At 34.0% G+C, this 72,089-nt stretch overlaps 1 pseudogene; it reads right to left on the bottom strand.

Moving 5' to 3' along the window:
- Positions 1–13,528: 13,528 nt before the first annotated feature.
- LOC100718954 (N-acetyltransferase ESCO2-like) lies at positions 13,529–69,817 on the bottom strand (annotated as a pseudogene).
- Positions 69,818–72,089: the final 2,272 nt, after the last annotated feature.

Below are 72,089 nucleotides of genomic sequence, written 5' to 3'. Positions count from 1 at the left end.
ATCAGGTGACTGTCTTTGTAGTTGTACTTGAATCTTCTGATTTGTTCCATTTGTTCCCTCAGTTCTACTTCTTTGCTAGTACCATGCTGATTTTATCACTGTGGCTTTGTAGTATAGTTTCAAGTCAGGAATTGAGATGCTTTTTGCCTTGCCTTTGTTGCCCAGAATTGCCTTTGCTATTCTAGGTTTCTTCTGTTTCCAAATGAATTTTAGGAGTGTTTTCTCTACATCTGTGAGGTATGTTACTGATATTTTGATTGGGATTGCATTAAATCTCTATAACAGTTTTGGGAGTATGGATTTTCACAGTGTTGGTTCTTCCTAGCCAAGAGCAAGGAATTTGCTTCCCTTTGCTAATATTCTCTTCAACCTCCTTTTTTAGCATAGCTTAATCTTCGCCACAGAGTTCTTTCACATTCTAAGTTAGATTGATTCCTAAGTGTTTCATTTTTTTTTTTTTTTTTACTTTTGTTTTTCTTTTTTATCGGTACCGGGGATCGAACTCATGACCACCTGCTTGCAAGGCAGGTGCTTATGCCGCTGAGCTAAATCCCCAGCCCCAAGTGTTTCATTTTTTAAGATGATACTGTGAAGGGCGATATTTCGATGATTTCTCTCTTGGGGAGGTGTTTTTTTTTTTTTTTTTTTTTTTGTGTGTGTGTGTGTGTGTGTACAGGAATGCTATTGATTTTTGAGCATTGACTGTTTATCCAGATATGCTGCTGAATTTGTTTATTACCCCTGGTAATCTTTTAGTGGATTTTTACATCTTCTTTATAGAGTACCATGTCATCTGCAAATAGTGTTAATTGAACTTCTTCCTTTCCTATATTTATTATTTTATTTCGCACTTGTCTGATTGCCCTGGCTAGTGCTTCCAGAACTATACTGAATAGGAGTGGTGATAATTGACATTCTTGTTTATTCCTGAATTTAAAGTGAAAGATTTCAGTTTTTGTCCATTTAGTATAATGTTGGCTGTCGGTTTTTCATAGATGGCCTTCATGAGATTGAGGTAGACACTGTATATTCTGAGTTTCTGAAGGGTTTTGATCATGAACATGTTGGACTTTATCAAAAGCTTTTTCTGCACCTATTGAGATGACCATGTATTTTTCTTTTTTTTTTTTTTTTTTTTTTTCCGCTCTGTTGATGTGGTGTATTATCTATTGATTTGCATATGTTAAACCATCCCTTCATTCCTGGAATGAATCCCACTTGATCATGATGTACAATCTTCTTGATGATTTGTTGCATTCTATTTGACATCATTTTATTGAAAATCTTTGCATCAATGTTCATCAGTAAGATTGGTCTATGGTTCTTCTTTTTGGTTAGATTTTTCTCTGGTTTTGGTATGAGAGTAATATTTGGTTCCATGTATGATTTAGCATGGATTCCTTCCTTTTCAATTTCAAAGAACTTAAGGAGTATTGGCATCATATCTTCTCTAATTTACTTTTAGAATTCAGCCATGAATCCATCAGGATCTGGGCTTTTTATTGTTAGTAAGTTTTTGTGTTTTCAATTTCAATAGCTGATATTGTGTTATTCAAAATTGCTATATCTTCTTGATTGAGCTTTGGTAGTTCATACAAACATCTAAATATTAAAACATAAAATCTAAGTCTCTTAGAAGAGCTAATCGATAGAACATTGAAGACAACAGTGTAGCCAAAGGCTTCATTTAAAAACATGAATCACAAAGGAACTATAACAAAGAATCAACATCTGGATTCTAATCTTATTAAAAAGCTTTTGAATAGCAAGAGAAACTACCTACAAAATCAAGAGATAATCCACAGTTTGTGGAAAAATTTACCAGCTGTACTTTAGCAAAAGGAGTATTCTCTAGAACATACAAAGAACTCAAAAAAAAAAAAAAATCTAACTCCCCAAATTTAAAGACCCAATCCAAAAATGGACTTCACTTCTCAGATGAAGAAATAAAAATGGCAAACACATACATGAAAAAAAGTTCAATATTATAAGACATTTGGGAAATGTGAATTAAAAAATTCTGAGCTTCCATTTCACCCCAGAAAAAAATGGCTTTTGTCAACAAATAAACCAACAACTAATGCTAGTGGGACTGTGGGGAAAAATAAACCTTTCTGCACTGTTGGGGGAATGTAGACTGGTGTAACTGTGAAAATCAGTTTGTAGCTTTCCCCAAAAAAACTAGGACTAGAGGTTCCATTAGACCCAATTATTCCCCTTCTTTTTATCTTCTCGAAAGAATTACAGGTATCATACCACAGTGACATACGCATACTCATGTTTATAGCAGCCAGATTGTGATAGCCAAATCTTGGAAATAGCCAAAATGTTCATCAATTGGTTCATAGATATAGAAGATGTGGGAGTATTTTGTTTTTTGTTTTTTGGTTTTTTTTTTTTTGTATAATGTTGTATTACTCTGCTATAAGGAAGGATAAACTTAGTACATTTCTATGTAGATGATTGCTCCTTGAAACTATACTCTTAAGTAAAATAAATTGAATATTCATGTGTAAATACTGCAGTGTTTCTTTGCTGTGAGAAACCAAAAGTGTAAATAAGGACCAAAATTTATAATAGGTATGGTGAAATAGGAAGAAATTGTTCAAAATTTGAAGGGAATGAGGGAGGGGGAAGCAGAAAGGAAAGAAAGAAAAGGTAAAAAAATGAGGAAAAAATGGAAACCAAGGCTTTGTAAATAGAAAGAGGAGAAGGTACTGAAGAGATGCAGGGAATGGAAAAAATGAATCAAGTTATATCATATACAAGAACAAATTCTCTATGATGAATGTGAGTAATAATGAGTACTAATGAATTCTCTGGAACAAAGAAATTATGACTCTTAATTGTGAAATGTAACTTCTTTTAAACTTAGTGGGTAAATAATTTAAGATGATTGAAATAGTTTCTTGAATTTGATGTAGTCAGTTAGCTGTTTATGTTGTATGACTGCAAATAGCAGAAATCAGAGAAGAGAGGATTGACAGAATTAACCAAGCCCACAACTTATGAACTGAACTTTCATTTACATAATCATTAACCTTTCAGTTAAAGGTAATTTAGTAGTCACCTACATTGGTGGTTCTCATTCCAGATCTATTGAATTATACTTCATAGCAAAGGTGCAGCTGGCCCATGAATAAAGTGAGAAATTCTGACACATCCATTTACTGCTCCATCGCAGGAATCCCCTCTGCAACATCTTCAATATTCCATCATATATTATGAAAACATTTAGCAACAAAAATTCCATGCCTTCAAAAGACAACAAATTTCACTACTCTTAAGTGAAATAAATTTCTTAAGAGAAATTAAATACTCTTAAGTGAAAAAAAATTTCCAAAGACTCTGATTGCTAATCAAATTTAATTTAACAAACACACATTGACATTGTAACAGGTTCCAGGAACATTATATACATTGTGTGTACTTCTAAAAAGCTACATTTAAAAGGTTGCTAATCTCACCATTTACAGATTAGATAAATGAAGCTCTGAGAGACTAAATAACTTACCTAAATTCATGTAACTAAATGACAGAGCTGAGATTAAAATCTTGTGTTTGCTCTCGCGTGCAATTTCTCATTTAATTCTTTAAAAATCCCTTTAGCTCAGTGGCATAAGCACCTGCCTTGCAAGCAGACGGTCGTGAGTTCGATCCCTGGTACTGATAAAAATGAAAAAGACAAAAAATATCCCTTTTATACTATCTATTATTATCCCCAGTTTAGCAAAGAGGAAACCAAAGATTTGAGAACTTTCATTATTCATAGGCAAATAATCAGGAAGTGATGTATTGATAACTCAAACTCATAACTGATAATTAAATTGAATTGATTCAATTGAATTGATAATTCAAAACCTAAGAAACTGACCATCATGCCTTAGAATTTTTCATGCATTTTAATATAACACACTGAGATAAATTTAAAATCAGAACTATTATAGAGAAGGCAGTAGCTAGCTTTAATAGCTGTACCAGTGTAACATTCTAGATGAGATGCTGTTTAAGTTTTGTTTCAAAATATAAAAAAGAGATATTCAAAGAAAATAAAAGACAGAAGTATAATCTGGGCATATGAACACATGGAGATATGTAGAGCTACAACACACATTGATTAACCTGCCTGTATGTGTGTTACACAAAGGACTTTCTAAAACTGATGTTCATTTTTCAATATTTTTCATGTCACCTTACCATGCCTTGTGTCCTTTAGAGTGCTCAGTAGCATATAAATAATGGCTAAATCTTATTGAATACCTTACTAGACTCCAGGCATCATCCACAAAACTTTACACAGCATGATTCATTTAACCTTCACAAAACCCTTGTAATAGAGACTATTAATATTACATTTAATATGTGAGAAAGCTTGGACATAGAAAGAGTACATAACTTAGAAATGTAAATAACTCAACATAGAGCTGGAGAGTTGTAAGGATTTGAATACAAGAAACATAGTCCCAGAGCCTGTTCTTTACTCCTTTAGTTGGCATAACTAGCTGCTCCATTTGGTGTCTCTCGCCTTCCATTAAAAAGTGAATTCCACAAGGGCAGGAATTAAGTCTACAAGATGTATTTTCAGAAATTAAAACAATACCTGGAATATAGGTAGACAACTGTTTGATAAATTAATTAATTTGAAAACATTTTTAAATGTTGTACTTAATACCAAGGTATGCTATCTATGACATTTGCAAGAGAAAATCTAATCCTTTTTCAATAAGGTGGTTCTTAAAATAAACAGAAAAAGTTTTGTGACCATTTTGCTTCTTCTCTTCAAGAATAAATAGTTCTACTTTATTCCATCATTTTGCATGTGACATAATATCATCTAATTATTCTTCTCTGGTTATTATCAGTTCATCCTTAAAAACAAGACACAAACATATCTGCACAGTCTTTCTGCAATGGTCTGCTACTTTTCCTGCACTGTGTGATTTTTTTAATGCAACTCAAAATTTTCATTTGCTTTTTTAGTAGCTGTATCATATTCTTATCCTTTGTTTAGTTGGCTAAAGAATAAAAGACCTATTGTCTTTTTAATAAATGCCATTATATAGTCATTTCTTATTATGAATTTTGTACTGTATATTATATGAATATTTCTTATTTTAAATCAGTATGTAGGATTTCATAACTACCCCTTTCTTAGTTAGTTTTATCACTGCAAAGTAAAAATATCTAACACCCAAGGTTAAAGGAGAAAAGGTTTATTTAGCTTACAGTTTTCAGGTTTTACAGTTCATAATCAACTGGCTCCAAGTCATAGGGCACATGGCAGAGGGTAACAGTTCATAGTAGTAGAAGACAGCAAAAGCAACAAAGGATCAAACAGAATATTTCTCCTTTTACCCTCTGTCTAGGCCACTGGAATTAGGGCAGTACCAAATCAATCAGTGGACTGATTTAGTAATCACATCCCTTAAATGAAGCTTTTCCCTCGAGACTCAGCCACTTATTAAAAAGCCTCTTTAAAGACCTTTAGGGGAACCTCTAGACACAGTCAATAAGACTACCATTAAATTTATCTTATTATTCCAAATTATAAATAAAATTGATACTTGATTCTTTAACTCATCTCACCTGTTCTTCATCTTAGAATTGAATCATAAAAATATTTTTCAGTCACGACTGTTATGTTTTTATCCACATAGTTGCTCAATACGGAGAAAGGAACAAAAACAAACACAGAGTTCTGTTACAAGGCACACAATGTCTCTAGGTGAGCAATTATCTACAATCAAGTTTTTCTTACTTTAGTTACACACTCACGAATATGAAGCCACTGTTACATGTAAATTCTATATTTTAGTATTTAATCCACAAAATAACCACAGATTATATTTGCACATTTTGCTTAAATAAAAATATTTTATGAACAATGTACACTATTGGCAATCTGAATTTCAAAGAAACTGCTTCTTTCATTGCTCCTTCAAGTACACATAAGGTAAAATATCTAGGCAAGTAGAGAATTCATCATTGTCACTGCTTTCACAACACAAAGACTTTTGGTTTGTTACTTGAAAGGATAATGTACATTAAGGATTGATTTTTTGCCAATGTGCCACTGCTGTGATAAATTTTGAAAGTATCATCAGATCCTCCATCTGGCCAAATCTGTCATATGGAATACTCACAATTACATTACTTTAATACTACTCATCATCATACTTCTGTCTCTGTATTCATGAATTTTTTCCACTTTGTTTTTTAGCAACATCTCATGTTTTTTCTCTTGTTAAATCTATGCTTAGCCAGGTTATTATCACTAATTTCAATTTTTTCAACAAGTATCATCCAATCAAGTCTCAATGACAGCTATTCAAATCTGTTTATTTTTTTTTCTTTTTGTCTTTTTGAGACAAGTCCTTCCTATGTGGTTCAGGCTGGCCTTGGGCTCACTTTGTAGCCCAGGCTGGTCTCGAACTTGCAATGATCTGCCTGCCTCAGCCTCCCAAATGCTGGGATTATAGGAGTGTGCCACCATGCCCAGCCTGTTTAACTTATTTGTGCTAAAATTTTGAGCTTATTTCTAAAAGGATTTGCTAACATAAATTAAAAGGGAGAAATTTTAAAATCAGTCAAATATTACCAATTTTCAATCAGGAAAAGTAATTTTTTAACTATATTACAAATGATGTTAATAATATAATGCATATTTGGGGAAAGTCAAGACAGTAAATTTCAAATATTTCACAACATAAAGTAAGGAAGTACTTGAAATAATGGATATGTCTATTAATTTATTTAATCATGTAACATTGCATACTGTGTCAAAAATCACATCCTACTTGAAGGTTATACAACAGTTTCTATTTATCAACTAAGAAGGGAGATTTTTCTATTTTTACTATAAGGACAGGTACAGGGAATCCTTATAATCATTATATGTCACTCCTGGTATAAAGACACTTTAACTTTGGGGGAATATTTTCCTGGTTTTCTCCACCTTCACGCCTTTCTGTAGCTTACTTAAACTCCAAAAATCTATGCTCTTCAAAAAAATCATAGAGTGCATTTTAGTATATATTCTAAGTATCCACTAAGAAGCAGAAGGGAGATGATTGATCTTCCTTAAAAATTATTGTTTTGATCTAGTTTTGCTATGGCGTTCATGACATAAACAAGGATTCAATGAAGGAAATTTGAAAACTTAATTTTGAAGATTCTCATATATTATTTAATATAGATAGTAAACAAAGTAAGTAAATATAAAAAATTTAAATTAAAGGATAAATGCCAAAAAAAATTGTGCTTTTACCTGGAAAATTGATGTTTGAGGATAAAATTAGTATAAACTCCATTAATGTGCATAGCTATTGTTCAAACCAGCAGCTGTTACACTGTAGTAGTGTAGCTAGTTAACTGTATTAACCATTAAGCAAAAAAAAAGCCTTTTGTTTGAATGGCAACTTTGAAATAATCATTTCAAGAGAAGAGAAAAAAAAATGTCAAAGCAGTGAGTGCTAGCAACTCAGCTGTTCCAGGACAAAGTATCTAGAATCAGGGAAAACAGTAGCTTAGAGAGAAACCAAAGTGAATGCAGAGTACCCAGGAACCATGAGGAAACTGACAGAGGAGAAGAAACTAGAATTAAGTAATACAGGACATAGATCATCACTACAGTTCTGACACCACACAGTGCTGCAGAGAGTGGCTATGTATTGCTTCACAGAATGCAGTGAAAACAACTTTTCTGCTCACAGAGAAATGGAGATCTGCATCTGGACAAGGTGAATCATAAGCATTTTGAGACAGTAATGGAAAAATGAGCCACTGTTTCCTGAATGATTCCTCCAGAGTCAACAGTTGGCAAGTGAATGTGGAGCATCACCCCAGATCATAATCAGACAAAGCAGAAGCTGGTAGGGTTATTATTTTAAGAAGGGTCTGGAAGTTCTAAATTTGATCACGGAATAGTCTCATTATCATTTCACTGTCAAGTTCCCAGAGGAGAATGGTGGAAGGGCAGTACAGTCAAGGTAGACTTCTGGCAGTTGAACAGCTGAATGAGGGAATACCACTTTGAGGTGGGGCTTGGAACTGCCAGACTAAATTCAAGCTGCCAAAGGGCAGTATTAACCTGAGCTACAGAGAACTGGAAGCTCACTGTTCTCACTATCAAAAGACCTCTGCACCCAGCACTGTTCTAGGCAGAGACTGTCACCTTAGTCTTCCAGCTAAACAAAGCCATGCCCTGCCTGGAGCTCTGCTCCTTAACATAAGCCTGAGGGAAGAAGCCACATGCCCAAAACAATTTAAATTTTTCATTTGTTCTTCTACGACTCTATTATTTTGTCATTTTTTTATTCCAAATGTACTTTTAAAATTTTATTTACACTTTCTTTGTTTTTACTCTTTACTATTTTTCTCCTTCTACAGATTTTCTCCACACATCAATCTCATTTAAGAGTGCGTATGTATCTATGCACTGTGTACACTTGCTTATCTTTTCTTTTTTCCTCTCCCAATATAGGTTTTAGAGGATATCCCCTTCTACTTTTACCTATTTCTCTTTGTCTGATCTCTGTGTCCTGTTTATTTCATTGTCAATTTTTGTTTGCCCTTGTCAATACCTTTTCAATTGATTCTCTTAAATTTTTTCTCTAATATTTACAACAATCACAAAATCTTTCCCTATTCTCATTTCTTACTGCCAATTTTTTACATAGTTTTCTCTGTTATCCGTCTCTAAATATATAGCAATATACCCTTAAACATAAATAGGACTTTTTGCCCTTTTCCTATTCCTCCTTCCCATACTACAAAGAAAAAGACTTAGAAAAAAATTTCCCTTGTTTTCTACTTCTCTTACTCTCTCTGGGGATTGTCAAGTCCACCAAACCCCTCAACTTTAACAACTGAGTCCATAAAATTATAGTTGAAAGTGTTTTTTGCCAGTAAGAGAAAGACATTTAAGGCATTCATTGCACATCAGTGCTAAATCATAGAAGTAGATTTCTTCACTAGACTAAAAGTAGACCAAATACAGTGTCATATAGTATGTTATTTCCCAACTAGTCCTGATGGATGCTACTGCAATGGATTGGCCTCTTATTGCTGTAGTTGAATTGATTCTATGGGAATAATCTTGACTCTGTGGACAGTTGAGTGAAAGTGAGCTTTTCTGCCAAACCCACTATCACAATCAGGGAGAGGAACAACAAGAGTTCTAGACCGAGAACACTTCCTGTATTCCCCCAGGGAAGACCAAGGGATCACAAAGAGAGGACACAAATATCAGGTATCAGATATCTATGAAGTATTCTTAGAAAAATGAAGAAAATAGGTGAGTTCAATGAGGAAATGAACAATTTTTGGATATAACACTCAACATTTCCATGGTGAATTTCAGAGAAATAGGACAAAATTTAAAATTTGAACAACAGTTTTTAACAAATGTTGTATTTTTTGAATAATAACAAATTTTAAACAAAATTTTTAAATTAAAAAAAACAATTTCAGCAAGGATATGGAACCCTCAAAAATATCAGACACAAATACCTGAAATAAAAAAGTATAAAATTCATACATAGAAGAAATGACCAATGTGAAGACACAGTGTCTAATATTGAAGGCAAAACTGAATTACTATAAAAAGTTCAAAGAAGCCAAAAAGAAAATAAGAGAACAAGATAAGAAAATCAAGTAGCTTCTAGATGACCCCCCAAAAAAAGAAAGAAAGAAAAAGAAAAAAAATATTAGACCAATCAGAGTTAGAAAAAAACTAGTTTTGACAGATAGGTTCACCAATGTGCTTAGAGAAATTAAGGACCAAAATTTTCCAAATATGAGAAAGTATTTTAATGTACAAGTAACTGACACTTGCAGAACTCCAATTACAGTGAAAGGAGAAGTTCACCGAGGCATATCATCATTAAATTGCAAATTATACAGTAAAAACTGCAAAATTTCAAAGGTAGTTAGAGAAAAATAAAAGGTATACAAAGTTAAACCAATTAGAATTGCAACAGACCTCTCAGCACAAACCTGAAGGCCAGAAGAGCTTGGAGACATGTATTTCAAGCTTAAGAGGAAATAACTTCTTCTTAGATTAACGTCCTCCTGATTAGCTTACCTAGCATAGCTATCCTTTAAAACAGATGGATAAATAAGTATTTTCTATAAAAAAGACCAGCTCAGAAGATGTATATCACTACACCAACGTTAGAGAAAATACTCAAGAATATTCTCAACAGAAACAGGATTGGACCCTAAAAACAGAGAGTAAATTAATGAGATAAGTTGATAAACAACAAAAAATTGGGATAAGTAAAACAAACAGTACACCAAAAAATAACAAGGCAGAGACTTATCAAATCCAAAAACATATCCATAGACTAAAAATTAAAGAATGGAAAACAACATTTCATGCAGCAGGATGCCTAAAACAATCAGAGAGAACACTTATTATAGCAGACATGGTAAATGTCAAGGTAAAATGGATTAAAAGAGACAAAAAGGAAAGCAGAAGGCAACTCTGTCCCCACGTGCACACCAGCCACCAGTGGGGATGCTTTCAGTAAGCAGTGTGTGTTGAGAGAGGCAGGAGCTAGTCCCTGGAGAAACAGAAGCCAGCCCTGCCCCCACATATACACCAACTGCCTTTAGGGACACATCTTGCCAGTAACCAGCTCTGAACTGGGGAAGCAGCAGCAAGTACCATGAGAATAAGAAGACAATCCTACTCTTTTATGCACACCAGCCACGGTTGGACTTGTTTCCTGCCAGGAAGCAGTGTGCACCAGGAGAAACTGCAACCAGCATGCACCTCATGCACATACAGGCTGGCCATCAGGGAACTTCCTGCAGGTTAGCCCCTTTGGGCTGTGAAAAGCAGCAGCGAGCCCCACACTAGCACACTTGCTGGTGACAATTGGATATCCAAAGCTAACACTGGCCAGAACCAGCCAGTCATAACTTGGAGAAATAGCCAGTGAGGAAAGTACCTGGGATGCCACAACCCACTTGTCCAGGACAACCCAAGAAAATTTCAAGACAAAGAAGCGAAAGGCAGCCTCTGGCTCCCAACGCATGCAGATCAAGTCCAGGAAATGTAAATATTAAGAGATTGGAAGTTCTACACCTGAAGGTTCTAAAGTGATAGCAACTGAGGTAAAGAAACACTTCATGAGGCTAAAAAAGAAATTAGATCAGAAACAGGATCTCAGGCATGAGAAGAAATGGAAAGCATAATAAAAGAATTGTTGAATGTATCTAAAGGAGATGTAGATAAAAATAGAGGAGGATAGGATAATGAGGGAAACCTTGAATGAACAATATGAGATACAGAATGCATCAAACAAAATATCCAGGAAATTAAAACCCCATTGAAAGTTGGCAAAACTGCTTGAAAGGAACTGAAGTAAACTTTCAGAACTTGAAGACAGGCTTGCAGCTAACAATCACAAAAGGAAAGATCTCTTAAAAATAACAAGTAATCGGGAAATAGTTCAATGGCTGTGAGTTGATGCAAAGAAAGATAATTTAATAGTTATTGGCATCAGCAAAAAAACTGGGGTCAACACAAATGAGACAAAAAGACTATTACAGAAGTAATAGCAGAACACTTCCCAAGCATGGGAAAAGGACTTGACAAACAGATGAGGCACACAGAACTAGAGCTACCAAAATAAATCTATACCCAGACTTAATAATCAAGATCTCAGAAATTTAGCCCAAGAACAGAATCTTAAAAGCTGTTAGAGAAAAGAAACAGATCACCCATAAGGGAAAAACCCATCAGAATCATGAAAGACTTCTCAACATAAACCGTCAATTCAAGTAGAGGTTGGAGTGAAGTATCTCTAGTCCTAAAAAGAAACAACTGCCAGCCCAGATTAATGTATCCTGCAAAGCTATCCTTCAAAATTAATGGAGCAACAAGATACTTTCATGATGAAGAACAACTGAAGGAATTCATGATGACCAAACCGACCCTACAAAGAATACTGAAGGACATGCTAGAGAGAGAAAAAAATGACTACAGTTTTAGGAACAGTGGCAGAGGGAAATCATCAAGTGGGACAAACAATTGAGTGGAGGGGGAAAGTAGGGGCCAACAGCAGGAAAATGTTAAGATAGAGATAAGCGAGTGCCGGCTGCCCATAACCATTAATGTAGATGGCCTCAATTCACCAATAAAAAGAAATACAGGCAGAATGGATCTGGAGACAGGATCTGCCAATATGCTTTATATTAGAAACACATTTAACATGAAAGGAAATTCATATACTCAAAGTCAAAGGAGAGAAAACAATGCTCCAAGTGAAAAGGGAAAGAAAAAAGCAAGGGTAGCTTGTCCATCAACCACAGAATGGATAAGAAAGCGATTGCATTTTTTTTTTTTGCAGTAGAGAACAAATTTTAATGATTCATCATAAAAGCATTAATTAAAATATTGTTCATAAAATTTTTAAATAAATTTAAAAACAGCAGTGCAGAAAACAGCATTAAAATGTTCGCATAACTGCAGTCATTTTAACATTCCCACATTCCTTTAGAACACCAGCTTTTAAGTTTTAGAACTACATCAAGTTATAGGTAAAAAAGACTACATCTGAACAAAGCAGACATAGAGCAAGACAACTTAGAAAACTACTTCCTTGCAGTTTTACTGGCAGAGAATAGTTTTAAATGACTTTTAAAAAAAAAACCCTCAAAACATACTGAATTACCTTTTGCTTTTCAAAGTATCCAAACATTATCCACAACAGTATGTGTACACTTAGATGTACAATGTTTACAGGCTGTCACAGTCTTCTCTGGTCCATTCAGCTCGGGTACACTTACTAACCTTGGTCGGTCATCACAGATTTTGCAAAGACTTGCCAGACAGTTCAACGCAAGTAAGGTGCATTTTAAACAAGCAAAAAATAAAAATAAAAATAAAAAAGAACCATGCAAACATGAAAACAAATGAATCATTAAGTCCAAGAGGCATTCATTTTGTTAATTACCACAACTACCAGTAACAAGTTACCTAAATTTAAGCAACAATACCCATATTTCCATGGAGTACAAATTAGTGATGCGACAATTAGCGCACTAAGTATAATTTCAATTAAATCTGATAGTTGATATATATTTGACTGGCTTTTCAAAATGATTAAAACAGTAAACTACACATTTGTTTTGCATAAATGGATATGGCATGTTACTCCTTCTTTACCATCTTTTTTTAGTACTAATTAGAAATTCAAGTCTAAAGACACTGAACTGAGAACTACTATGGATATCTCATGTAAAGTGAGAACCCTGTATAGAGAATTCAGAAATTATCTTTTAAAACTGGGCATAGACATTATTTGCCTGGGTTTAGGTTTGTTTCTCTGCTTCTCATGACACAAGAGAATCCTGGTCTATGCTGCTTTATAAAAGGTAAGTGGTAACATTTCTGTAGAAACCAGGTTGACTTGTCCTTGGAAATTTTCCAGCAACAGGTATCATGTTCCATAATTACAGACTCAAAGAGTGCTGGTCAGTGTACTGTCAGAAGGTGTTTTCCTTTCAATCTTTCCTTGACTTTACAAATCATAAAGAACATAACTATGGGGAGGGGTGTGTCTCAGTATTTATCTTTGATATTAATTTGTTTATTCTGCATAAGGAATTATCTGAACTTATCCACAGGGTAACTGTTTCAGACTTGAAACTGGTTTTAACTATTAAAATTATATACAAGGAAATTAGGGGTGTTGCAGTACTTGGTTGCAAATAACTTGCCATCTGGTGTCAGGTCAGAAAATGCTATTTCATTTGTGCTGAGGAAACAGCCAAACATGAAACAATTCCTGAGAGTATCCACAAGTCGTCTTGCAATTCACTTTCTTCTCTTGAGTTTGAAAACCCAGATTCTACTTATCCCACAGACTGCAGGTTCTGGTACATTTGAACATTGCCAGGCTCTAGAACATTCCTTAGAGCCTGAGGATTCTGGGCCAGTAGGCTCAGACAGGACACGGAAGGCCTTTTTGATAGGGTCTGCAGTTAAACACCCAACCACTCTCTTCTCATCAGAAACAAAGAGCAAAGTTTTGGCTTTTTCTGGACATCTGGGAACAACTTGCTGGAAGCCCAATTCATAATCAACAAGTTCTTGGACATCTGTTACCTTTCTGGTAGCCTAACTGGGATCACATGGCAGGACTAACAGAATCTTTCCATCGCAAAACTCTGCCACTACTCGTTCTCTTTTCAAACTTGTATATTTGATTCCCTCCAGAAATCGGTGATGATACTGGATATGTTGTATTTCATCTTCCGGATTAGAAGCACTGTAGATCATGCCACAAGACTTACACATAGTAACCCCAAAATATTTCTGACCTGCATCAATGATGAGCTGGTCTTTCGTTTCTTTGTTTGCATCTCTGGCATTCGGTTTTCTGTGTATTGGTCTGTTTCAAGAAGTTCATACATGTGGTAGGTCCCACAGAAGACTCTTCTTCAGCTGGAAATCTTTTTGTATTACCTGAAGATGCACTGAAAATAGGATAGACAAGGGGCTCAGGAGAAATTTTGTTCTCACCAACAGAATCATCTGAAGGTAAATCCTTAGTTTTATTAAGTGAACATTCCTTTGAAGAAACTACTGCAACTGATGAGTCCTTTATAAATTCCTCTTCATTTTTACTTTTTGCACTCAGCTCAATATTCAATTTCTTTTCTAGTAACAAGCACTTGGGCGCTTGTTCTTTCACCAAAGTTCTTCTTTCACCTACAGCCTCTGTGTCACAATCTTCAATCACTTTTGATTTATCCTTTTGGTTGAGACCCACTGATGGCTTATTTTCCAGAGACAATCTTCTGAGATTTTTTCAACTAATAAAAAATGCTGCTCCACTTTGGAGTGTAGTTTTTGGTTTTATTTTTTGACTTAAAACTCAAGGAGTATTCAGATTACTTTCAGTTGAGTAACAAGCCTTCTCTTTTTCCATAGCTGGCTTGTAGGCCATTTCTTTTTTTTTTTTTTTTTTTTTTTTTTTTTGGAATTTTTAGTTTTTCAGTACAGACTTGATGCGTTTATGACTTGGTTGATACTTAGTAGTTAAACTTTTCTGTGGCTTTTTGTTCCTTTTCTTAGTGCAGACTGGTTTTCCTTGCATTTTTGCTGCGATGATGGGAACAGATTTACCTTCATTATTAGTTTGTAGAGAAATGAGTCTACTCTGTCTTACCAACTTTCTCTCCAGCGGATTGAGGTACCACTTAGGCTTATTGTAAAAAGACACAGTGGACACAGCAGATTTAAATGGTGAGTTGTGATCTGCAAGTGGCAATCTATTTTTGTTAGCTGTTCTGAGTGGACTTGAAGTGAAATGGTTTTGCTGAGTGCAAGACACATTTTCTTCATTTATCTCACTGCTTTTACAAATATGTATTTTATTAGATGATGACAACAAATCTTCAGCAATGTCCAAAATTAATTTCTTTGATTGAATGTCTAATGGGCTGTCATGTCAGGAGATTCCTGCTTCCTCTCCTTAGGAGTAAAAGATGCCATCTTCTTAACTGAATTCCTCGGAGTGTCCTCGGCCTTGTACTCCCAGGTGGTTGCTCACAGCAGAAAGCAATTGCATTTTTATACAGTGGAAATCTACTCAGCTATAAAGATAATCTTTAGGCTCTTATAGGTAAATGTAGATCATGCTTATTGTGAAAAAGTTCCGAATCACACCAGTGAAGATTGTGTTGTCTCCTTATTATAAAAAAACTGAAGGAGTTAGTATTTAAAAAATGAACAGTAGATATTGTGACAGAAAAATGAGAGGAAACATCTAAAAAGGAAAGGCAGTAGCCATTGTTAACTTCCTATTATCTTGTTTTGAAGCCTCCCATTGTTTTCATTTTTATGTTTTGTTTGGTTTTAATCTGTTTTATTTCATTTGATATTATTATATCTGTTGGTATGAGCAGCTATTTCAAAGATAGCAAAAATGTTATGGTAGTCATTGTTTATTTCCTATTATCTTGTTTTGAAGTCCTATAGTGTTTTATGTTGATTTTATACTATTCTGTTTTGTTCAGTTTTATTATGCCTGATAGTATAGGCATCTACTTTAAAGACAACAAGAAGCATTATAGCAGCTATTGTTGATTTCCCATTATCTTGTTTTGAAGTCCTGTATCAAATTCACTGGTTTGTTTTGATTGATTCTTCTATTTTATTTTGTTTGGTTTTATTCTCTTCAAAAAAATTGAAAGAGATAAAAAGGTCACTATATACTAGTTAAAGTAACAATTTAGCAAGAAGAGATAAACATGTGCAACAAATACTGGAGTACCTATTTTCATAAAACAAATGTACCTGAAACTAAAATATCATATATGCATTAATACAGTCATAATAAAAGATTTTTACATCCCATTTTCTCAAAATGGCACATTTAAGTTAAAGAAAAATGAAGATGTTTCTGAGCTAAACCATATCCTTGAATTTAATATCTATATCTATATTTAATAAATTTATATATATATATTTAATAGCTATATGCAGAGTATTCTGCCTCTCTGCACCAGACTACACAATTTTTCAATCAACACATACTTTCTTCAGAATAAATCATGTACTAGTCCACAAATTTTGATTAAGTTAATATAAAAAAAATTGAAATCATCCCATGCATACACTCAAACCTCTGTGCAAAGAAAATACAAATCAGTGACAGAAGGAATTTGGCAAAAGGCAATGTCTCCTGGAAAAATAACATACTCCTAAACATCCAATGGGTCACAGAAAAATTTTAATATTTCTGAAAGTTAATGACAATGAGTATACAACTCAGTAAAAGCTCTGAGAGTTTGAAAGCAATTCTAAGAGGAAAATTCATTGCATTCAGTGCTCACATTAGGAAAACTGAGCAAACTCAAGTAAGTAATCTTATAAAAAATGTAAAACTATTTAATAAACAACAAATCAGCCCCAAACCAAAACTAAGGAGGAAACTTATAAAGATGAGAGCAGAAATCAATGACATTGAGACTTTAAAAACTGTGAATTTAAAAAAAAATAAAAACAAGCTGTAACATGTACGTGTAATCAATTCCCAAGATGATTGTTAACTGCACGAATTTTTTGTCTTATATTTTTTTTAATTTTTATTTTTTTAAAAGTCAAAACAAAAAAAACAGGATAGAAATAATACAGAATTTCAACAAAGGAAAAAAGTAGGGAATTAATGCTAGTTAATTTATTGCACATTGTTATCTAAGAGCTAGTTGTTCAGGTTACAAATCTGGATACAAAAGTGATCAATCAAGCAACCAAAATGCCCATCAAACACAGAATGGATGAAAAAGATGTGGTATTTTTATACAATACAGTATTACTCAGCTATAAAAAGTATGATCTTGAGGCCTTCATAGGCAAATGGAGGCAACTTGAGACTATCCTCATAAGTGAAATAAACCAGACTCACATTTATAAATATCATATTGTCTCTCTAGTATAAAAAATAAGTAATAATAATAATAATGAACTGAAAGTAATAAGATCCAAAATGTACAACAGATATTGTAATGATGAAAATACTCAAAAGGACAAAACTACTGGGATAAGGAAAAGGAAAAAAGAAAAAGAAAGGAAACTATTATATGTATGTTGGTAAACATATATAAATTTATATATGTATATGTGTGCTAGATAGATAACCATACTGCTAATCTCTCTCAAAAAAAAAAACAGCTTGTGGTGTCATTGTTTAACTGCATGACTTTTAAACATGCTAATAAAAAAGAAGAAATGATGAAATGAAATAATTTCAAATATGGGAAGTAAAATGAATGAATACTTTTGTTTAAAAAACATTTATGTTTTTATTTTCAGCTTATTCAAGTTCTGGAAAGCTTACTAAAATGTAGTATTGTTTAGCACCTTATAAACTTTAAATAATTGTACTACTCAGTGGACATGTCTATAAAACATCAGTAGTCATAATATTATTTCATAAAACATGTATGTTAGATTATACAATTACTCTTATAATTACAAAATACAGAAGTAACAACTTTGTGAATAAGGTGAAGGAAGTTACAGAGAGCATGTTTAATGAAGCCAAATGTAAAACTATCTGAAGCTCTAAAACTAATGAATGCAATACCTTCAATATGATAAAGGAAATCTATGCATTCTCCAATAACTATTCTACTTGTTTGTTTTTTGTCCAGACTCATATCTATAATAACAAAATGTGATCTTTCTTTGAGGAGTGCCAGTGTGAAACTGTATCTGAATAACTATTAGTGAATTAATCACTGATGGGGCTATACTAACATTCCTGTCATGAGATATACATTCTATGTCAGATCTTATCATTAGAAATATCTAAAAAAAATTATTTCTACTGATAAACTGCTCATTAATATGTCCCAATTCTCATTTAACATTGGAAAATAAATGGTCTTATACAAATGTGTATGCACACACAGGTGTGCATGCATACACACACTGTGCTAGTCAGCATTCTTTTACTGTGCATATGCTTGGGATAATCACATTATAAAAATAAGTTTTATTTTGTCTGAAAGTTTTAGAGATTTCAGTCCATGATCTATTGACCTAGTGCTTTGAATCTATTGGGCCACATCATGGCAAGAAAACATGGATCAGCAAAATCATTCCATAGAGGGACAGACAAGAGAGGAAGAAGAAAGTGAGGGAGAGAAAGGAGTGAGTGAGGGACATAAGAGAGAGAGAAAAAAGAGAATAAAACCGAGATGCTATGCTTCGCTTCAAGGGCATACCTCCAGTGAGCTGAAGACATCTTACTAGTTTCCACCAATTCCCAATAGTGCTGACCTGGATACATTTGTTCAAACTACAAATCACACACACACATTTCCACTTGGCAAACCAGATTAAAGGAAGCATGGTAAATGAAATGAGTCAATAAGTCAAAGAGGCATCATTTGGGACATTCAGATCTTAGCTAGTTTTATAGTTTATGCAAAGTTTAGAAGTGTTCCAGTCATGAAGTTAAAGATAGCCCACTGTTGTATATTAGGAAGAGCATATTTTCTACCTCAATTCACACCTTAACTGTACATAAAAAACTCTTTAAGTTAGAAATGAAGTTAAGTAACAACTTTCAACCAATTCAATACGTATTATTTAGTGTCTGTTATATAGAAATCAATAGGTCCGAAAAATTACCTCCTTTTACAAACCTGAAACAGAAGTTAGGAATATAAAAAAATGAGCTCAGCAAGGAAGAAAGACAAGTAATTACCATGAAGTGTTTACACTTAAGGGTGTTCTTATAAGAAATGAAAAAGCTAAGCTTAATTTTTAAATTGATGGGTTTGGAAGCCACCAAGAGATTAATGAAGCACATGACTGGATAGGTCATGGAGCTCTGACATTAGAGACTTTAACTGGTCCCTTCACCTTCCTCTCTGAGCAGTATCCTTCCTTGCCTTCCAAGATCTAACTAGCTCTGGTCCACATGCCCTTCCACCATTAGATTTTTGCTTTAAAACCAGTCAAACATGGACTGAATTTTATGAAACTGAGCTACATTAAAATACTCTTTCTTTAAATTATGGGTATCATATTATTATGGCTTCTATTTTGATGTCCTTGCAAGGCCTTGTGGAGTCATACATGGAGCTTTTTCAGCAGTGCCAGGATCTAGAATGTGTGACACTGGAATTGATTCATGGTGCAATGAGCACTTCAAAGAGCACTAGGATTAAGTGTGTGAGTGGCACGTGCCCTACATATCTTTTGTAACATATAAGAGATAAAAAGATCTGTCACCATCCCTTGCTTATTTTGCTACCTTCTGCCCACATGCACTGTTTCTTCTCATCAGTGTCTATCTGCCTCACCACCCTGTCTGGGAGCCAGTCAACTATGGACTGAAACTTCTACAAACTGTGAGGTAAATAAAATTTTCCTCTCTGAAATAGTGAGTGTCAGGTATTTTGTCTCAACAATGAGAAAAGCAACAAGACATATATTCTGGAGCAGCAGTGAAAAAGCTAACTCAGAAAACTGATACTGGACAAGAGAATTCGGTGCTATGACTGAAACTGATCATGTGGTTTAGATGCCTTTGAAACTGGGTTTTGGGAACAATTTGGAAAGGTTTGGAGATATAGGTTACAAAATCCCTACAATCGTGTAATAAGCAGTCTGATGTGTGCTTTGGGTCATGCTCAGCAGATGAAAATACTGGTGAAATTCAAATAGTAAAGTCCAGGGTCTTAAACTTTCAGATGAAGAGTGTTTCTTAAATTGGACTAAAAGCCATCCATATTACATTGTTGCAAAGAACTTGTCCACGCTTGGCCCATGTCCTGAGATTTTGAAGAAGACTGAATTTAAGGGTTATAAATTAATTGATGTGGTAGAGGAATTTTCAAGATAGCCAATGTTTAAGTTGCTGTATGAGTACTTACTTGATTTTAGCTAGATTTATATAGAGAATTCAGAACAAAAGCAGACTTAAAATATTTGAAAAAACTTGTGTCAAAAAGAATTTATATGCAAAATTCAGTCCAATGAAGATGTGGTTGTTGAAGAATTGGTGCCATTAAAAAAGAAATCAACTACTTTCTTCAGGGACAAGAAGAAATACAACTTGAGGGCATCTTATGAATAATCATGATCTAATTCACCCCAGGTTCAAGGGTACAAAAGTGTAAATTTGTCATTTGCAGAGATTCCCCTCTGCTGTACCTTGTTGAGAAAAGTCATCTAAAGAATTAACTCCCTAGGATTCATTTCACCATGCTCATCTATTCTGACACACAGAGGCCATTTAGACTATGGCTCAAGAGGGCTGGACCACTGCTTGAGCTAGCAACAGACTTTTGCATCATACATGTGATGTTGTTTTTACTGGTATTCAGACATTAAGAGCTGTTCAGTCAAAAGAGGCTTCCACTCACATTTCAAATGAGCACGTGAAAGGTCAAGCAATGTGCTCCTGTGAGGAAGATGCATGTAGTGTCAGTGAAACAAAAGGTACAATGAAGTCCCCAAGAAGTCAGAGATGCTAGGGATGTAGAACATCTGCTAAGGAAAGATAAATAAAAATCATAGTTAATTTAAGAGAGAAGTTATGTGGACTGGGACTAGAAATGTCATAGAGGTGGGGCTGCCTAACACTTTGGATCTTCCCTCTTACCTCCTGTGTTCTGGATGGTGGACATAGAGCTCCAGGACATAATGTTTGTGCTCCTGCATCTCAGTCTTGCTTTTGTTCTATTCTTTTTCTATTCTCTTGGTTCTTTTTTCCTTTGGGAAGGAAATATTTACTCTTTATCATCATATATTAGGATTATGCAACTTGAATTTTCTGTGATTTACAGTTAAGGGTTTGTCTTGTGTCTCAGTGGAGATTTCGACTTGGAATTTTGATAAATGCTGGAACTATTAAGACATTGTAGAAGGCATTAATGTGTTTTCACTGTATACCACTTATCTATATCACATTAGGCAGAATTATGACTTTTCATTCATTTGGATATTACGTGTGATTAAGGAGATGTGTTTGGGTAGTAAGTTTACAAGGGAAGAATGTGACAGTTATACTTAATTCTGGTTAATTGGTTAAGTTCATTAACCAACGGATTGGTGAAGCACACTTCTTTGTGTGGCTGAGTGGATCACGGAGGTATGATCTTGACCTTGCTTCAGAAAGTGGCAAGAATGATGAAATTGGTATATTCAGGATGAGAGGACCACTTTGAAGAGGATTGGAAGGTAGTATTTCTTTTAGTGTAATATATACTTCGACATTCATATTTTTGATCATCCTTTGTATTTTGTGGTCTAGGATGACACCAATTTCAAATATTTTTCTGCCTTACTCAAAGAACAGAATATCTTGAACATTGAATACTTATTTATTGAAAGGCTATTTTTCAAGTACCAGTAACTTACTACGTACTGTGGGCCAAACACTCCAGAAATATCTTTGAGTAGGATGCACAAGTGCTCTACCTGCATATTACGCCACATTAGAAATATAGACCCTGAGAAAACAAAAGAGTGACCTGTCGAACATTTAGTGTCACAATCAAGAAAAGGATCCAGTAATTGTATTTTTCTTTGTTACTTATCCTAGACAACCATCTCCAAGATGTCAGTTTCCCTTAGGACCTTTGTGAAGACTGAGTGCATTAACCCCTGTAAAGGACTTAGAACAACACCCAGGTAGGATTAATGTGCAGTGGCCATTAGCCATTCTTTACATGACACCATCTTTTTCAGCTTCCAGGTTTTTATACGATATATTGCTCTTGCCAAGTTGACCCTTTCCAACCCCAAGTTTCCAAATGACATTTTTTCAACTTCATATAAAAGTCTATCCAAGACAACTGTAGTCCAAGACCTACACCTCATGAGTATATTGGCTCCAGGAACTCAGAAAAGTTTATGCCAGTTTTTATTTTTTGATGTAAGAATTAGGATGTAGGTCTAAGCCCTCATAGATGAGAAAGAGGAACTTCCAAAAGAAGACCAGATCTGCCCTCATATTAGTAGACTCTGCATGCTCACCCACTTCCCATCATTCATCTCTGGCATTTATTGGTATATTTTCTCCCAGGTTAGGATATACTGATCACTTATCATGGAATAGTAAACCCCTTCCTACATTATTTCTTTCCCTTCCCTGCAGTCACATACTCCAGTCTTCTCCTTGGAGTTGGTTTACTGAAAATCATTGAAAGGCAATGGCCTCTCTCTCTCTGTGTCTCTCTCTGTCTCTGTCTTTCTCTCTCTCTGTGTGTGGACACACACACACACACACACACACACACACACACACACACACACATACCTCTTCCCTCTCTTCTCCCTCTGCACTCCTTCCTTCATACTCCCACTGCCCACCGAAGCTGGGTTACATTCATGGTTCTCTATACATCAGAGATGTCCCTGTTTCAACAGAATTCCTGCCTCTACTGAAAACAGTCACCTCTAGAACAATATTTTCTTTCCTTTTGGCAACTTTTCTTTCAGATGAGGCTTTTAAGACCTGGTCCATGACACTTACCTCCTTGTAGGTGTAATCTACCTCATTTCCTCCATTGCACCCCTTGGCTTTTCTCCCTGGAGTTTGTCTGATGTTGCTGTGTGTAACACTTGCAAGCTAATGACATCTTACTTTAACAGCTTCCAGCTCAAATGATATAATGCTTTTGCCCCTCATATAGGAAGGCCCTGATCCCTTTTCTCTGTTATCATTCATCATGCGTCCAAGGTGCAAGGCTAAGACCCGAGGAACAAGAACAGTTTTAATAAGCCAGGTGAGCAGCAACAAATTTTAACCATATTCTCATTTTTCCTGATCCTTTTTTCTGCAGTCTGAGATCATGTCCAATGTAAGCTACCTGCACACAGTCTTTTCTCAGGCTCCACATTGAGAAATCTGAAGACACTGTGGCTACAGCTGCAACATTTTTTCTGTAGATTAGTCTTTTCTAGGCTTCTTCAGGGGCTCTTTGTACATTTCAAAATCTTACTCATCATCTGTGATTTGAATATGACTTTGCCTTTCTGAAAATCATATGAAAACCTAATCTCTACTGTTAAATATTAAGAAACAGGAATGTTAATAAGTAATTAAGGCTCTGACCATGTGAATTGGTTTATGTGTTTTCTCAATAGTTGTTCTGCTATCAAAGCCAGGTACGTTATATAGCTCCTGCATTCCCATCTATCATAAGGTAAAGCCTTAAACTGCCTTGCAATTTTGCCAGCAGGAAGGCTATCACCAGGTTCAGCTTCTCAAATTTGGACCACTGAAAATCAAAATAAACCTGTTACTTTTCTTAGTTAAATAAGTACCACCTCCTCTGGTACACCTCTACTCTTCTTTCCAGTTACCATTAAGTGAGTAGCTTTTCTTCTCCATCCCCTTGATGACATCCCTGCATTGCAACCAAAAGACTATTGATTAAATCCTTTGACACTGTGAGACAAATTAAACTTCTCCTCCTTTAAATTGTAGCTGTCGGGTATTTTGTCCCAGAAATGGGAGACCTGTTCCATAAAAGGTATTAGAGAAAAATGTGTTTGAGAGGACTCTTTGAAGAATTTACATGGACTGAAAAAGGTGAGTCTTAGGTAATAGCTCCAGAATAGAAACAAACCAGGTAGAAAGAAAACAAGGCCCTTCCATTGCCCCAAAAATCATACATTTCATTAGCATTTCTAACCTGAATTATACAATAATTTTCTATGCTCTGCCTCCATTCTCTCCCTACCTCTCCATAGTGCCCTAAGAAACATTTCTTAGAGATCAAAATCTTTCAGTTATCGGATGCTGCTGAGTGTACAGAATGAGTTACAAATGTAGCAAGACAACTGAGCTTCACGATTTTAACCAAACTTTTCTTAGATTTATTTTCAATCACTTCTGAAACATAGATCTTCAAAGACATCAATGTCCTGAAGTGTGGATTCTATGGTCACATAATATTATATAACAAATACTGCATAGACACAAATTTAGAGTTTAATACAGAAAATGTTTTGCATTATTAAGGCAAAATTAATTTTTGTCATATTGATATAGGAGAAACAAATTCCAAGTCTACTGGACGTCTGTTATGAATTCATGTACTCTAAAATGAAAGAAAGAATTTTAGGAACAACAGAGATTAAGAACAGACTATATATAGAGAAAGAAAGTTCCTGTCTGAGAAAAAGACAGAAGGGATCCCAAATGGGTTGTCAAGGACCCCACCTTTTCTAGGGAATTTATAGAGCAAAATCACAAGGTGAGGTGAGTCCCAGCTGGGTAAAAATGGGAACGCACAAGGTGGACATAAGGTGGGAGAGAACTATGGCCAACCAGTAAGATTGTGAGTATAATTGTTCAGGTAAAATTGATGAAATCATGGACAAATAGGGAAGCAAGTCACACAGCAAGCAGGCATGAATATAGAACAGGGGCTTTTTACCTGAAAGGGGTTTGTTAATGGCTCCTTTTGGTTTCTTCAGAGTGGCAGAGACCAATTTAGAGTATCAGTCCCTGAAGTTTTATCCTTAGCTTGTGGGTGCATTTGTTTGAGCGTTTGTCTTGAGTTCTGGCCGACAGCAGAATATGTCTGTCTCCCCGACAGTTGATCTTCTGTTCTGGTTTCTTTGAGGGCCCAGCCCTAACTAACTGCCTGCAATATTTCTATCTAGCTCAGTTGCCTATAACCATATGAACTCTTATTAGCAGAACACTTTTCCCAACTGGATTCAAAGAGACCCAGTAAAAGGAAAAGTCAGAATAATATGAAGTATGAAAAATACTTGATGCAGCTTCATTGATTTGAATATGGAGGAAATAATGTGATAAGGAATGGTGATAGACTTAAGGAAAGGAGAAGGCTCCCAGATGACATTCAGAAAGGAAAGAGAAACTTTAGCCTTTTAGCCATAAGGCAATGAGTTTAACAAATCCTATGAATGAGGTTGGAAACAGTTATTTCATTGGAGTCTTAAAATAAAAGCTCGGATCAAACAATGTTTTGAATTTGGCCTTGGAAGATGAGACTGAGCAGAGAGCACTGAGGCAATTGTCACAGCTTTGTAGTCCCTTAAATCACAGCTACCATAGTGTACATGCACAGTGTTAAAATTTGCGCTAAAAAATGATAATTGGTTAAATTTGTAATTACTATTGACTCATTGAGTACTTGCACAATTAATATTAAAAAAACAAGTAAAAGGTGGAAAAAGTTCATCTGTAGAGGTATTTAATTAGAATATTACTTTTTTGTAATCACCTTCAATTTTGCATAAGATTATATTTTATAAAATGAAAACCAAAAGTGAATATTAAATGTGGTTAATATTCCACTTATTTTTATATCTAATACCATCACCTCACTAACATTTAAAGGCAGAATTTCAAAGACATTTTCTAAGCTGCTTGCCCTCTAACAATCAAGTACTAACCTAGACACTTCTATGAAGAGATTTTGTTGATGCCATTAAATTTCTGAACCATTTGATCTTAACATTTAGAGATTATCTCTGTGACACTGACTCATTCTGATAAAAGCTCTTAAAAAGGAAATCTTTCTCTGATTGGTGGCAGAAGAGGAAAGAGGGTGAAATCAGAAATTCAAAAACCAAGATGTAATCAAAACACTATTATTGGCTTTGAAGGTGGAAGAAGTCATATCAGCCAAAGAATATATGCTCACTTCTCAGAGCTGTGAATAATTCCAACCAACAGCAAACTAGGAAACAAGTACTTTAGTTCAACAACTTTATGAAACTGAATTATATCAATAACCAGTTAGTGTGGAGGCAAATTCTCCCCAAGAGCCTCCAGGTAAGACTTTAATCTTTTTTACACTTAAATATAGCCCTTTTGATAACCTAAGCACCAAATCTAGTTGAGCCCACCTGGACTGTTGACCAGGAGAAAACATGAGATAATAAATAGTTGCTATGGCAATTTGCTACACCAGCAACTGGTAGCTAGTATACAAAGTATGTACATGACTATAAATGTAGCATAGTTCCTCTAATATCCATCTCCAGTGACTTCAGCCTAGAGAAACTGTAAAATTATTGGTGTGGTTTCTGAATATTCTTGTCCATTTTTGCCTGTTTATTATGTCACATAAGCTAAATGACATGTCTCAGTTGCTTACCCTCTCAAAATCTGAAATGCCTAATCTGAAAAGTACAGATATTAAAACAGAAGTATTACTTCTGTTTTAGAAAAAGTAATACCTCACTAGAGGTATTAAATTATTAGTGCCAAACACTTGGATTAGAACCTGGCTTATAGTAAAGTTTGAAAAAATAGATTTCTTCATCATTTCATCTGCTCTCAAATGACTCTTGCTGAATAATGCAATAACCAGTTCTTAATATATGCAAACCATTTTCTCAAAATGCAGTCTTTGTCCAGTGATACCAGAGAAATAAATTCTCTCTCAAATCCAATAATTCTGATTTCTCTTGCTAGGAAAATTAAATTATTTTTGTGATATTCATATATTTTTATTATACTAGTCTAGAGAGAGTCAGAACTCACTGTGACTTGAAAAATCTTTTCTTTCTTGGAGACATCTCTATTTGTATGACATCAGATCACTATCATTGTAGTAATGCTGACATCTCCAAGCAACAATAGCAAAAGACATTAGAGAATAATCATTCTGGCCCCACACTGTGCAAGATTTATAAACTTTTCATCTGTCTCACATTAGTTGCAACTTGATCACTAAGAATAATTTGCCTGGAAAACTAGTGGTATTAAACTAACATATTCATTTCCTGATTTTTTAGTTTAGAGCTTGGCTTGGCATATGTAACTAACAATTTAAGTCTATACCACTGGATTTCATTCTAATTTATGTGGATGTACCATGAATATTCCTCCAAACACATATTAAGTATAATCCAAGTTATGTATTCCACAATATAGTTTATAAGTAAATCAACTAAATTCTCCCCAAAATCATCTTTTGTTAAAATCATTAGGCTTACCTTATAAACTATTATTCAGTAATTATGAGGAATATAAAATATAATTTTAATACCGTATTTTATTGAGATAAAATTTTTACATAGTAAAACACTCAGTCTTTAAGCGTAAAATGTTATGAATTTAACAAATTTATGTATCCTTGATATCACCACCACAATAAAAATATAGACTATATTTATCACACTATAAAATTCCCTTGTATCCCTTTACAGTCAATACTCATCTTATGAAGATATTCTTCTCCTCTGTTTGTCTCAGACAGTTAGTTTAATTTCTTTAGTCAACTGTTAATATCACCAAAATTTCATATAAATTTTAATGTAAGTATGTAATCGTTATCTTTTGTGTCTGGTTGATTTCTACCATATAATGTTTTTGAGATTCATCCATGTATTTTGTTTCCATAGCTTGATTCTACTTATTGCTGAATACTATTCCATTGTTTTATTTTGAATATGTCTCTTGAAGTCTCACTGTATTGGAAATTTGTTTTCTAAGCAGAACAGGCAGAAGGGTGCCAGTGGTAAAGTACCAAGCAGCAAGCAGCAGTAACTGCATACATTTCTGTCCCTTATATTCTATCTAGACTACCCACTCTTAAGATAGGAAACATTCACATTCCAGGTGACCCTTCCCATTACGCCTACCCAGAATTGTATAAAAAGAATTAGTTGACTAATTTAATAATCACACACCTTTTATTTCAGCTTCACACTATCTAGATCCAGAAACCTCTGCAAAGCCCACGTATGACCACATAAGACTTTGGGTACATCTTCGCATAAACCATATTTGCTTTGGATTCTGTCTTAAAGTTTCTATCTCGGTGCTCACATTAAAATTCCTTTTTCCATGTTGTTCAGTTTTATATTAAAGATCAGCATAAGCTAGGTATGGTGGTGCACACCTGTAATCCCAGCACTCGGAAGGCTGAGGCAGAGGGATCAGTGAGAGTTCAACACCAGCCTGGGCTACGAAGTGAGCTCAAGGCCAGCCCTGAACTGCATAATGAGACCCATCTCAAAAAGACAAAATAAGCTCAGCATATTAGTCATATTACTTTAAACTATTTGATAATTTCAAAATATCTCTTTTGAGAAATACTTTTATTACACATTCATTTTACAATTGAAGCATTCAGATATATATATATTTTGAGACAGGAGTCTCACTATGTAGCCCTGACTGCCCTCAAACTCATGATGATCCTCCTGCCTCAACCACTTGCATGCTGGAATTTATAGGAATACATTAAAATACCATGCTGTTTATTTTCATTTTTTTATTAAAGTTCGAAAAATGTTAAATAGTATCTTACAATTTTGTGCCCAATTCTCTCCGTTTTTACTTATGGAATTCTAACTTTATATATTTCTGATATTTCCTAATGTCTAAAAAGTTACTGATTTAATATTAAAGGAGTAGCCTTATGAAAAAGAAAAAAATTTGTTATTTTCAAATGAAAAGAAATTTGAAGGAGATCTATATTTCTGACACTAATTTTCTCCTAAAATACAATATATAGGCATTTTACACAACATCATGACTTTCTCCAAGTTTAGTGACACACCGACAGTGGACTTGATTGTCACAGAATCAAGAAAATGTAGGTTTCAGGAGAAATCAGATAAGAATGTTGTGACAGATTTCCAAGAAGTAAATCCTATGAACTTTAAATCAAAGAATTTTTTGCAATGATACTCTTACATTAGTAGTATGTGATGATTTTTTTGAGAAAATATTTAATAAAAATGAATATATTACTTTAAAATACTGATTAGGTAAAAATATCATGGAATATTGGTTGTTTCACATATTCATTTATGTATCTTTCTTCCCACATGATTGCAATTTACCATGAAGTTCAGCTCTTTCATCTTTACAATCGTGTATTCTCTCAGTATAGAGCCTTGCATTTAATCAGTTCTTAATAAGTGTGTGATAAATTAGAATTTAGAACATTTAATTTCACCAAGTTATGGGCCAAATTTCCATATTTTTTATTCATAAAGAGAATTGCCTATTCTGCTGAAGAAAAGATATCTCTTACCTAGTATTCCAATTACTTAATCTTAACAGTTGAAAAAATTCTGTATAGTATGTGATTTAAAGTAACCAGTAAAATTCACTAAAGAGTATTGGATTTTTCCATGTACTTATGAATCTTCTACTCTGTTCTCTATTTTAAGACACACACAAATAAAATAAGTCCACTGTGCTGAAATTTTGTGTAAAATAAATGCTTTTATCTAAATTATGTCATGTCACCTCAGGACTCAAGGAAAAACTAGAAAAATGATTAGCATAATTTAATCATTCCGCACCATAAACATATGTCAAAACTCTAATTATATGTATTATATGCATTTATATAGTTAATTTTTAAAATTTATATAAATAAAATGTCAAGTTAAAAAGAAAAATTTCCAAATGGTATGGAAAATAGTGTCTAAATAAGGTCCAAATGACTAAAGTATTGGTTAAGTAATTAGAAATTATACTAGTCTATTGAATAGTAAAAAGATACTCCAAATTCTACCAAAAATATTATGGTATGTTTTTCTGAAGGGTGTGTAAGTAAAGTTGTTTTAAAGGAAATTAATAAGTAGCATTAATTATTTCATTATTTATTATGGACATTTTATGACATCAGCATCTATTTATATTTTGCATTGATTTTTATAGAAATGAGTAACATTTTAGATTCAATAAAATCTTGTCTCAGTCCCCTTGATTGATCTAAGAAAAAAATCCTCTTTCAACATAAATAGCTTACAGTTGTAAAATGGCAAGAAGAAAACTTGTTTAAAGCCCCAATTAATATATAATTTATATATGTTAAGATTTGTAGTAGAGATGTGTCTTCTTATACATTTCCTTGTGTACTTGTGATTGTTGCTTCTACTCAAAGAGTCTGTGACTTACAAGTCCAGTGATTTCAAATTCCTTTAACAACATCTAGAGCAACAGTTATTGGTTTGTGTTTATAATTGATATGCAATGGCGCCTACTTAATTGTACACGTTTCATTTTTTTTTTCCTAGAATACACAAAATTATATCATGTCTTTGTTTTTTCCACTGTCAGTTGATCTTTCTCTTTCCAGTTTCTACCTGTTATCCACAGGAAAGCTTTATTTTTTAAAATTTATTTTTTCTAGGTCTTTGTAGCATACCTTATATGTTTGTTGATTTCAGTCCCTCTTCATGAGAAATATGCTTCATTATGTTTATACATAGATACAAATATAATCTTGTTCTTATATTCAAACCAAGACTATAATCAATGTATTAGTTACTTTTTCTTTGCTGGGACAAAGCACCAAATACCCACAAGATAAAAGAGCAAAGTTTATTTCAGCTCCCAGTTTGTAGAAGTTTCAGTCCTTGGTCAGCTGGATGTAAGGCAAGGAGGCATTGCAGAGGGGAATGGCAGAGAAGAAACAATCCATGGTGGCTCAGGCAGATAGCTGCAGCAGCAGCAAGCTTGTCTCTCTTCTATCCCTTTGTCAGTGTGTACAGGCTATAAACCTATCAGTTGGTGCGACCCTCACACAGGTTAGGGATTCCATTACCCACACCCAGAACTGTGTTAAAATAATTTAGTTTTCACACACAGTTACTCCTTGTATCACATAACTTAATCCAGCATCACACACTCATGATCAAGCTATCTCCCCAAATCCTGATCTAAGAGTTCATAAGGCTTTGGCGGAACACCTAGATACAAGCCATAGAACCCAGAATTCTATTTTTATCATAATCATTGTCGTTATCATCATCATCATCTAAAGAATGTGAAAGGCCTTCTGTACTAAAATCTCTACCTGACTGAATTAACTGTAATTCAAGACATTGAAGGTCCCTATAATAATGCAAATGCTTGCACAAAGAGAGAAACCAGAATGCTTTCAAAGCCCAAATTTCTTAATTCAGTATAGCCATAAAATAAATAAAATAAAATAAAATAAAATAACTAGAGTGGAATATAAGGGTAGATAAGTATGGATGGAAGTAATGAATTAAGAAAACAACCCACAACCTTGGAATATCTATCCGAATTGGTTTCTGTAGTATTTAACAATGCTAGGATTTGAATATTCAGAAGACAAGAGTAGGGCCCTGAATGCCTTGGCAACTAATCCGCTGAAAAGTGTGACAGAAAGTTATCAGCTTTTTTACAATGTTCCAAGAAGTGATCTTTTGTTGTAACCTATCACAAATGCCTTGATGTTGTTGGGATAAAAACAGATTATAAGCTAGGAGCTTGAAGGCATTCTAGTAATTTATACATGATATTTAATTGTGGTTGTGACTCATAGGTGCTGTTGATTAAACAAATGCAAATTTAAACAGCAAGCTACTCTGTCTTCTTTGAAGAATGATGTGTAAATGAAGATCAAACCCAAGATCCATAATCCTTTATAAATGTCTTTATTTTATGCATAAATTCCACAGGCAGTAGAGAAAAGGCCTAATTCACTGAATAACACTCTCAGATAAAAAAAGAAATCATCCATAACAGAGGATGGACCATTTGCAAACACATCATAGTGAAATATCTAAAACTGGAATTCTTTTCTGTCCAGATTTGCATCCAATAAAATTCTGTGAATGACATTCCCTGCTTAAGAATCTAGCCTTCTATTAGTAAATGCATAGTTTCTACAAAGGGATTAAATAGGACCCAAAGGCAGCTCCAAATTGTGTCCCCGTAAATGTCTAACAGTTAGAAGAGGAAAATGTAATTTGATCATCTGTGCAAGTTACTATTATGTCCTCTTTTTAGGCCCCCCTGGTCTACTTTTTACATTGCCCAGACTATGTTTGGTGATTGAACATTGGCCAAGCTGTGCTGCTGCTCAAAACAAAACTCACATTGAGCTTGTGCAATTGGAATGAGAAAATGTAGAAAACCACAGCTTTCTTATTCTTATGACTATTCACAAAACACTGGGAGGCCTGAGCTATGAGGCAGCCAAACACTCTGTCAATTGTAGCTTTTTTCTTCAACATTAAAGTAAATTGTGAAATAAATCTTTACTTCATGACATTTGTTATATTAAAACTAGATGTTTGCCAGATGCAGAATAGAGAGAAACAATCTTTTCCCCTGTGGCTAGTGACAGAAATAGCCAATTAGAAATAATGTTTTGTGATGACTGTATCATGCAAAACTGGATTAATTCAAGAAGTCCTCCAAGGTTTGTTGATTTGTCTTTTCAAGCTTGTAAATGAGTTTTATAAAAAGTCAAGCTTAAGAATTTTTCCTAAGTAGCTCTGAGCTCTGTTCTTTCCCTATGTGTGTCCCTGTTTGTAATGTTAAAAAAAGCTTTATTGACATATAACTCCAAAAACATACATACAAATCATTCATTTAAAGTATATTGCTCAGTGATTTTTAGTATATTTATGGACATGGACAACTATCAACACTGTATAATTTAAGAAAAAGTATTTTTTTTTTTTTTGGTACCAGGGATCAAACTCATGACCTTGCACTTGTCAGGCAGGCGCTTTTGCTACTAGGCTATATATCCCATCCCTTTTAGAACATTTTTATCCCCCTAAAAAGAATCAATTAACAATCACTCTACATTTCTCCCTAAACTTCAAGCACCAAATAGCCACTAGTTCATTTTCTATCTCTATAGTTTCCTAGTGATTCTCATAATGCTACCTTTAATAATGACCTCTCCAGGATACTAGAACTACTATTTACTTAAAGCAATGTTGCTTTTTGTGTTATTTTAATTCACACAAATGTCTTATAAATTAGGTTTAATCTCTTCAATTTCATATAAAGAAATTAAGACTAACACAGCCTATGATACTTTACCAAGGTCACATAGTTGAGAGACCTGGGACTATAATCCAAATATGTCTGCTCAAAACTTCCACTTTTTTCCAGTATATTAATATGAGGTATAGCATTAGAGCTTAACTTTTAGGTTGAACGATATAAAATTGAAAACATTAAGACATTTTCCACCTAAAATAATGGCAATTCCATTATACTTAACCCAAACAATACTGAACACACTCTGTAAGAATGGACCCTAAAGGTAAGATGAATGCCCTGTTCCTTAAAATGCTCTCAGTAAAAGTTGAGTACTCTATATGATCATATACTTTCAATGTACTGCGACTCTTTTTTGTTTCTCCTTATGCATGAGATTATCCATCTAATTTCAAGTTAATCTCCTGAAAGAAATGTTTTATTTTTAAAAAGTGTTTTTCCATTGCTTACAAAATAATTTTTAAATGTTTGATCTTTTATAAACACAAAAAAATAGCACTGGTCCAACTAGAGCATGAACCTAGAGTTCATTTCAAAACTTCATCATGTTCCTTACCAACACCTCTAACAATGAGGACTCAGTCAGGTATAAAGCAAAATTCAGAATGATAAGTTGTGTTTTTTATATTATTTTGTAATAGCTACATCAAAGCAACTCTATCAAAATATCATGTAGACTTCAAGATTTGAACTCTTCTATAGACATAGGATAGAACCTAGTACCCTCATCCTATCAACATAGAGCTCTAAGCATCTGTTTCAGTTTAGCAAAGGAACCTCAGATTACTATGAATGATACATGGGAGAGGGTACTGCCGAAAGGAAGAGATACTTTACTGGCAAGGGTAGGTATCTGGAAAAGCTGTTGAGCTTTTTCTCCCTGACTTTTATCACTCACACACACACACACACACACACACACACACACAACACAGAGAGAGAGAGAGAGAGAGAGAGAGAGAGAGAGAGCAGGATTTTGGTGGTCGTGGTAGTAGTTTTTTGGTATTTCATTTTTTGAGAAATTTTTATTCTCTCCTTTTTCTTCTTTTTGTTTTCTCCATCCTCCCTTTCTCTGTCTCTGTCTGTCTCTATGTCTCTCTGTCTCTCTATCTCTGTCTCTCCCTCTCTCTTTCTCTCTCTCTCCCTTTCTCTCTCTCTTTCTTTCTCTCTCTTTTTCTCCTCTCTTTTTACCTTCTCTTTCTTTTACTATACAGTTGAGCAGGATAAATCTTACTTCCTTTGGTCAGATGTGATACTGTATAAGTGTAATGTCAACACACAGGAGGCTGAGGCAGGAGGATGGCCCTACATTAGAGGTCAGCCTGGCTACATAATAAGTTCAGAACAAGCTTAACTACATAGCAAGCCTCTGTCTATAAATCAATCAATCAATTTTACTTCCTTTAGAGACTACTTATGGTACTCTATTTATATTTATCTTTTATCCTTTTTATGAATATCTGATAGATCAACTTTATGTGAAAGAGACAAAATGTTAAAAAGGATAACTGCCTAATGAATTGTATTCTTGTCTGGTTTCAGTAAAATGATTCTATATACAATAAGAAAATGTTATAAACAAGAAACCTTGTAAGTTGTTTTACTTCTCTATACTAATTTTGGCAGCAAATGCTTACTCTAGTTCCAACTATTACATTATGTACATGTTATCTTTTAAATAATACTACAAAACAGGAAGTAAAAGAAAGAAGTTTAAATTCAAGAAAGCTCAAGGTACTGTGCATGTCTTGGTTCTTTTGCAACTTCTTCTAATATCTTGGTAAGTCCAAGAAAATTGAATGCCCAGTTGTTTTATGATGGATTAGCATGAGGAGATGAACAGCTAGCATAACTAAGACAGTTGTTGGAAGCTGAGGTTTTTGTGGATTACCCTCATCTGTTGCCCAGGAGGCCTATATCTGGAAGTTAATGATAAACTTCTTTCTTGATAAGTTCAGCACATAAAATGTTTCTGAGGACTTCCGCAAAAGAAGTGCTAATTTTCTGTTGATTTAGAGACCTTCCTGTCTTAACTATGATTCCTTTCAATCTATACAAACTTTATGCACATATCTTAATTAAGACTTGCTATTATTAAAATGACTCCTTTCTGTTCTGATATAAAGCAAAGGGAAGATGCCATTAGCAGTCTGTCAGTACAATTATTATCAATTATAATGAGTCATTGGACCTAATTTCATAAGAAAGTTCTTTTTGAGGCTCTTTTGAAGTCCTTGATACATACGTTTTGGATATTTTTTATTGTAAAATGAAAAAAAAAAAAAGAACTAAGACAACGATACAGAGTTTCAAGGGTTTTTTTTGTTGGTTTTTTTTTTTTTTTGGTTTTTTTTTTTTGTTTTGTTTTGTTTTGTTTTCTTTTCTTTTTCATTTTTATCGGTACCGGGGATCAAACTCACGACCGCCTGCTTGCAAGGCAGGTGCTTATGCCGCTGAGCTAAACCCCCATCCCGATACAGAGTTTCAAAACAATATAATAGAAGATTAACAATGGTTAATATATTATGTATATTTATCTTTAAAGTAGTTGCTCAGATTACAAGACACAGGCATGAAGATTGATCAGAAAATGAAAGCATAAACAGTTCTTTTTGGTGAACTAACAGAGATGATTACTTTTTTTAATTCCGCCAATGAAAACCATATTTATACTGGCATCTTCTCAGAAAATAATCACCTTTCTATCATTTAGGCTTTCAGATATATGAGAATTTTCAGTCACTGAAATAGTCTGCTTTATTATAAAATAGCTGCCTCAAATTCAAACTTTCATAGGTGAATATTAAACTCTTCCTTGCAAAAGCTATAAATTTTCTGGTTACTCTTATGGTAACATTCTATAGAAGGAATTGTTTCTTACAGAGTTTGAACTAGCAGATCATAATTTATCCAAGAGCGTTATGATCTTAAATTTTTTTGTCATGCAAAGTCCCATTAGGTTAAAAAATATCTCATCATTATATTATACAAAAGTCTTGACTTCTTGCTGAGCTAGCTGTTCATCTTGTTATAAACTATATCCAGATACTAACAACTCAGCATCAACAATGTGTATATGCTCTAGCAAAAATTTAAAGAAAACATTAGTTCCTTGAGAAACCCTTATATATTAATTATCATAGTGAAAAGTTGGCCAGGACTGTATACATGATAATGTCACAATTAGACCATCTCTATGGTTAAATAATGTAAAAGACACATTTTTCAAACCATTTCTCTATGTGGTATTTCTACCCCTCTCTGAATCTCCATTTAGTTGTTGTGACTAATAATTATAGCTAAAAATAATATCAAAATTCATGTACTATATAAAGAAGGCTATCTACCATTTTGAAGTTGATTTAATTATTTTTTCAATTTATCATTCTTCCCTATTGTTAAATACTTCAAAATATAGTTTTCAATCTTGTCAAAACATCCAACAATAGGGTTGAATGTTTAAGTACTAAAACTGTTCAAAACCCATAGTGTAAAATGTAAATTTTTGTGCTTATAAGCAAGTGCTATGTTTACTTACTGACCACAAAAGAATGCTTTCTTCAAAAGTGAATGTCTGTTTTCCAACTGTAAGGAATATGAACTGTAAAATTTGAAAATGAGACTAAACTCTTGAACTTAGCTCAGGGGAAGACTGACTATACGTAAGAAGGACTTTGTCAATCAGAGAAGTGTTGATAGCTGAGTCATGTTTTGCCACTCACTTTGAGTTACAAGATATCCCATAAAAGTTGGAGAAAGCTTACTTAAAATGGCTTGCATGTGCACAATGAAAAGTGTGAAGACAGGAAGGTTAGTTAACTTTGGTTGTCTTTGTGAAGAAACACATGCTGTAAGAGTAGAGAGAAATGACTATTTTTCTGCATCTTAAGACTGTTTCACTGGTTATAACACACATTTATTACCACTACATTTTAAAGACCATAATTTATTTTAATGAATTTACTTTTGCTGAGAAAAAATTGGTTAATTCCTTGTTTCTGACATTGTAATAGTTGATAGACTTTTCATAAAGCAGTATTTCTGTTAACAAGCATGAAATATTGTAGGTAGTATTCACAACCTCAGGTTTGTAGGTGTGGTTTTAAGATGGTGTCAATACTACATGCCTTAGTATCGCTGAGAGACCAAAAACCACAGAAGCGACTGCCCACACCTTCTGAAATAGGTGAAAATGTGTTGGGAATATGTAACTATGTCACTGATATTATATGGAGACTTCCCTCAAGTTTATATTTTACTCAAAAAAGAAAAATGTTCACACAGTAAAAACATCTGAAAAGAAACAATCTTTTAGAAACAGATTTTTTTCCTTCTAGAGAAAATCAGGAAAAGAATAGTCTCCTGTGACAAATTCAACTCTTTGATCCTAACATAAAAACTTCGAACTTAGAGGAAACTTGGAGTATCCACTCAAATATAGGTTCCTTCTTCTAGCTGAAAAACCAAGTGAGAAATTGAACTGTTTAGGTAGTAAATGACTATCCCACAGTCACACAGAGGGTAAATAAAATTTCTAATCTATAGTTTTCATTTTCCATTTTGTCCTCCTAATATTTCTCTTGGAAGTTTTGCACTCACAAATGGTAAAGTAGTAGGGAATAGTAGTGCCCTTCAAGGTCTCTTGACATAAGATTACAAAATAAAAAGAATAAATTTGACTTTGGATTTCTGTTATTAATACATGTTATCCTCAGTGCCTCAGTATAAAGAATTAGATGTTATATCAAAAGGAACATTTATGTCTGGAGACAATGTAAATACCCCTGAAACTTTGTAGAAGTAAATATGTATTTCCTTATAGGAAATACTGTGTGCTAAGTTGCGCAGTTATGATGACCATTACAATAGATACTTTCCATAAGTGAAAAGAAACTCAAAATTGCAATTATGCAGTGGCATAATGGGAATGGATTCTACTGAGACTGCTTTAAAATTATCAAAATGGAAGCCAGCATATTTGGCTTCCATTATTATTTTTTCTTTTCTTTACAGTCAGTTTTCATGAGTATTGCTTTGTGAGATGATGTGCCATATCAAAAAATGTAAAGAGAATGTTTAAAAAGCAATAGTGTATTTTTCTTTTTTGGTACCGGAGATCAAACTTTCGACCATGCACTTGCAAGACAGGTGCTTATGCCATTGAGGTAAATCCCTGGATCCTGGTAGTGTAAATTTTAAAATAGACGATTCATGCAAATTCTGATGTTGTGTTACTTGTAACATGAAAACAAAGTACTACTATTAATTTAGTTTCATGATAAAGTTTACAGGAAAAAAAGCAAAACAAAGCATATATATATATGAATCCTTTTCCATGGATTTTTCTAGCCTCCTGATAAATGACACTATTAGAATTTAGGCCTAAAATGTCCCGCAAATGTCTTTTGGTTTTAGAAGTGGTGCTTTTGTAGGATTATTTGTTCATGAGGACATTATACTCATCAGTGAGTTGATCCATTGATAAGTACATACCTATCTGTGTTGTTATAATATGAGCCCTTATTGAAAGATTTGTGTTACTAGGGGTATGCTTATGAAAGGTATACTTGTATCCACAGATCCTCTTTTCTCTCTCTTTCTGGCTGCCAGGAGGTGAGCAGCTTTCCACCACCATACACTTCTACCATGTGACTTCTGCCTTGGAGTCAGTTGACTGTGGAATGAATCTCCCTATACCTTGAGTCAAATTTAATCTCTTCCCCTTTAATTTGTAGGTATCAGGTATTTTATCTGTGATGGGAAAGTTGATTAACAGTACAAGTACTCTAAGCATTAACATTATCATAGGAAGAATCAAAGTAGTAATAAAATGCATTCCAAACCAATTAGTCTTCTGAATGACATGTAGTCAGTCATAGTAAGCATTGTATACTACTTTCAAAACTACTGTGAGCTTCTGGTTGTATTTGCTTCATTATTTATAAATTGTTTCTAATTACTCTGTCTCAGAATAATAAGCAGCCCAGTGATCTCTCTTCATGACTCATATATTTTTTCACCTAAATATATAAGCAAAAATATGTGCTATTTATTCAATCACAATTATGAGTCAATTATTAGACTGTTTACAGGCTGCATTATTTACTTCTCACAACAAACCTGAAACTCAGATACTTTTTCTGAATAGGTAACAAAGCTGAAACTGAGAGAAACAATTCATGTATTTATTGAGAAATGATGGTAAATCTTAATCCTTAATCTATTAAAGGCTGAAGACTCTCTGCACTTTTCACAATACAGTAATTTTTGCCTAAGAAAGTGAAGACATCTCAGATCTATAATGTATGTTTCTCCAAGTAAGATGCTTTCTGTTATAGTTTGTGTCTGGTATCCCCCAAAGTATCATGCAGTCATGCGGGGGTGGACTTCCAAAATGATCCATGGTCCAATGCAGGGATTACAAGTGTGACTGCTACAAACAAGTGGGTGTGGCCTTCACACAATATAAAGGACAAAAAGAGTCTTTGGTTTGTAAATTTTGCTATATTCTGCTGCCATAAACTGTTATTCCTCTGCTACACACCCTGCCTTGGAGCCAGCAGATTACAGACTGAAACCTTCACAAACTGTGAACTGAATAAACCTTTCCTCCCTTAATTTTGGGTGTTGGGTATTTTGTCTCAGCAATGGAAGAAAGGTAACCAATATAATTTTTACTGGAAATTTAGCATATGAAATTCTTCACTAATGTACCATGTCTTCTGAAGAGTCATGCATGACAGGCCTATAATCTTCTGCTTCCACATCTTTCAAGAATATTACCAAATCCCATCTCTCTTTCTCCTTTAAACAGAAACTCTTTTCTTTGCCCTCCAAATACTTCTATATTCTCCTGATTTTTTTCGGTCTTCTTTCTAGAAGACATTAATTCAACCTCCATGGGACAATGTAATCTATTGAAAAGTTCCAGTGTTATGATTTAAATGCACAATCTTTATCTGTTAGGATATTTCTTTTCTAAACCCATAACTTGGCTTTTATTATCTTTATCTTCTTTATTTTTTTGACTTTATTCCCCCTGAGAAAAAAACTTGTACCCTTGCTAGAGTACCAAGAGGGAAAATTCTTCTCTTTTTTTCTTAATTTCCTTAATGCTACTTTTGTTTGCCTTCCTCTTTATCACAACACTGTAATTATTGGACTCTTTCATACATCTTGGCCTTTATCCTATATAGAATCTCTTTATGCTTTTTGATAATCTATAATATCAATGAGATTCTTGGTGATTTTTCCTTCAATCTGAATACCAAGCCATTCTGTATGGACATAACACAAATAGATTAAAAAGTACAGTTAGTGTAGCATGGAACAATATGACTTCTGTAAATCCAACCTGATTATATTCTACCATATATGCTTTTAAGTTCCATGTGACTTAAATACATAATATTCATTTGGATCCATACTGTGACTGGTAGATGTCAAATGTCTCAGGAGCCACAAGAAGCTCACATGGGATTGACAGAAGAGATAGCTGAAGTAGTTCTGATGAAACAAGTTAGAGAGAAAAGTTGGAATAAAAAATGAGTATATGGTTGAAATATCTGGTATTTTTCCAAATAAATTTAAGAAGATGATGCATTCCTAAAAAGTCCTTGAATCATAGTGCCAATCACAGAAGTAGACCCTTATTAGGGAAAATGATTGGAGTCTTATCTATTTAATTCCTTGTGTTCACTCCTCTAGCTTTACTGTAGTGCTGATACCACATTACTACAATCCCTGTGTTTATTCCTCCAGCTTTATTGTAGTGCTGATACAACAAATGTATGTATGCATCCAAACTCACCAACTTGTATATTTTAAATAAATGAAGGGCTTTTTTTATCAATTATACCTTGACGAAGCTGGAAAAATTTCCCAACAGAATAAATAGAGAATTAGTTACTTAATCATGATCATGGAGGTTAGGCAGAAAGAAGTACACCTAAATCTGAGCTAGATTTGGCTGTCTATATTGGAGGCAAACAAATCAAATCAAAACTTTTATTTGAGAAACTGTGAATGAATACTAGTTGAAAGGAGGCAAATAACTTGTACTGAAGAGATTATCCTGAATGATCCTGAGTTATACTCTGACTTTTGTTATGTGGAAACAAAAGCTGAAATAATTACTATTAACTACTTCAGCTACTACAAATAAGCCGCCACTTCTAGAAAACCTAACATGTTTCAGGCACTTCAATAAACACTCACTTGCATTATCTTTTAATCCTCACTCATCTTGATTAGGTAGATACTAATTTTTTTTGTCTTTTTCCTTGTTATCGATACCGGGGATCGAACTCACAACTGCCTGCTTTTCAAGGCAGGTGCTTATGCTGCTGAGCTAAACCCCCAGCCCCAGTAGATACTATTTTTGTCCACAATTTAGGGATGTCAACTAGGACACTAAAGTTTCAGCAACTTGCCCGAGATCACACAGCTCATAAGTGGTAGAGTCAGATTTTAAAAACAGGCAGAAGGCCAGGGCCAGCGCAGCAGCCTAAGCACCTGCCTGAAAAGTGTGAGGTCATGAGTTCGATCCTCTATACAAAACAAACAGCAAATATCCAAACTTTAGAAACATCATTAACCAGAGTGACAATGTAATTCATGGGTGGCTTCTTTCTCTCATTTGTTCATGTATACTTGTAGTAAACCTCGAATCTTGAAGGTAATCTTGGTGTGTCATTCTTGCAGCTTTAAAATCCTAATACTGCCACACATATTTTACAATCTTGTTCTTAGTCATGCTCTGTTTTAAAATGGAATAAAAAACCTCTATAGTGTGAATCAGAAAGAACTCATAAAAATGAATAGATACTGAATATCAAATTTGCTACAGACATTCTACTAGACTGGCAAATATTCTAGAAATAAGCATCACAGATAGTTTCTAGTTTCAAGGAATTTGTAATGCTGGTAAAGTGTACTGTGTATGTTGTATACATAAAAATAAAACTCATAACACAAAAAGTATCTGAAAATAATGCTAATAAATAAAATGTAATAAGTACACTCTATATACAGACAGTATTTGAAGTACTATTGTTTTTACAATATTTAATATTTACATAAGCACTACAAGGTAGATACTATTGTTGTCCTATATTAAAGATCAAGAAACTAAAGCTCAACAACAGTGATTATTTTTGCCATAGCTGTCTAATTAGTCATCAAGAAAAGTAGACTTAAAATCCAGCCATACTCCAGACACTGGGGATTAACTAATACATAACAATTGTTTTTAGGACAAAAATCTAATAAGTAGCGTAGTAACTGAGAGTAAAAAGGAAAGAATTTTTCTATTGGCCTAAAAAACCAACAAAATACATATTAAATGTACATTTTCAGTATTATGTAAAGTTTAGTTACATATTGGAGTAAGAAAACTTGTTTTATTAAAGTGAAAATTTGCAAAATAAATACATAAGACTTTTAATATTTCCATTACAAAGCTTTATTTACTTCATAAAGAATCATCACACATTTCCTTTAAATAACAGTCTTTCCTGTTGTGCTCAGAATATGATTGATCTTCCCCACAAAATAAATGAAAGAAATAAACTAACACAATGATTTGATTATATGACAACTTTATACAGTAGGTTACAACTTTACCAAACTTCATATGAAAACTCTAAAGCATCTAACAAGTGCCAAGTAGACAAAACAGAACAACTTATTTATCACAATGCTAGATTCTTTTATTTTATAGATGAGAAAATAGAGGCTCAAGCAAAGTGATTTAGCAGCAGTTGTACAGAGTGCTTTTCAAAATGCATGTGTTCAATCTCCAACTCATTTCTTTAAAATACACCTCCTCAATGGTTTCTAATTATAAACCATAATAATATCAATAAATATTAGGTAAAATATTCTCCTGTGTCAATTGTTATAATGTATGAGTGTCTTGAAAGAGATTAACTAACTCATATTAACTTAAACACTCACAAAAAAAAAAAAAAACTTAAACACTCACAATTCAAGTTTCCCTCATTTCCCTCATCCAGTTCTCAATATTTTACAAGGTTAAATTCTGTTCATATATCTGAAAGTGAAGAAAGTACTTGGTGGGCTCTGTGGCATCACTGCTTTATCAGAGCAGCTTCATGTGCTTCCAATGTGACACCAAATGTACATAGTTATTCCATATATGTAGTTCAGAAAAGCTTTCTTTATCGGTTTACCCAGTGAATATATTGACCATATAAATTATTGCAGTTATATTTATAGCAGGTTAAAGTAGAAACTGTTTTCATTCATTATTTGTTTGAAGAAAATAATCAGTAAATAAGTGACAATTGAAAATAAGCAATTAAATCCAAAGAACCCTTTTTATGTAGATGGCCAAAGGTGAAATTGAAGCATTTACTCTCTTGAATTGCAATGGGCTAGGTGCCATGGCACATACCTATCATCCTAGCTCTTGGGAGGCTGAGGCAGAAGGGTTGCTTCAAATCTGAGGCCAACCTGGGGGTACATAGTGAGTCTGAGTTCACTCTGTATTACATAGTGATACCTTGTCTCAAAAAAAACTTGCTACAGATTTAATAGTTTACAATCTGTGATTACAATTTCTATCAATCAATACTAGTCTTTGATTGCTCTTATGTGAGAAACCTCAAACATATAAATACAGACCAAAATCTTTTGAAAGATAATAGGAAGGAGAGAGTTTTATTCAAATGATAGGGGGAACAAAAGAAGGAAGGAGGGGAAGGGAAGAGGATAACAAAAACTAAAGAATGAGAATAGAAATTTTGCAATTGGAAAGGGATGGAGAATGTATTCCTCATTCTTAGTATTTGATTCATGCTATTGATATTTGAGCCAGTTCATTAAACATATAATTTATTAATGGTTAAAGTGCCCTACATTATTTTTCCATAACATACAAGAATATAAATTATTTATGAAGCTTTTGGATAAATTGACAGATATTATAAAAATGACAGTTATAATTTATTTACAAACTGTACTTCTTTACTACCAGAACTGGTAACAGCTTTCATAACTGATCACAGTGAAAACTTGATTAATTCTGTTGGATACTGGTTTGAAAACAAAAAACTCCTTTCATAAAATGATGCTCTCTAAATGGTACACACTAGTCTTTTAGCCTTTTATCTCTGTATACAACTGTACATGTTGACACATAAAAACACACAAATTAGGAAAAAGAAACTTTCTTTGACTGCATATTACATTCTTTGTTTCTCCAACAGTCATTTCCTCAACAAAGATTTATGACAAGGTAGACAATATTAATGACAAATGATGAATCAATGGAAAGGTAAAATAGAATGAAAATGAAGAAGAAATGTTTTCAAATTTGCAAAGAAAAATGTCCCTTTTGATGTTCTATGTATTGATTATAAATTCAAATTTTCTGAACTGTCCTTTCCTAAATATCAAGGTTTATTTTTCTGAATAGAATATTTCTACCATAAAGTAGAGCATTCTTTTTTCAGGAAAATTCAAGCATTCAGGAAAATGTTTCACAATAAAAATGACTATTTCAAATATATTGCTCCTTTGATTGCATATATTTTCTTTCCTCCCAGAAAATTCCTTGCTTATTTTTAGTTTCTGCCTCACCAATAATGCTATGCACATCATGATCCTAAGACAAACAAGAGGTTTGTTTCAGAGTCATAATTTTGGTTAATAAGTATTCACTAGTTTACAAGTATTTTATTATTAAAATTTCCATGTATTTGGTGCTCTAAACCCCAACTAATAATTTGTAGGGAATATTTTTATTTAGATAAAAAAAGAAAAAAAGGTAGAAATAATGCATACTTTCAAAAAAATTATAAAATATCACTAGTTGATAAATTATGTATTATTATCTTAGAAGTAATTGTTCAGGTTGAAAAATAAAAGCATAAACACTTAGATTCCATTTTCATGAATTAATGCCAACCATATTTTTAAGAACTACAATTTCTGCTACTTTGCCTTCTACTGCTGTAAAACTCATTTGCATTATTCATCCTAAAGGGACTAGTTAAATGAAGCTTTCAGAAGTGCAGCATTTGGTGAAAATTGAGATGTACCTGAAGGACTAGTTATTTGCAAATTTACTAGTATATGAGGTTGTGATCTTGGCTGTTGACTAATATGTATGTAATATTTTGCAGCATTATCTCCAAGACGCACTGAATTCAACTCTCTATCTTTTACACTAATGAAGGAAAGCAGTAAAACAGCACAAAACCAGGTGATTCCTTAATCTCATTAACCTAGGTTGGATATACAAAAAGATATAGAGCCCACTGCAAGAGAGGGACACAAATTATTTTTTCTTTCTTAAAGAGAGCTAAAAGAAAATAGAAATTCAAATAAAAATAGTATGTATTGGAACAATTCTTACTTGCAAATTACTCACCTCCCCAAGTAGTGTCCCTCATAATCTAGCCATTCATTACTCCCACAGAAGTAGTTTTCTGTTCTTCTAAAAAGTCTTCTGCATATTTCCTTGCTCTAATACTCAACTCAAATCAAAGCGTGCCTGCTTTTGAGGCATTTCACCATTGTCTTATGTGCGTCAAGGTGATGTAATACAATATGTATTCTATCATACCTCCTCCCACACGCTCAACCAGACAATTAATAAAATATGATACTTTTTCTCATTACCACCATAATCTGCTTCAGAAACAATCCTAACAGACCAAGTAGTTGTCACTGTCTCAATAAAACAAAAATTATGTGATAAACATTGTATGATTTGAATAAAAGATAATATTTTAGTTTTACATAAGTTTTCAAAAGCATGAGCAGTGAAATATTTCCAATAAAGTTAGGAAGAAAGTAAAGACTTGCACTATGACTGCCATTATGCAGTGCTGGAAGAGTGAAAAGAACTGAAGCATTCTGAAGTCCTCAGGCACTCCACAAAGAAATTAATTTTTTTTTTATTTTAAAGAGGAAAAAAACAAAAGAGCACAGAAAAAAAAAACAAATAAAAACAGAACAATGCAAGCAACACAGCACTTCACAACAGGACAACTGAATATCAACAGTAGCTACCAGAATGTATCCTTTCTTTGAAATAGTTGAGCATAAGGTCACACACAATAATATCAAACAACAAAATAGTGTAAAACCATTCAAGAGAATGAAAGTATAACAGGACATTCAAAACCAAGTAACAGAAAATGAACAATGGATACCAAAAAAAATCTCATTTTCCTTAAAAATGTGTTTATACTATCATACATATTAAAATCCAATAAGACACAATATGATAGATGCAGAAGAATAAAAGCACGGTGGGACTTCAAAGCAAGATGATATTAAACCAGCAATGGCTGCCATAATGTCTCGTTTTCTTCAAAGCAGCTGTTCATATCATCACACTTAATAATATCAAACAAAACAGAATACAACCATTTCAACCAATGAATGAAACCATTATAAGACTTCAAAGTAATATAATGGGGAACCATAATTACCATAAAATCTTATGTACTCTTACGATTTCTTATACTAGGGAAACTATAATATTTATACATGTGGGTTTGATTTATTTTGCTAAGTGAGTATGGTCTCAAGTTGCATCCATTTATTTATATACATCTCAATGTGCTCATTCTTTATAGCTGAGTAGTATTCTATTGTATAAAAATACCACAAATTTTTATCCATTCCTCAGTTCATGGGCACTTAAGTTGTTCCCAAGATCTGTCTATTACAAATTGTGCTGCTATAAACATGGGTACACATATATCACTGTGGTATAATGTTTTCAATTCTTCTGGGAATATGCCCAGAAGTGGAATAGGTAGTTCAAATAGGACTTCAAATCCCAGCCTTTTGATGAATCTCTAGACTGACCTCCTCAGTGGCTGCACCAGTCTACAATCGCACCAATAATGCAGAAGAATTCCTTTTACCCGCAGCAGCCTCTCCAGTATTTGTTGTTGGTAGTTTTCTTGATCCTGGCCATTCTTTCTGGATGAGATGGATTCCCAGTATGGTTTTAATTTTCATTTCTCTAATGACTAATGATGCTGAACATTTTTTCATGTATTTAATTGCCATTTGTATTTCTTCATCTGAGGATTGTGTATTCATGTTAGATGCCCATTTTTAGTTTGGATATTTAAATTTGTGAGATCTGTGGTTTTTTTTTAATTCTTTATGTGTTCTAGACAGAAATACTTTGTCAGAGGGACAGTTCACAAATATTTTTTTCCAATTTGTGGGTTTATTTTTCACAATGCTGGAGGTTTCTTTTGGCATGCAGAAACTCTAATAAGTTGTAATCCCAGTTATACATTCAGGAATGTATTTCCCATGTGGTTTGATTCGTGTTCATGAATTGTCTACCCAATAGTATGTCTTCAAAATTTTTACGTACTTTGTCTTTCAACAGAGTTAGTGTTTCTGTTTTAATATTTAGTTGTTTGATTGGCTTAGGCTTTAATTTAGTACATAGTGATAGATATGTATCTACTTTTACTTTTTGGCATGTGGAGAGCCAGTTTTTCTAGCACCATTTATTAAAGACACTATCTTTCTTCCAGTGTATTTGGCCCCTTTATCAAAGATAAGGTGGCTGAGTGTATTTGTAGTTGTAGTTGTATCTTCTATTCTGTACCACTGATACTGAGATCTGTTTCTGTTCTAGCATCATGCTGATTTATTACAATACGCTTTGTATTATAACTTCAAGTCAGGTATTGTGATGCCTCCTGCCTTGCCTTTGCTGCTTAGAAATGCATTTGCTATTCTAGGTCCTTGGTTCCAGATGAATTTTAGGAGTGATTTCTCTAGACCTATGAGGTACGCTAGTGGTATTTTTATTGGGATTACATTAAATTTGTATAATTACTTTTGGAGAATAGCCATTTTCATAATGTTTTTCTTCCTATCCATGAACAAGGATGTCTTTCCACTTTCTGAAGTCCTCTTCAATTTCTTTTTCAGGGTATTATAATATTCCCTGAATAGATATTTTATTACTTTTGTTAGAATGACTCCAAAGTATTTCATTTTTTGGATGTTATTTTGAATGGTGTGGCTTCTCTTATTCCCTTCTCAGTGATCTTTTGTTAGTTATAGGAATGCTATTGATTTTTGAGTGTTGACTCTGTATCAAGGTACATTACTGAATTTATTTATTATATCTAGGAGTCTTGGTGGAGTTTTGGGGGTAATCTATGTAGAGTATTATGCCATCTGCAAGTAATGATAATTTAACTTCCTCTTTTCCTACTTAATACTTTTATTTTGTTTGTCTATTATTCTGGATAGTTTTCCAGTATTATGTTGAATAGGAACTGCCTATGTTCACAAGGGACATCCTTGTCTTGTGCCTGATTTTAGGATAAAGGCTTTCAGTTTTTGGCCGTTTAATAAGACGCTAGCTGTTGGCTTGTCATAGATGGCCCTTATCATATTGAGGTAAAGACCATCTATTCCAATTTTCTGTAAGGTTCTTATCATGATTGAGTATGGGAACTTATTAAAAACTTTTACTACATCTCTAGAAACGATCACGTGAATCTTATTTTTGTCTCTATTGATAAGGTGGATTACATTTATTGATTTGCTTATGTTCAACCAACTTTGCACTCCTGGAATAATTATCACTTGGTCACAGGGTATAATCTTCACGATTTTTTGCATTTTTGGTAAATATTTTACTGAGAATTTTTGCACCTATTTTCGTTAGGGAGATTGGCCTGTAGTTCTCTTTTTTAGTTCAATCTTTCTCAGGTTTTTGTACTAGAGTAATATTTGCTTCCAGGAATGGAATGTTAGGAAGAGTTGCTTTCCTTTCAATTTCATTATAGAATTTGAAGAGTGTCAGTATTAATTCTTCTTTATATTTCTTGTATAATTCTGCAGTGAATCCATCTGGGCCTGGTCTCTCCTTTCTTTTTTAATTACATTTTCAATTTCATTAATAAACATTGGGTTATTCAGCAGTTTTACATCTTCTTGACCCAGATTTTTTAGTTCATATGTTTCTAGCATTCTATTACTTCTGTGTGATCACATCTATGAGAGTAAATGTTTTCAAAATGGGTGTTGATTATCTTCTGTATTTCCACAGAGTCTGTAGTCATCTCAACCTTTTCCTTGTTGTTTTTCCTTTCCTTTTTTACTAAGGCTGGATAGAGGCTTATCAATTTGATTTATTCTTTCAAAGAACAAACTCTTTGATTTATTGATCCTTGGGATTACTTTCTTACTCTCTATTGCATTGATTTCTGATTTGATCTTTATAAATTCCTCCCTCCTTTTGGCTTTGGTTTGACTTGCTCTTCTTGTTCTAGATGTTTGAGATGTAGCATCCAGTTGTTTATTTGTGTTTGTTCTATTTTCCTCATATGGGAACTGACTGCAATAAATTTTCTTCTGAGGACTACTTTCATTGCATTCCACAGATTCTGGTAAGTTGTATTTGTATTTTCATTTGCTTGTAGATATTGTTTGATTTTTTTTCTTCAATTTCCTCTGTGACCTACTGATTGATCAAAAGGTTATTATGCAATTTTCATGTGTTTGTGGGGATTTCACAGTTTCTTTTGTCATTAATTTCTAGTTTCATGGCACGATGATCTGATAGCATGCATGGTATAATTTCAATTCTTTTGCATTTACTTAAATATGTTCTTTGGGCTAGCATATGGTCTATTTTAGAGAATGTGCCACATGCTGCTAGAAGAATGTATATTCTGATGTTATTGGGTGGAACACTTTGTATGCATCTATCACGCCCATTAGCTCATAGGTGTGATTCAGTTCTGTTATTTCTTTGCTGATTTTCTGTCTGGTTGATCTGTCCCTCTGTGTCAATGGTATACTCAAGTCTCCTGTTATAACTGTGTTATTGCTTATTTGATTTTTATTTCTATTAATCCTTGTTTTGTATAGCTGGGTGCTCCTGAATTGGTTACATGTATAGTTAAGATTATCTCTTCCCCTTGAAGTTTTACCCTATTATGTAGTGACCTTCTCTATCTCTTCAGATCATCCTTCATTTGCAGTTCACTTTGTCTGCAAACAGAACAGCTACCCAAATTGCTTTTTTTAGGTTCCTGTTGGGTGAAGTATTGTTTTCCATCCTTTGACTTTCAGTCTGAGTTTCCCTTTGTGTTACATGAGTTTCTTATAGATAGCATATGGTTGGATGTTGTTTCTTGATCCATTCTGTCAGTCAAGTCTGTTTCTTTTAATTAGTGAATTGAAGCCATTTACATGAATAGTTATAACTATTACATTTGGTTTATTTTTGACAGGTTATGTTTCTGCTGTTGCTTCTTTACCTTTCCATTTGGTTTAAATTTGTGCCTTGCTTAGTGGTGTTCTCCTATGTCTATCAAGAATGTCTTTCGGTATTCTTTTCAAGCTTGGTTTGGTGATTATGATGTTCTTCTGTTATTCTTTGTCATGGAAGTATTGTATTTCTCCATCCATTTTGAAGAACAGTTTTTCAGGATACATCAGTCTGGGTTGGAAGTAATTTTCCTTTAGGATTTGGAAAAGAAGAATACATACAAAATCTAGAACACATGAAACAGATCCAAAGAGATTACCAGGAAATTAAAAACTACATTGAAAGCTGGCAAAATTTTTTGACCGAAACTTAAGTTAAACTTTCAAAACCTAAAGATAGACTTGCAATGTGTGATCCTGAAAGGAAAGATCTCTTAAAAACAACAAGGAACCAGGAAGTAACAATATGAAGGCTAGAAGACAACAAGAGGATCTATAACTTAACAATAAAAAACGTGAGTGAAGAAGCAAAAGTAAACACAAATGAAATGAAAAGGCTATTCACAGAAATAATTAACCATATGTACCCTTCTTGTGCTTATTTTCCCTGGGTCAGTGGCTGGAGGCTTTTTCTTGTTTCTGTCTCTTGTCATGTTTCTGTTTTCTTTCAGACAGGTGTATAGTGGAGGTCTCAGGCCCTTTCCATATTACTTATGGTTTTTCTGAAGCATGTTGACTAAAGGATCGCTGTCCTCTCCAGTTTACTGTTGATCAGGGAGGTGTACAAAGGCATGATGTAGGCTGGTGCCTCTCCTCTGAGCCAGTCAACCAGTGAGTGCCTTCAGCACATTAGTCTATGCCATGTGTACATCACAGGTTCTGGACAGTTTCATCAATAGCTATTGGGTCCCAACCAGGGACGTGACCCAGCCCAAGCAGATCCCACTACTGTGGTTCCAGGTTCAGGCCCATCCTACCCAACTTCAATATGTCATCCAGCCAGTCACCCCCTCCATGGGACCAAATTCCTAGCACTCACCAAGGGTTAGTGCAGCTCTCCATGTTGATTCCACTCTCTATTCCACCGCATCCTCCAGCCAAGGGCCTTAGGCTCACCAACTCCCAGGTTTGATGCTACCACAATTTCAGCATGAGTATGAGTCATCTGACTCCAAGGTATGCCCAGCACAGCCCAGGACCTGCTCCTGTGACAGTGCATCTGGTTTCAGCTTTTTGTCCATATTTTTCTTCCATTCTTTCTTTTTTTCCTCACTTTCTTCTTGGGTCTTAAGAATCCCTCTCCTTTCATTAGGTCTTCTCCATGTTGTTAAATTCTAGCATCTGAGTTGTTTTTCTGAAAGAGGCTCTCTACTCTGCTGCCTATCAATCCACCATATTCCAAGGGTCCCTATCATTTCTTATTTTACCTGGGAGATTATTTCTAATTTGAGTTCTTTCATAGCTTCCCGGAGTTGTTTATTTCAGTTGATATCATGTAAGACATTTCAGGTGTGTGGTTTATATTTTCTTCTGTGTACAGGGCTCCTAGGCTTGCTTGGGATCCGCTGAAGGTTTCAGATTGCATTTTCCTATATTTCCTGTTTTCAGTGATGTTCAAAAGCTTCCTCAAGGCATGCTGGAAATCACTTGTCAAGCCCTTCACTCCATAGACTGAATAGAGGTCACTGGGCATGGCCTAGTCTGGCTCTGGGGACCTCCTGTGCCTTCTCTGGTAGTCTAGGATTTTGGGCGGGGTATTAAATGCTGGGAGCAATGTTCCAAAACTCTCCCTGAGGGAAAGTGCACTGGAAATCACCTCACAAGCCCTTAGCACCCAGGGCTCAATGCAGGTGGCTATACATGGTCTAGTCAAGATGGAGAGACCTTTTGTACTTCCACTGGTGGTTCAGGAAGCTGAGTGAGCACTTAACCACTGGGAGTGATGGTCCAAAGCTCTCCCCAAGTGCAAGCATGCTGGAACTCACCTCACATGTCCTCCACATATCCTCAGCTCTTGGGGCTCAATGGAGGTGGCAAAGGAATTAACAATTTTCACTAATTTTAGAATTTTCTAAATGAAGGTAAATGTTAAAATAGCTACATAGTCACTGTATTTTTCCATTAAAACCCAGTCAGTACAATTGTTATAAGAAAATGCAAATAAAGTAAGTGTAAAAAACACAAATAGAAAATAGATAAGATAATTGGTTAAAATAAATTCAAGTATCTCAATAATTACTATAAATGTAAGTGGGATAATCTCTGCTGCTAAAATAGGAAGATTACAACAGCATCCACAAAAAGAAAACAGGAATCAATCTATAGAAGAAATTAAAATATCTATTTGGTGAAAATTACAGCACTCTGAAAAAATATATTGAAAAGGATCTCAGAAATTGGAAAGACATTACTTCGTCATGGATAGGAAAAACAAACATTGTGAAAATAGCCATTCTCCCAAAAGAGATTTAATGCAATTCCAATTAAAATACTATGGGTATGCCTAACAGATATAGAGAAATCATTCTTAAAATCCATCTGGCACCAGAAGAGACCTAGAATAGCAAAGGCAGCTTTGGGCAACAAAGTAAAGCAGGAGGCATCACAATCCCTGACTTGAAATTATAATACCAAGTTACTGTGACGAAATCAGCATAGTACTGAAATAAAAACAGACCTGAAGATCAATGGAATAGATTAGATGATACAAACAACTGAAAACACACTTAGCCACCTTATCTTTGACAAAGTGGCCAAATCCATTGACTGAAAGAAAGATAGCCTTTTAAACAAGTGAATAAACTAGAAATATGCCTATTGCTATGCACTAAAGTCCAAATGGATCAGAGATCTAAATATTAAAAGAGAAATACTAAATATACTGGAAGACAAAGTAAGTAGAAATCTTGAAAACATATAGGTAGGTACAAAATTCATAAACAAAAATGAAACTTCATGGTAAATATTTTCCAGAATCTACAACTGGCATCTCATCTTATTTAAAAAGTTTTTGTATGTCAAAGGAAATCTCCAGCAGAGTGAAAAGAAAACCCACAAATTGGGAAAAAAATCTTACTCAACTCTCCCATAGACAAAGGACTTCTATCTAGAGCATATAAAGAATTAATAAAAATCAGACCACCAAAATTCAAAGAACCAATCCAAAAATGAACATCTGAAATGAATACACACTTCTCAGATTAAGAAACACAAATGACAAATAATTACATTTAAGAATGTTCAACATCATTGATCATTAAAGAAATGCAAATTAAAACCACACTGAGATTCCATCTCACTCCAGAAAGAATAGCCAGGATCAAGATAATCACCAATAACAAATGCTGAAGAGCCTGTGGAGTAAAAGGAACAGTTCTGCACTGTTGATGGGAGTGTAGACTGGTGCAACCACTGTGGAAACCCTAAGACAGGAGGTCCCATTTAACCCGGCTATTCCACTTCTGGGCATATTCCCAGAAGAACTGAAAATATCATATCACAATGATATATGTGCACTCATGTTTATAGCAGCACAATTTGTAATAGCTAATTCTTGGAAACAACCCAAATGCCCATTAACTGAGGAATGGATAAGAAAGATGTGGTATTTTTATGCAATGGAATATTACTCAGCAATAAAGAAAGACCACATTGAGGCTTTTAAAAGTAAATGAATGCAACTTGAGACCATATTCATAAGTGAAATAAATCAAACTCGCATGTGTAAATACCATATTATCTCCCTAGCGTAAGAAACTAAAAGCATTGACAAAATATAAAATCTTTAATAAATATTGTGAAAGAGTAAAAAACTGCTCAAAGAGGAAAAAATAACTCAGACATGGAAAAAGAGAAAAGAAGGAAGAGAAACAAAATGAGATATAAATTCATATGTATACACTTAAGATTACTAAGATGATTTTATTACTAATTCATTACTTATTGGAACAAAAAAGATAACATCTATAGGATTAGATCAATGTTGCATGACTTTATTTGGTAATTCAAATAAGATTTATGAAGATAACTGTGCAAAACAACAAAAATTGTTATATCCTGACCACTTTATTTTGAAAGCCTACATTGTTATTGTTTTCAACTCTTAGGTATAGTTATTTATTAGTTGTTTTATTTTTTTCCTCTAATACAGAAAGGATAGATGCATATGTATATGCTTATATATGCCTAGAAGTTCACCTAAAGAGTTTGTAAGAGTTGATTTTAACATGTGTGATAGTATGAATAACTACACTGAAGAAAATGAGACACCATGGTAGCCATTGATGATTTCCTATTATTTTAATTAAAAAACCAATAATACTTTTATTCTTGGCTTTGATTGGTTTTGGCCTATTTTCAGTTTTTGATTCTAATATGTATGAAGATATTGATAGCTATTTTGAAGAAAATAAGAAACATTATGGTAGCCATTATTGATTTCCTAGTGTCTGCTCTTAAAGCAATTAAGGCTCTCATTCTTGTGTTTTGATTGCTTTTATACTATTTTGATGTGTATTAACTTATTGTGTGTGAAGGTATGGACAACTATTCTGAACCAAACAAAAGACATTATGGTAGCCACTGTTGATTACCTGCTGTCTTTTTCTGAAATCCTGTGTTATTCGCATTGTTTTACTTTGCTCTGCTTTATTCTGTTAGTTTTGGTTTTGTTTTTGGTTTTTAAAATAAAAATAAATAAGTAAAGTAAAAAAAAAATAAATTGAGCCAAGAATAAATAGAAAATCTGAATAACCCACTAGCCACTAAATGCATTTGATTAAAACAGTTCCTCTTATGAAGAAATTGGCAAGTTCTAATAGGTTCCAGAGAAATTCAATAAACTGTTGCCTGAGATAAGAAAAGAAAAACCTTGCTAATTCAGTTTAAGACTCTTAGCATATTTGTGCTAGAGTGTAGATCACCACATGGATGGCTCTCCTTGAATACAGAGCGATTAACTCCACTTAACTAAACCTGGCTCTATTTCTATGTACTGATATGTACAGAGTTGACTAAGCTATTTCCTTTGCCCTTCATGTGGCTCTAAGCAATGTAAATAGGGCTAGTGAAGTACTGACACATAATCTTTGAAGCCAAGAGACAGCCCTTTTCCTTGCCTCAGTGTCTCCCTCTAAATAGTTGAGCACAACAGGATGACAAATCCAATGAAGTTCCATCAACTGAGTGCAAGCCTCAATATAGGCTATGATTTCTCAGGGCAGAAAAAGTTTTCACATCAGAACTGAGGCACCAACCCTCTAAATACTAAATACTACCTCAGCTGTGTTATGCATATTGATCTTTCTTTGTATCTTTCTCTCTGCTTATTGCAGAAGTGCTTTCTGGTCTCCTAGCTAGCTCAGCCCACAGTACTCACCATAATTCCCACCATTCCCACAATCACTCAGCCTTAGCCACTCCCTTTTTCAAGTATTAATAAAATCTGGATTAGGCCCCAGGTAGAGGTCTTTGTTCTGTGAACCTTCATCTGAACTGGACTCTGGAGCTTTTGACTGCCTATAATTATAAAAATGCCCCAGTGTCTTTATTCTCACCACGGGTTGCACTGGAGTTGGTAGATTGCAATTAACTTATCATGGTTCCAATAATGCTTCCACAGGATTACAAATATAAACTTCCCAGACCACAAAGAGGATGGGAAAAGGGCCTCTATACTAGAGCCAGAAAAAAAGATTCAATGAAGAATTTATATATTTTTGGTGAGTATGTGTCATGGTTTATATTGGTGGCCCCCAGGCCTCATACATTTGCTGTATGCATTTGTGATTGGTTCATTGTCTAGTGCTTGGATTGATGGTGTCCATGCTATACCCACATAGGGGTGGAGCCACGATGTGATGTAATGGCAGGAAGAAGGTGTGTCTTGCTCTTTTTTTGGTTTCTGCCTTGCTGTTTGCAGCCACCATGAACTGCGGCTCTGCCGGGCCACCCTACCTTGGGGCCAACTGAGTATGGACTGAAACCTCCAAAAACTGTAAGAAATAAACCTTTCCTTGCCCAAATTGGTGCATCTGGTATTTTGTCTCAGTGACAAGTAAAAGTAACTAAGACAGTATGTATTTGTTTCTGCCACTTTTCCAAACAAAATATGTACCTTCACGAATGATTAATGACTTAATTTATCCAATTTATGTGTAAAAAATCTTTATTTCAAAAAAAATTAAAATGATAAGCTTAAAAACAGGTTCTTATACAGGTATCTATGACAGCAAGTAAAATAATTGTCTTATGGTTTTACATAAAAAGTGGTCAGTTTCCTTTCCTATTCATCTCAGTGGTTAAATCAAATCTTTAGTTTTATTCACTTCAAGTTCACTTTTCTTCCTTTGCCTTTTGCTGTCACTTATTTTTTCAGAAATAATGGGGAGTCCATTCAGTCTAAAGTAGCTCAATATTATTCTCTACCAAAAATGCATAAATCACTATCTGTGTACAGTCATAGTATTTCCTGCAATTACAGAGGAAGCAACTAAAGTAATTCTTTCATCTGTGCTGCTTCCCATTTCTTTGGAGATTTCATACCATTAATTATTACCATTTTGTCCTTTATTTCAAATACTTGACTTTGTGTTTATTACTATTGCTTCAGTTAATTTCAACTGATAACATTGGCATCCATGTACTATGTTATATCAGTTAAAACCTGGGGGCAGTTCTTGACTCCTTAGTCTTCCTTGCTCCCTTCACATTCATGTCTACATAATCAACAACTGAGTATTCCTGCCAATTCTGTTTTCTGAATATTTTTCACATTTTTTCTTTCCTTTCCATTCCACTGACACTTTCATGGTGCAGGCCTCTTTCATCATTCACTTCTAGACTGATTTAGTACGACTCAATTGATAGCACAATCCATAAGAAGAGCCTGGATATGAAACCAGTAAGTGTTCAGATGCCAACAGTATATTTGATTATAATTGTGAGTTTAGGGCAATCAATCTCTCTAAACCCTATTTTATTTAACTGTAAAATGTAGATGATAATGGTTGTCCATGTTCTTGTAATGACTGAGATTACATATACAAAGCATGTAATATGTTTTGCACACAAGTAGGGATTCAATAAATGTGAATTCTGTCTCTCCTTCTAATTTCTCCACCTCCAGTCCCTTTGCTACACTGTTAAGTGATTTTAACATGAATTTGTTCATGTCACTTCCCTAACGAAAATCTTCTTGTGGTTTCAATTTGCCCACATGCTCAACTCTGAACTGCATTAACTTGGAACATAAAACTCTTCATCAATAAACCTTCTACATTTGTCTTCATGTTTATGCTTGCCTCCTATCTATGAAATCCTGTATTTGCCTCACCATGTTTCTGTGTGTTTAATAGAACTTCATTTAAATATTTTTCTATCAAGGATTTTTTCCTCAGTAATGGGAATTGAACCCAAACCTTGCATTATTTATTTATTGATTGATTGATTCATGTAGTGGTTGTAATTGAATCCAAAGCCAATGTTAAACCACTGAACTACACATCAGCCCTCATGATTTCCTTTAATACTTAAAATAAATTTATCTTATGAGTATACATAAATTCTAAGGCTTAACAATGTGAGTTTAAAATATGTACAGTTAGAATACATAATAAATATTCATTCAAATACATGTTTAACTTTTGAGTGGAATCTAGTTATTGGTTTTGAAATAGTTGCTATTTGGTAATTCCTTGAGTGAATTTTAATGGAAAGTATAAACTGATTCTAAATTAAGAAAAATGTTGTTTCTACTTTGGCAGGTTTGTTATTATTTTATGATCATAGTCATCAGCAAGTACTGATTTACTCTGAAGTTTCTTAAAAGTGATAGGTTCATTTGTTTTGGGAAAATCATATTTAAGTTAGTCATGAAGGATGGATCAAAAGGAAATTGATGTCATCATGTAATGCAAGAATCAAAAAAGCAACATGAAAAGCATCTTGAAAAGCTTTATTTTATGTGATAATTATGGTAATATTGCACATATTGGGTTCTCAACTCATAAATGTTGAATTGTACGTTATTTCATGTCAACAATTCAACAGTTATGAGTTGAGAACCCAATATGTGCCAGTCACTATGTTAGATATTTAATATTTAGAAATCAAAGGAGAATCTTTATGAGAATCACAGGTTAGCAGATGGAGCAGTAATACAGACAAAAATGACATTTGTAACATTATAAGTTTGTACAAAATTCAAGTATAATTCAGATGACTGCATCATTAACTTGATTAGGGTATTGAAGCTGAGACAAAGAATGAAGAATGCATGGTACCTCATTATTTGTATAGCACAGACAAGATTAAGTTGCATTATACAATATACTACCCTTATCATTAACACCAGAATAAATTTTCCTATCTACAATTTTCATGCAATAAATGATAGGCAAATTTATTCTGGTGGTAATGATAAGGGTAGTGGTGATTACTTTGAAAAATTAATGAAATTATAACTCTTGGTTAAAATATAACAATGGGAAAACTATTAAAATATTGAATGTTGAAGAAGTATAGAATAGATGGTGAAATGAATATATGGATCTAATTTTAATCCCCAAAGTCAAGTGCACTTAAAATAGAAGGAAAATTTTTTAAAAGCACAAACCTGAAACGCTGGGGAAAACATTGAAAGAAACAGAAACAAATTTTGAAGCAGAAAACAGATGAATTGATGTCAGTTTAGTTGACTTAAGTAGAGACGTCAACTGTAAGGGAAGAAATCTAATTACCCAAGTTTAACTCAATTTCCCTTGAAAGCTCATGAACTGACACAAGTGGCTACTCTTGTAACTGAGAGAATTGAGGCAAAATTAATTAAGATTAGGAAGCTTTAGCTAAAACTCAGTTTAATCTACAAAGATCCACTGCTTTGTTCCAGACCTAAGAAATTGTCCTTTCCTTACTTCAGTAGAAGTCTGGAAGGGGAAAAGTAGAAGACCACTGAAGTAGAAGACATTAGAAGCCCTGGACCTGGATACTTCACTTACAACAATGGGATTAATTGCATTAGCATAAATTCAATGCCTCCTTTACTGTGTTTGCATTACAAAGGAAGCCAGTCTTCCACCCTTAAGAAAGAGGTTGAAATTCTTCTCTGGTGACAGCCATGAGTCCAAGAAGAAATACCTGAGTATACAGATATCAAGAAATTACCAATGAACAACTCACCCATACAGCCATTATAAAAGCTCTAAATTACAATCTCTACTTGCATACATTAAGCAGGCAGTGTTAAAGAAATACATTACTCAGCTATCTTAGGTGAAGCATGGTAAGGTTGATTTCACTCAGGACCACAGGAATAAATATAAGACTATGTCATGGAAGTTTTCAGTTAGGGAGAGAGATCAGGCTCAACTCTGAATACAGCATGGGAGAATTCATAGACAAGAAATAAGGTAGGTGTGAGTGGATAGAAAATTAGTAAGAGGAAATATCGGTGGAAAGGTGTATCTGGTTAAGCCAACAAAACAGAATTTTTGATCAACAGATCAGAATAATCCAGTACCACCTTGTGTATGGTAAAGAATGAAGATTCCTTTCCTAAATTGACTTTGCATTGTCTTTGCTAAACTCAGTTTTATGGGGAAGTAAACAGATGAACCTAGGAGAAGGCTCAAAGTTTAGTTAAGCAAAAAATCTTCATCAACAGCTAAAAATTGCCAGACATAGAAGAATGTAGCAAATATATAAGTTAAAGACAAAACTAACAGGGAAAAATTTGTGGGAAAATGAGACTGCACAAGGAGGAGAAATAGAAAATATTTAATGATACCCTCAGAAAGGTAACATATCATATGTGTGAAGCAAAAGAAAAATGCATTAATTATGAATGCAGAGAAAAGTAATAGAAATATTTCAAGTACATAATTTAAAAATTGTATTTTCTGGAATTTGTAAAGTTCATGGTATGTCAGGTTCTTCAGGTTGGATTTTGTGATATATTCTCATTATAAATAAATATACTCATTTTTTATCTTACATATAACTTTGTTTCTATAATTTCATGTTCACTTTTGGAAGAAGGTCCCAAAATTGTGTATAAAAAGTTCTGTCCTTTCTTTGTGGCAACTACATATTTCAGTTATGAAGATCTACCCACTGGATTTATTCTTGATTTCCTTCTTTCATTTACACCCCATATCTAATATGTCAAGAAATCCTGATTCTGCCCTGGAAATATGTGACCACTGTGATCCAAACTACCATTTCAACTTTCCTGTATTCTTGCAATAGCCCTTGATTTTTCTCCCTGCATTCATTTTTCTCATCACTACAATCAAGGAATTACCTTTTTAAAACTTAAACTAATAATGTCATCTCCCTGCTCAAGACTCTACAGTGACTATCGAGTCACTTGAAGTTGGCCAATATTTCTTCACTGACCTCCTCTGGAGATATTTTCACTTTGAATGACACAGTTCCAGTCAGATTGAACACTTTGTTACACCTAGAAGACACTAGGTATGATGCTCATACCTTAGAAACTTTTTACAAGCTATTTTTTCTGTGATAGCTATATCTGTAAGAAAATTTCATTAAAATCTTTAAAGTCTTCTTTTGTATGTTCTCAAAGTAGATATTTTGTAAATGGGTCAGTGACCAAGAGATGGAGAGAGGGAGGAGGGAGGCAAGTGAAAGAGGATGAAAAAAGAACAAAGGTATGTTATATACATGTACCAACTCCCTACCATGATTGTAAACAATATGTACTGCAAATGTGTACTAATAAAACTTCATATCTTTAAAAATAATATCTCTTCTAAGCATTCTACAGAATTTAAAATTGTAAACTTACTTATCCCTGCTCCATGGTGTATCACTGTTAACTTCACTTTCTGTGTTCTCTGTATAGTGGCACTTTTCATCTTCTAACATATTGTATGCCATCAGCATTTTCTCTGTATTGGCAAATTTATCAACCCAAGAATCAAAGTTGTTTGAAAATAGAAAGTTGTGGTGATATATATCTTGAATCTCAGGTTATTAAAGACTAAAGTAAGAGGATCACAAGCTGAAGGTCAGGAAGACAATTTATTACATTTTTTTCAATTTTTTAAAATGGGGGTGTAGTTCAGAAATAGCATACTTGCCTAGCATTGTAAGGCCGTGAGTTCTATCCTTGATACATATATGTGTGTGTATATATATATATATATATATATATATATATATATGTTTGTTTTGAATAAGAATGAACTTTTTTCAATACAACATAAATATTCACACAGCATTTACATTGTTCTGGATATATAAAAATCTAGTAATGATTTAAAGTAAAGAGGAAGATGAGCATAAGTTTTATGCAAGAACTCCACCATTTCTTTTTTTGATTTTAAAAACAAAATGAAAAAAGAAATGATACAGATTTTTTAAAAATAGAAAATTAACACTAATTAATATATTGCATATTGTTATTCTAGAAGAAGTTGCAAGATTTAGGCATAAAAATGATTAAATGATCAAACAATGAAAGCACAAACTGCTGTTTTTGATAAACTTACATATAGATTAGTGTGTGTATATATATGTACATAGATATATATATACCTATGTACATATAATCATTTCCATTCTTCTTTTTCTCCTTTCCCCTATCACAGTTGATCTTTCCTATTGAGCACTTTCTTTCCCTTTCAGGGACCAAAAGTTTAAAGAACTAATCCAAAAGTGGCCATCTGAGATGAATATACACTTCTCAGAATAAGAAATACAAATGACAAATCCATGAAGAATGTTCAACATCTCCGGTCATTACAGTTATGCAAATTAAAAACACACTGAATTTCCATCTCACTCCAGAATGAATGTCTGCCATTAAGAAATCAACAATAACAAATGTTGGTGGAGATATGAGGAAAAAACAATGCTTCTCCACTGTTGATGGGAGTGTAGAAAACACAACCACTGTGGAAAGCAATGCAGAGATTACCCAAAAAACTAGGATTGGAGGTCCCATTCAACCCAGCTATTCCCTTTCTGGATATTTTCCCAGAACAACTTAAAGCATACCACAGAAATATATGTTCACTCATATTTATAGCAGCTCAATTTTTAATAGCTATATCTTGCAAATCACCCAATTACCCTTCATAATTTGTTATAAGATATTCTAGCACCTTCCTGAAGATTTTGGTATCTGCTGGAAGAGATTGAAACCAATGGATATGGAGGGAAGGCAAACATGTTCACTGGGCTTAGAGTTTCTTGTATATCTACTCCTATCTGAATGATAACATGAGAGAATTTTTAATTCACTGAAGTGGTACTAATCTCTAAAATAAGGTTTGACTTATAGCCTGGGCTCAATAAATATGTAATAAATTTGAATATAAATGTACAGAAAAGAGAATACATGTATTTACTGTGAAAACATAAGTATGCACACATATACTATAAATGTATATAATATCTCTGGAACAATATGCAAAAATTAAATACCATTACTATATCTATAAAGAGTAACTGGGTATCAGTAAAAATATAGAATATTGCTTTTCAGTGTGTCCTCTTTTCATTGTTTGAAATTTAAATCAAACTTCACTGACATTTTTTGTAAATAATACAAGGAACAATTAAAGTTGGATTTTATAATATGATTTTCTTAAAAACATAGGATCACAAACATAGTTTTCTCAATTTCAACTTAGAAAACAATACAGAATTCTTTGAAACATAATTAAAGTGTCTCAGTCAAGAAAGGTAGGATTTATAAGTACACTCCATGGTCTCCCAAATAGTGCACAATATTGTAGTAAGGTCAAGAGGATGTTGAAGAGTTTTTTAGTTTGTTTTGTTTTGATTTGGAGTTTCAAAAAAAGCTAATTCTGTTGTCCTGAAATGTTAATTTTGTTCTTTCTTATTTAATGAGAAAAGAAACATGAGAACTTAGGTAAGTATCAGACTCTATTCTTTTTTAAAAATTTCATTCAAAGAGACAAAAACAGAAAAAGTAGAAATAATACATAATTTCAGAAAAATGAACAGTAAGAAACCACTAGTTTAAAAATTACTTACTGTACTTTTAGAAATAGTTGTTCAAGTTACAAAAGTAATAATACAAAGTGGACATTCAAACAGCAAGACTGCAAAAAGTTTTGTTTAATGATCCGACAAAAACTTAGTAATATGGTTATCAATCCTACACACTTAAACATACATGCAGTTATATCATTTAGAACACTTTCTTTTCCTCTCTTTTTTACAATAGTAATTACACATTTTGGGTTTTATTACTCTTACAGTTCTTATTACTTTTTACACTAGAGACACAATGTCATGTTTATAAATGTGATTCTTATTTATTTCAATGAGGATAGTCTCAAGTTGTCTCCATTTGCCTAGGAAGGTCTCAAGATCATCCTTTTTTAAACCTGAGTAATATTACATTGCATAAAAATATCACATCTTTTTCATCCACACTGTGGTTGATGGTCATCATGGCTGTTTTCAAGATTTAGCTATTATGAATTGTGCTGGTATGAACATGGGTGCACATATATCACTGTGATATGACCTTTTCAGATTTTGGGGAAAATACCCAGGAGGGGAAGAGATGGGTTGAATGGAAATTCCAATCCTATTCTTCTGAGAATTCTCCATACTGATTTCCATAGTGATTGCACCATTGTACACTCCCACCAACAGTGGAGCAGTGTTTTTTTTTTTCACCCATAGCCTTGCAAAAATTTTTTACCAACTGATTTCTTAATGACAGCTATTATTTCTGGAATGAGATGAAACCTCAGTGCTCTTTTAATTTGCATTGTTTAAATGACCAGTGATGGTGAACGTTTCTTCATGTATTTATTTGACATTTGTATATTTTCATCTGAGAACTGTGTGTTCATCTAAGATGCCCTTTTTTGGAGAGAGTCTTTGAATTTGGGAGCTTGATGCTTTTCAATCCCTTATATGTTCTTGATATAACTTTGTCTAAAGGGCTGCTGGCTAAAATACTTTCCCATTCTGTGGGTTTTCATTTCACTCTATTGGTGATTTCTTTTGAAATACAGAAATGTTTCAACAATGTGGGATCCCAGTTGTTGATTCTTTGAAGGGTTTCCCATGCAGTTTGCATTTTGTTCCTGAATTTTCTGTCTAGGTCTATGTCACGAAGACTTCTACCTACCTTGTCTTCAATATATTTAGTGTATCTGTTTTAATATTTAGGTCTTTGATCCATTTAGACTTTAATTTTGTGTATGGTGATAGACATGGATCTAGTTTCAGTCTTTTGCCTGTGGAGATCAAATTTTTCCAACACCATTTATTAAAGAGGCTATCCTTCTTCCAGTGTACATGTTTAGCCCTTTTGTCAAATATCAGGTGGCTGAGTGTCTTTGTAGTTGTGCTTACATCTTCTAAACTGTTCCATTGATCCTCAGATCTATTTCTTTGCCAGTACCATTCTGATTTTATCACTGTGGCTTTGTAGTATAGTTTCAAGTCATGAATTGAGATGCCTTCTGCCTTGCCTTTGTTGCCCAGAACTGCCTTTGTTATTCTAGGTTTCTTCTGTTTTCAAATGAACTTTAGGAGTGTTTTCTCTAGATCTGTGAGGTATGTTAATGATATTTTGATTGGGATTACATTAAATCTGTGTAACGGTTTTGGGAGAATAGCCATTTTCACAATGTTAGTTTTTCCTACCCAAGAGCAAGGAATATCCTTCCATTTCTAATATCCTCTTCAATCTCCCTGTATAGCATAACATAATTTTCAGCATATAGGACTTTTAGATTGTTTGTTAGGTTGGTTCCTAAATACCTCATTGTCTAAGATGGAATTATGAAGGGCAGTATTTCTATAATTTCTCTCTCAGTGAATTTTTTGTTTGTACACAGGAATGCTATTGAATTTTGAGCATTGACTTTGTATCCAGCTACAATGCTGAATTTGTTTATTGCCTCTAGTAGTCTTTTAATGGAGTCTTTTGGGTCTTCTATATAGAGTATTATGTCATCTGCAAATAGTGATAGTTTAACTTCTTCCTTTCCTATTTTTATTCCTTTTATTTCTATGTCTTGTCTGATTGCCCTGGCAAGTTTTTCCAGAGCTATATTGAATAGGAATGGTGATAATGCACATCCTTGTCTCGTTTCTGATTTTAAACTGAAAGCTTTCAGTTTTTGTCCATTGAATATAATGATGGCTGCTGGTTTTTCATAGATGGTCTTTATAAGATTGAGGTAGACACTTTGTATTCCAATTTTCTGAAGGATTTTGCCATGAATGTGTGTTGAATTTTATTGAAAGCTTGTTCTGCATCTATTGAGATGACCATGTGGTTTTTGTTTTTGGCTCTGTTGATGTGGTGTATTGCATATATTGAGTTGCAAATCTTAAATCATCCTTGCATTCCTAGAATGAATCCCACTTGGTCATGATGTATAATCTTCTTGATAATTTGCTGCATTCTATTTGCCAGTATTTTATTGAGAATCTTTGCATCAATGTTCATTAGTGATACTGGCCTGTAGTTCTCCTTTTTGATTGGGTCTTTCTCTGGTTTTGGTATCAGAGTAATATTTACCTCCAAGAATGATTTAGGGAAGTTTGCTCCATTTTCTTTTCATTGAAGAGTTTTAGGAGTATTGGCATGAAATCTTCTCTAAATTTCTTGCAGAACTCAGCCATGAATCCATCAAGACCTGAGCTTTTCTTTGTTGGTAAGTGTTTGTTTTCAATTTTAATAGCTAACATTGGGTTATTCAATATTGCTATATCTTTTTAGTTGAGCTTTGATAGTTCTTATATTTCCAGAAATATATGTCCATTTCCTCTGTATTTTCCAGTCTATGTGATTAGAGATTTTCAAAGTAGGTATTCATGATCTTTTGAATTTTCATGGGATCTGTAATAATTTCCCCCTTTTTGATGCTTACTGTGTGAATTTGGGTTTTTTCTTTCTCTTTATAAAGCTAGAGGTTTGTCCATTTTGTTTATTCTCTCAAAAAACCATCTGTTTGATTTATTAATCCTTTGTATTGTTTTTCTTAATTTCAATTGCATTGATTTCTGCTCTAATCTTTACAATTTCCTCTCTTCTACGAGGTTTGGGTTTAACTTGCTCTTCTTTTTTGAGAAACTTGAGATGAAGAATTAGGTTGTTTACTTGTGCTCATTCTGTTTCCTTGATATGACAATTTATTGCTACGTATTTCCCACCTAGACAGTTTTCATTGCAACTGAGAGAATGCAGTATGTTGTTTCCACATTTTCACTGAATTATAGGTATTGCTTTATTTTTTCTTTAAATTTCATCTGTAGCTCATTGGTTGTTCAAATGGTTATTATTTAATTTCCATGTATTTATGCAGGTTTTGCAATTTCTTTTGCCATTAATTTTCACTTTCAGAGCACTATGGTCAGATATTATGCAGGGGTTTATTTTAATACTTTCACAGATACTTAAGAATATTTTATGGGTTAATATATGGTCTATTTTGGAGAATGACCGATGTGCAGCTAAGAATAATGTGTATTATGATGTGGTCAGATGGAACACTTTGTAAACATTGGCTAAGAACAATTGCTCGCAGGTATGATTCAGTTCTATTATTTCTTTGCTAACTTTTTGTCTAATTGATCTATTTCTTTATGACAATGGGCTGTTAAGGTCTCCTGTTATAATTGTGTTGCTGTGCATATGGTTTTTCATGTCCATTACTATCTGTCTTATATAGCTAGATGCTCCTCTACTTTATATATAGTATTGTTAGTTCTTTCTCTTGAATTTTTCCACTAACAGGTATGTAGTGACCTTCTTTATCTCTTTTAATCATTTTATATTTGAAGTTACATTGTCTGCAAATAGAATAGTTACCTCTGCTTTTTTCTGCATTCCTGTTCCATGGAATATGCTTTTCTATCCTTTGACTTTTTAATCTATGAGTTTCCTTTTGGGTAAGATGTGGTTCTTGTATACAGCATATTGTGGGATCATATTTCTTAATCCATTCTGTCAACCTATTTCTTTTCATAGGGGAATTGAGCCACTTATATTTTTGGATATCACTGATATGTACTGGCTAGACTTTACATGTTATGTGGCAGTTGTTTGCTTTCTGCTTTTCCCCCTTATTTAATTGCTTGTCATATCTGGCGGTTTCTTTCTTTGGTTGTTCTGGGGACTGTGGTCATTTCTGTCTCTATCTAACATGTTTTTCAATTCTGTTTCTACGTTTAGTTTTGTGGACATTAATTTCTTCAGTTGTTCTTTGTCATGGAAGTATCTTTTTTCTCCATTAAATTTGAATTAAAGTTTTGCTGGGTCCATCAGTCTGGGTTGACTTGACTTGAAGGTTTTTGCTAAAAAGTCTGCTCTGATTCTAATGGGCTTTCCTTAATAGGTGAGTTGTGTCTTTTCTCTAACAGCTTTTAGTATTCTGTTTTCATTCTATGTCTGAGATCCTAATTACTATAGGCAGACCTGGTTATAGATTTATGTTGGTTGTGACTGCTTGGCATTCTATATGCCTCACTTACTGCGTATTAGATTTTTCCCCATGTTTGGCAAATTTTCTGCTATTCCTTCTGTGAATATTTTAGTTATGGCATTTGCATTGACTCCTGCATCTTCATTGATGCCTACTAATCTTATGTTTTTGCTCTTGGCATCATCTTGAAGCTGCTGGATTGTCATTTCATGCTGCTTTGTTACTTTTAAAAGTCCTATCCTTTCAAGATCACTAATTGCAATCCTGTCCTGAAGGTCCAAAATCCTATCCTCAGCTTCATTTAAATGTTTTTGCCAGATTTGAATAGCGTTTTTTTTTATCTTGGATGTCTCTTTGAGTTTTTTCATGAATTCTGTTTGTTTTCCATTATTGTTCATTCAACGTTTCAATCAGTTTCCATGATCCTGTATTTTTTTTCTCTATTTCTTCTTTAGCTGTGCTCAGCAACTCCTTTACTAAGGTTGTTATTTCTATCTTTACATTGGAGAGTGCTTTCTAATTTGATTTCCTCTATAGCCTCATGGAGCTGTTTTTTATTTTACTTGCTATCTTTTTGAAGATTTCCAGTGCCTTACTTTTGAAGTCCTCTATTTCAGTGTCTCCTGTACTTGCTCCTGGTGGACTAGATGTTCGAGATTGCATTTTGATTTTTCATTTTACCATGTTCCCCTTTTGAATTAATATTTGGTCCTTCAGTTCCATAGTATCAACTGTTGGTAGTGTGTATCTTGGTTGCTACTGCAAGGTTGATGTTTGTCCAATTGCTGGGTTCCACAATGAATAGGTGGGCTAGTCTCCTGACTTCCCACTGCAGAGTCTATTAGGTAAGTCCTATGTTCTTCCTGGGCTGACAAGCCCAGTGGTATTCATGTAGGCTAAATTTTAGTTCCTTCTATTACTTTATCTTCAGGTTATTCCAGGTCACCAAATCTCCCTCTCTACAGTGTTTGTGTTGGCTGAGGCCCTACTGTGTCCCTATTGTGTGCCTGTGTGTCGCATAACCCCTTTTGATTCTCTCCAAGTTGGGGGAGTTCTCATTTGCACACTCCTTACCCTACCTGATGTTTTCTGTGTGCAGGAAGAAGTCACCCTCACTCTTGTCAGACTCACCAAGGTCTTACAGTTAGTTAGAGGGAGCTTTACTACTGGCCCTATTTACCCACTGTACACCTCTACTTTAGGGGCATACTCACCACACTGACTGGAGCCTGCTGAGATCTTCTGTTTGGGTGAGGCTATTACTGGATCTCCCTTCAAGCTAACACAGTTAATTCACTGTAGTCCAAGGTTCTGGGAGAAATGGCAGGAGCTGAAGATCAACAGCAGTACTAGGTCCAAGAGGTATGGAGTGTCCCCAAGGGCCCAGCAGATATCCTGTATCTGGGCCTTCACTGACCATGGGCCAAGTTCCAATGGCAGCATGCATTCCCCAGGGTGGGCAGGAGTTGAGGAAGCAAGGCTGCACAGGTCAAGGTCCCAATGTGGCATTCCTTAGTGCTGGCTGGAGTCACACAGGAAGTGGGTAGCTGTGCGGGCCAAGGCCTGAGGGCAGCACACATTCCCCAACACCAATGGGAGTGCAAGAAGTATGTGGCTATTTAAAGTCAAGGTCCCAGAGTGGTTTGGCATCCCTTACTGCCAGGCTGGAGTCATGCAGGAAGCCTGCAGCTGTGCCGTCCATGGCCCAAGGGCAGCACGCATTCCCCAGGGCTGGTAGACATGCAGCAAGCATGCAGCTGCACAGGCCAAGGTCCCAGGGAGGCACGGGATTCCTTGGTGCTGGCTGAAGTCACACAGGAAGTGCGCAGCTATGTGGGCCAAGGTCCAAGGGCAGCACATGTTCACGGGGCCAGCGGGAGTTCAGACTCTGTTCTTTGGAGTCTTTGTAAATTAATTTCTCACCATTCTTTAATTCCAGTGGGGGTCAATAAGCAATACTACAACAATATATGATCATATCATGCACTTGTTATCAACAAGACACTGTTGTATCTTTAACATAATCACTGAAGAACCAGAGAAGTCTACAGGGATCAAAAAGAAGTAAAGTAGTAAGAAAGTTTATGAAATGCCAAAGGCCTTCTTAAAATTTTAAAAGTTTATATGAATCTTGTGTGTAATTAATGAAAGCCTTAATTTTTAAATTTGTAGATTGAGAAAATCTATTGTCTACTTCTAAAATAAATAAATCAAATAATTGACTGCAACATTTAAAGATGAATTGGATTTATTGTGAGTAAATTGTGTAGGGTTTAAAATCTCCCACCACATAAGCATTATATTAAGCAAAATAATTTTGGAAATTTGTTCATAGAATCATTAAGCCATTTAAGAATTATCAGTAAAATCATTTACCATTTTTATAAAACCTTACATCAGAAAATTTGAGACTACTGTCATAAAAGTCATTATCACAATTTACATCACCAAATATATAGAATATGTTAATTTTTCATTAGGAAAAATATCCTATTACATATACAACATATAATGTAGATTAAGGCCATGAAGGCAAGTTTTAAAGCAGTGTATTGATAGAAAAATAAATTTGAATTTAACAAACTACAAAATATTTTACTAAGCCACAACAACTCTAATCATGCATTTTTACTTTTGAAAGTAAAAATGTATGATTAGAATGACATCATTTATTTTTGTATTTAGTGGGGAGTGGCAATAAGTAATCAAGAGATTTCTCAGCACTAGTAAGACAATCTATAGTAGGAACATTAAAAATGAGAGCCATAAACAGTTAAATACAGCATGCTGTAAGGCATTTTTAAAGCCATGAATTTAGGACCTGGAATACTAATAATTCTTATAGCAGACCACAATGTGAAATGGAACTTGAAAATGACTGCTGTTTTTCATTCCTCCTTGGCCCAAACATTTTTTCTAGTGCTTCTTGTGTTAGCCTTCCTCTTAGGGGAAACTAAAAGGCTTAAATGGCTATAATGAAAAAAAGTTAATTGTTCATACATAACTATTGAATGATATTCCAAAAAAGCTATATGTGCATTAAATACATGGAGTACAATGCCCTAAAATAAGTGCCTAAGTTACACAGACAGAGAGAGAAAGAGAGAGAGAGAGAGAGAGAGAGAGAGAGAGAGAGAGAGATGGGCAGACAGACAGATGCATAGAGACACAGACACAGAGAGACAGAGAGAAAAGTAACTAATTCTTAGGTAGCCATGCAGGCAAGGTGATGTACTCCTGTAATATCAATTTCAATACTTGATAAGGTGATAGGTGAGGCACAATGGTCAAGAGTTTGAGAGGTCAGTCTGTGCAACTTAGTATGACCCTATTTTAAAAAGAAAAAAGAATTTCTATTTAAATGTAAAATGTTACAGATTTCTGTAATGTTTTTATCTGTATGAAGAGACGTTTGCAGTAAATATTTCTTACCTTAACTACCAGAAGGTATTTATAAAAAATCCTTCAAAGTTTGATGATAGAAATTAAATGGGGACACACTTAGAAGTTGAAGATGGACACATTTTTTAATCATTGCTTTCTTATTTTATTGAGAATTTTTGTTAAACTATTGTAAGGATGGAAAAACAAATGATTCCTTTCCTTACATTAATAAAACATCATGGTTGACACCCCTATACAAGTGACATCAAGAAGAGAAAAGCATAGCAAATTTATCAACATGAACATGCATATGGGAGTCATAAAAAACATGGAAACTAAAAAAAAAAGGTCGGATAGTGAAACATATACACTCTTCACAGGAAAAAAAAGAGATAAGGACAATCTATAAGGAAGGTAAGCAGTTTGAGGCTAGCTTCAGAAAATGGGTGTGCTATTAGGTAAAGTTCTACAAGTAATTTCTCTCAGGTGCCTTCAGAATAATAGTTGAAAAATTTGTCTAGATGTAGTTAATCTGGCTTGATCATTTGATGAGGTGCCCAGAAAGAGAGATTTGAAGACAATACAATTTCTTTTGAAATGTTTTCTCAGTCAGAAAAGGGAATTTTTGGACAGAACTCTATACACTTGAAGTAGGTATTAATTCTGAAACTATTTCTTCAATTGAGCATGCAAAAGCACCACATGCTTGAATTACCATTTTCTGAGCCTCGATGCTATATTAGAAAGA

Source organism: Cavia porcellus, unplaced genomic scaffold (assembly GCF_034190915.1).
Source record: "Cavia porcellus strain 051 isolate PalLab524CR breed Dunkin Hartley unplaced genomic scaffold, mCavPor4.1 scaffold_3, whole genome shotgun sequence".
NCBI lineage: Eukaryota > Metazoa > Chordata > Mammalia > Rodentia > Caviidae > Cavia > Cavia porcellus.
The sequence above is the reverse complement of the archived record's forward strand: the minus strand, read 5'-3'. Positions and strand labels throughout refer to the sequence as shown.